The 70,683-nt window shown below is 44.4% G+C and overlaps 1 protein-coding gene across 5 annotated transcripts; it reads left to right on the top strand.

The window, feature by feature from the left end:
* The first annotated feature begins 11,378 nt into the window (after positions 1-11,378).
* Positions 11,379-68,940, top strand: CEP170B (centrosomal protein 170B). 5 transcript variants are annotated; one of them, XM_027901629.1, is made up of 21 exons: positions 11,379-11,442; positions 12,741-12,876; positions 24,784-24,873; positions 27,847-27,925; positions 30,401-30,459; positions 31,740-31,878; positions 40,302-40,403; positions 41,447-41,923; positions 44,148-44,210; positions 45,107-45,870; positions 47,903-48,091; positions 48,287-48,395; positions 49,835-51,607; positions 54,924-55,173; positions 57,397-57,556; positions 61,277-61,315; positions 61,877-62,020; positions 62,877-62,965; positions 63,518-63,611; positions 64,536-64,587; positions 65,313-68,940. In XM_027901629.1, the coding sequence occupies exons 2-21, from the start codon at positions 12,772-12,774 to the stop codon at positions 65,546-65,548; spliced, it is 5,013 nt and encodes a 1,670-aa protein (XP_027757430.1). In that variant the 5' UTR covers positions 11,379-11,442; positions 12,741-12,771; the 3' UTR covers positions 65,549-68,940. The 5 variants fall into 5 exon arrangements, with proteins under 5 accessions (XP_027757430.1, XP_027757433.1, XP_027757432.1 ...); XM_027901632.1 differs by lacking the exon at positions 44,148-44,210; XM_027901631.1 differs by lacking the exon at positions 61,277-61,315.
* Positions 68,941-70,683: the final 1,743 nt, after the last annotated feature.

Below are 70,683 nucleotides of genomic sequence, written 5' to 3'. Positions count from 1 at the left end.
GCCCATGGTTGGAACCTCTGCTAATGTAAATAGATTTTGAGGGATCTGTGCCTACAAGATGAGGGTGTTTGAAGCCTTTCCTGCCCTTCTTCCTCCCCAGAAGAGGCATTTGGACAGTGAGTTCTCGGGGATGCGAAATCGTGCTTAGTGAAGATGTCAGCACCTTCATGTTTACTTCTCAGCTTTGTAATTTTACACTGTCTAGCAAAAGCAGTCAGAGCACAGATGAATTGCTCAGCTGTGCTAAATGCTCCCAGCACAACTGCTTTAGCGACTGAAAACCAGAATCCTGAACTCTGAGCCTCTTGCACTCCAGTGGGTCCATGAAGCTGGACAGTGGCACACAGGACTGGGAATGATAAAAGGATATGACCCATCTCCAGCCAGCAGGTGATCTCCTGAGCCAAGAGGGTCAGAGGGGTATCTGGGGGCTCCTCATGGGCACAGAAGTGGAACAGTTCAAATCAACTTGTTTCTGTGTCCAACCAGCACTTGTCCCTTCTGCCACAGCTGGGAAAGAGGCTGCAGGACTGAGCTCCTGTACCACAACACTCTGGATTTCTTTTACCCACAGGGACCAGCTGCAGCCCAGCTACACAATGATATTTTTTTGTAGCCAGTAGCAGAGAAGGCAGTGGTACAAAACTGCCTTCAGCTGGCACTCTACAAACCATGACATCCCCATTTTTTAAACCAGAGTCAGTTTTACACAAACTGTACAAATACCTCAGAAGAAGCAGCAGAGTGATGCTGGCTGCAGTATCAGGACCTGGTTACAACTCTGTTTCTCACCGAATTTTTCCCAAGGTCTGTATGTTACTCAAGATTTGCCAGCTTGTCAGTACATCATTCACCTACCTGAATGTTATTGTCATAATTTATGAGAGTATTGCAGACAATAAAGCAGTCTACAAAAGACAACTATCTCATCTATTTAGTAGCTGTTATCAACCAGGCCAGTTATTTAAGGAAAAGAGAAAATCTAGTTCCTTTCACAAGACTTTTTCCCTGTAAATTGTGTTGACCCCTATTATTTCCACTGACACTTTTTATTGCTGACTTCTATGCCAGTACTTCATTACTTTGCCCAGAATGGCTAAGCTGGCTGGCTTAGAATTACTTACATTGCCCTGGTGATTTTTCTAAATGATTTACCCGAAATGCAGCATTCTGCCAGTCCTCCAAAACATTTGCAGTCCTCCAAGATTAAGTGGGAGTGGGTCAGAGATCCCTTGAGCCAATTCATTTCAGTTGTGAGGATGAGCGTTGTCTGGACCTGTTAAGGTAATAATGTTTATCTCTAGTAATGCTGTTTAATAGCCTCCTTGGTTACTAATGGGATGGAAAGTGCATTGTCCTCATGACATTTGTACATGATTCTGCTTGTTTCCAAATTCAGAACAAAAATATTTATTGAGCACCTCAGTCCCTTTCACATCATCATCATCAGTTTTACCACTTCCACCTCATGATGCAAGTGTTTTTGAAGTGAACATCATCTTTAATGTAAACTAGAGACAAATGCCAGCTTATTGCCCTGTTCTTCTTAATGCACTTGTGACCGATTTAGGAACTGATCAAGACTGCAGCAATACAAAAATCCCACTGAAATCCTAGAGGATCTTCAGGGGTGAACTCAGCCTCCCAGATGTTGATAATCATTGCTACTGGCTGCCAAAATTACTTCAAAGATTAAAATGGGCAATGACTGACACAGCATACGGTCTTATTGATTTTGTTAAAGCTAAAAATGGCTGCAATTCAAGTTTTAAATTGGTCTGAAAGGCAGAACGGTGCTTTCCTTAAGCCAATGGTGTTCTTAAATTTATTTCCCAACAGCAGGCATCTTTCATATAATGTTTTTAAAAGCTGGTTTCTGTGCACCATCCACTCTAAGCACTTCTGATGTAAAAAATTAACCAGTTGTAGCTCAGAGATGGAAGAAAATGGCTTAACTCCAATAGCACAGCACAGAAATGGTGGAGAGGTACAAAAGTGCACCGTCAGAAGTTCCCGATGGCCAACGGCATCATCGCTGGCACTGCTGGCATCTCCAGTCTGTGACCCAGCCTGTGACTAGGGCTGTGAAGGTACTGACACCCCTTGAGGGGGGGTTATGTTACATCAAGCAGACTTGTCTTCTCCTGGGCACTCCTGGGCTCAAGATTTGTGCTGCTGTGAGTGCTCCCCGGCCCCACCAGCACAAAACCTCTCCTCGTATTCACTGTGTGTGGGGCTCCGTGGGCACCAGGAACGATACGGTCGCTCTTGTCCTCCAATTCCACCCCCCTTTTCTATAAGGAAATGGAGAATGTTTTAAAGGATAGCTATGTGGGGGGGTTGGGTTGGGGTTTGGGTATTTTGGGGGGTTTTTTTGGTTGGACGGTTGGTTGGTTTGGAAAGGGTTTTTTTTGCTTTAAAGCAGGAAAGGCCATCTCTTTGAAAGCTGTTGTGCCCATTTGTGTTTGCAAAGGCAGATCTGTAGGGCAAGGAAGCTTAAGCCATACCTCTGCATTGTTTTTTTTACACTGCAGGGTGGAACAAAGAAAGCTGGCAAATCATTGGCCAGTGCTCTAGGCAGAGTTCAAAATGCTTTCAAGTATTAACTGGAAGTTTCGAAAGTCCTTTTGTGCCACCAGTACAGTATTGTATTGCTTATTTTCCTACCTTCAAATACTTGCAAAAGACATTTGCATGGAGTTTGCTGAGCTCACTGGGCAAGGGCACAGCGAGTTCTATGCAGAGTGTGGTTGGCCTCAGTTCCTCTCCTTGTCCAGACGTGTCCCAAGCAATCAGCTTATGGCTGAACAACAGATCATAGGACCAGTCGAACTACACACTGGAGAATTTCCTATTCATCTTCTCCTTGTGCTCAGAGGATGACTTGTTGTGTGATCCTTTTTCTACTCACCTATTACCAGTCCAACAAATAAAGAAATTATAGACCATGTCATCAACCTTAACTATATCACCAACTCTTCCCTTCTCACTTTATTGTCTTCATAGTCAAATTCCCATAAAGACATTATCTCCAGCTTACCTGGGGTCTTAAAGGGATCTGATTTGCAACCTTGCCAGGTACACATTAGCTTCTGTTGAATGATTATTTGTATTAGAGGGGTGCTGAAAAGCTCAATGCATAGTATAAAAACCATGACTCAAAATGCTTGCAGTCTACTTGGGGAACAAAGATGATGGACAAAGCCTAAAGTGGGACAATTCTCATGTCCCACCTGCTGTTGCTGCCTCTCAGTTTTGTACAAGGCCTAAGTGTACTGTCCTCAGCCTTCTTCTTGGTCTCCTTGCATTTTCTTTCACTCTGTTTTTTTCCTGATCATCCAGTCTCAACCTCACCACTTGGAGAACCTCTGCATGGCATCTCTCTGTGGCTCCTCTGTTCTCCACTACGTGTTTGAGCTGATGCATATGCAGGACCAGGTACTGAGAAATATCTCACGTAGAGTGAGGAAAATAACCCTCGGGAATGAATGAGAAATTAAGATAAAATACAGTGCTAATGAACGTCTCTGTATTCAAAGTGAACTCATGGTGAGTGGGCGGAAAGCTGTAGGCTGTTTCTTCTAGATCCCAAGAGAATAAATTTGACCTGTAGCAGCCAATGGCAAAATGGAGCTAGGCGTGACTGAGATGGGGATGTGCTGTGGGGAAGACTGTGCCCACTGATGTGATGCAGGACCTATTCTGCATGTCTCAGGACAGCAAAAGGTGGGCGAAATCCCTTAGTGAGATTTAGCAGCATAATCCATTCTCATCCCTAAGTACTCAGCTGTTGGGCAGGTGTGACCAGCATTGACTGGTGTGGCAGCCCCTGTTTTTGCTTAGAGACACTGCTTGCTGGTGTTATCTACCTCCTTTTCTCTCCAGAACCAGTGCCATGGAGGAGCAGGACTCTGAAAAAAGAAGAAACCTGTACTGCCCCAGGGGAAGGAGAGGCATCAGTCAAAGCTGATGACTGGACCCTCCTCTGAGAGCTCCTGTGCCCTCTGATATTAGATCTGGCCAGTGAGCTACAACATGGTCCTTCTGCCTGCAGTGGCCAGATGCTATTAGTTCAGAGCTGTTTCTGCTACAGCTTTTCCTGCAGAAAATGCAATTCAACCCCAAGCACTGAAGCTGATAATTAACAAAGGCAGTCGGATTGTACCGTTATCTCCAAGCAGGCATCCATCCTGTAGGTATAAACATTGAAAGAGCCCAAAATTTTATTAATATCAAAAAAAATTGTGCAAGATAGTGAAACTTAGTAGAGGTGAGAAGCATTCTGAGTCTATTCTGGAAAATTTAAACAAAGCCTGTGTGTGTAGGAAGTGTACAGTTGCTTCATGCTTGGCAGATAACCAAGACTGTGGTACATCCGTTTTTATTTCAGATGTCACTTAACCTCTTTCAATCAACTATCTCACCCACACACAACTCATTTTTGAGGATTAATTTCACCAGCATGGAAATACCACGGAACTTGAGACTTGCCAGGAGTGTTGCAATGGTACCATGGTCTGTGCCCAGCTTATCGGAGAGCTTGTTTCAGTCACGATCACTATGCTCACCTGAAATGGATGGAGTTTCTACTTATAAAACTCTTGTGGTGAGAAGGACAGCCCTGAGCATGTATGTGCAGTCAGCAAACATGCATATTTTCCAGGGTTTTAAGACGATTTAATGCATGTGGAACACATGGGAGTTCATGCACCTGCTGACTAAAGAAGATTACTCCAAAGTACACTGAAGCTTTTAAGAGTCAGCATGTGATGACACCACTACTACCTCTCGAAAATACTGCTCTGCTGGTCTCCTGCTTGTGGCTTTTATTCTCCTGTGGTGCTGCTAATCCAACTGTTTTCCCCAAAGAAATAAATATTATTCTGATGAGTCCTCACAAAATGCCTGGCAAGCATATAAATCTCCAACTGATGGCTTGTATGCTATAAATTACTCAAGCTGCCCCTACAGTTGACCCCAGTGAAGCGGGTTGGCTCCTCCTGACAACACTGATTTTTCATCCATATTCATAACATTCTTCCACCAGTCTCAGCTGAAGAAAGAGCATTACTGAAGTTCAGCACAGTGGAGTATGGTTTTAACTTCACAGGGCAGAAAATACGTGAATCTCCAAGTGATTCAATAAATTATTCCCTGCAGGGCAGCAAATTACGGACCTTCTCTTCCTGTAAGGGCTTTGCTGCTACAATGGATATTATTGTAGACATATTCTTCAATTGAAAGGGAAGTATATATATATATTTTTACATTACCTATTAAATATTTCATCAAATCTTTTCATCTTCCAGGTAAAAATGATAATGCAAGAAACCGAGAAGATAGTTTAAAGCAGAACTGACATTTTCATTAAACCAGAGTGGTATGATCTAGTGTCAGTCAGCAGAGCATATACTTGTCTACAGAGACAATAAGTAAAGATTGCTCTTGAGATGCAACTGTACTGTAACATGAAATCTTCTTCTTTATAAGGCCAGCAAAGAAAGTTTATCAGTCTTGGATTTCCAGTAAAATTTATGAACTTGATCAAAACATACAGGAATGGATTCTTTTCCACAAGTTCTCATTCACCCATTGCTGAATCTCTAAGTCTTGTCTTAATAAGTCTCTTAAGCAAGGAGCAACTTTATGCAGTTCATAGATCAGTGAGGTCCTGTTGAATGACAATCTTGGTTTCCTTTAGTGTAAACTGATGTTTACTCTTGAATTAGGAATTTTACCTTCTTCATGAATATCAATTAAATGGCCCAGTGAACTAAATACCAAGAGGATTTTCCTAGAAATGCACAAAATTGATCCAATGGGAGAAATTCTATAAAGCATCTTCTGACTAAGCAGACCCTTGGGATAGGGTAACAGGATCACCTGCATGGAACAGAACCTGCAGTGAATGTACTTCTGAAATAAACCTTGGGCTGGGTCTGAAAATGTGCAAGTGCTTGAGCTGAGTACTAGGGGAAAGGAAGGAAAAAAAGAAGAGGTTGTTACTGCAGCAAAACTGCTTAAGGAAATCCTCTATTTCTGGTACTTAACCAAATATTCTTGCCTTAGCATCATAATAACAACCACAGAGGAAGAGGAGAAAGAATTTGTTCATGGTTGGGAGGCTAAAGTACAGCCCTCTGGCCATGTGTGTTGTGCTGGGTTCTCTGGGCCGTGTGAAATCATTTTTCTGTTTAAGTAGGCTTGCAGCCTGTTCCATAAGAAATACGCACACACAAGAAAATTAATTGAATGAATAAGAGGGGAAAAAAAAAACCCTGAAATAGAGACAATCTCAAGCTGCCTGTTGTTCCCATTCTCCCACACAGGAGGCCTCAAAACCCTGCTGCTTCTCTTATGAAACCAATCAACTTTCCCCGAGAAGCTATTTCTTTAAATGTGATATCGAAATGGCTCCGACTTGCCATAAGGTGATTCCCATTTAAGATGCCACACCATACAACTATGTATCATCTGACCTAATCTCATCAGACAGCACAACATCATCATTGCCGAGCTTTTACTAATTAAACCCCCCAAAAACAAGATCACTTAAGCGTATGTTTTAATTCCTTCAGCAAAGTTTTATGCCGCACAGATCCTAGATGAGACGTTCTGACAATGTTCACGCTACACCAGCTCCGCTCTTTTATTGCACTGATATTTCTTCCTGCCTCCCCCCTTCCAAGTTATGAGGGTCATAAATAAAAAAATAGTTTTACAAATTCCTCTCCATAATAAAAATACCAATTTTTTTTTTTTTTTTTTTTTGCGGGATAGCTGGGGAATAGAAGAGGATACTGGAGAAGGCCACAATGCACATTCTGAAAAGAAGTGTTAATATCTATAGGGGTTTATTTCAGTAAATTCCATAGTAGCAAAATTAAGTTTCATGTTGGTACACAGGACTATGTTGTGGGTAAAAAAAGTACAGGAAAAATTCTCCAGCTGGTATAAAACAAGGATGCCAAACTGAAGCCCTTTTGAGCAACGCTAACACGCTCCAGCTAATGATCTGTCCCTATGGCTGGTTAATAAACGGGTTAAAAACAGTAGGATTGTAAAAAGCCATCTTGGAGAACCATCCAAACTGATAGAGGCCTGTCCCAGTCTGACTGTATCTGCAAACATCTATGCCAGGGAATAACCATGCACATGAATAGTCTTATTGTTTTCCAGTTGACTGGGCAGGGTTGGGGCCTGTTCCTGGCTGTACAGGGAATGTTGGCAACCAGCACAGCTGAGGTACTGGGCAGAGCAAAAGATTGGTGCTTAAGCAGAGAGGAGGGGCAGATTGCTTTTGCTGGTCTGAACTCAGCTGAGCAAAGCTGCTACACCAGGCTGGCTAAAATTAGGATAAACATCCATTTAAAAGTAATTTAAATTATTTTTAGTCATTTAAAAATCATCAAACAGCAAGAAACAAACAACCAAAAAAAAAAAAGGAGGGGGGGGGAGATTTTCAAAATGGCACTTTGAGATGCATATTCAGAAGGGGAATTATTTGCATTTTATGATGATCCAGCTCATGCTGATACCCAGAACCAGTGATGAAAAGCTTTGGTCTCAGGCTCCATAGGAAAGGGCTCAATCCTGCCCTTTCTGTTGGCAGCCAACAGTACCATTAGCTGTATGAAGGACACAGGTCCAGACCTGCAGCATTCTCTTGCAGAAGTCCACAAATCTTTCCTGCACATGTTAAAAACCAAGGCAGAAATCCTGATCTGAAGTGAGAATGCTGCAGGCACACACTCACAGTGCACATTATTCTGCAGCAGGGCCCAAAGAACTGGCCTGGGTCCAATTTTGGCTTTTTGGGAATGAAAATTATCACTGAGAAGCAGAATCCATTTGAGTGACGAAGTGACTGAGAAGCCCTGCATGACCTACTTGTGAACCTCTCCAGATGCATCTCAAGGTAAGTTAGAAGGGAGAAAATAAAATAATCTCGTGGAACAGTGCCTGACAAATGCTTCTACAGCTCTTTGATGCAAATCAGCCAGGAATTCATGAGCTGCACACGTGCCTGTGAATGTATGTGAATGCAGCTGCACATACTGGATTTCATCCAGCCTGCAGTGGGTTAATCAGGCCGAGTTGCCTTAGCAGTCCTGCACACCTTTACTTATAAGCTACCCATCATGATAATACCGAAGCAACAACCAGAATTATTTCTTTCCCTTGGCTCATGCACAGGGAAAACTGTCCTTCATGGGGGAAGCATATCTGGATCAGGCCATGATCAATCTGGAACAGAAGCCTACTCTGCAGCAAGATGCAGTTCTCATTTGGGAACTCTGTCAAAAATCTCCTTCACATCAGAGCCTGCCAGAAAGAGCTTGATTTAGTTCAGCTCCTCTGAGGATGGTGGGATCTTTGTTTTGAAGCAGGGATCTAAAATGGTTCTGCTCCAAGTCGTGATAGGGTTCAGGGTGTCAGACAGGAGGTATTTCAGTAAAGCAGATGACCTGATTCAACAGCTCTGGACACAAATCACTCTGTGGTCTGTTATTCTTCTGCCTGGACATTTTACCTCACCTTCAATCTCCTTGTTTACTGGGAATATGAGTGCTCTGGGACAGGGACTGGTCATTACTCTGCATCTGCACAATGTACAGGACAGTGAACCTCCTGCCATCTGGGTCTCGCAGGTTAATACAAGGCACTGCATGTCCCTTGTAGTTGAAGGTGACAGTGCTGTAGATGAATGTGGAGAGATTTGCATGATAAACGCCTTCTGCTCCAAACTTAGCGTGAGCTGCATGGTGCTGCTGCTGCACCCAAATTCTTGAGGTTTTTCCCAGCCCCTTTGTCCTTCCAGCAGGAAGAGGTGGTTTTAAGATACTTTTATAGTATTGCATTTTCAAAGACAGTCGTGTGTTTGATCAGCCTGGGGGTTTGAGCAGCCCAGGAGTTGCATTGGCTGCCAAAAGACTTGTTCCAATAGGGGAAAAAAAAAAAGTAAAATCAAAATACAGCAGCGTAACAGCTTCTCTTCCCCATGGACACTGCTCTGCCAGGGATTTAAAGCTGACCAGAATACGCTGCATGCAGCCCCTTTTTTTGGAGGGGTGTGGGCTGAGGAGAAAGGAGAAGGAAATAGCCCACTTATTAACGTCTTTGTTCCTATCATATCACTGTGGTAAAATAAAGAGGCTGTAATGCAGCATTCAGCCAAGCCCAGGGTATTGGCCTAAACTGCATCTTCAATCAGGTCAAAAGACACGTGGTGGGAACAGGGACTGTTTTTCTTCTCTGTAAATGCTGAAGTACTGACTGAGTGCTCAAATAAATACACATGGATAAATGAATGGTAAAACTGGGCTTAAAGAGCGACTAAAGCAAACACTAACCCTTTTATAGTAACTTATAACAAAGATTTGCCTAGATGGCAGGCTTGTATAAAGAAGTAAATTATCCTACTTCCTTATGGCAGCATAAAGATGCTCTACAGACTGGTTAATAGAGAAGCCTCTCCAGTAAACAGATGTAGTTCAGGAAGAAGTGAATAATATTTAAAAAACTTAAGCAATAGGTCTTTTAAATCAATAATGAAACATCACCCAATGACCGGACAAGCTGGCAAAAATGGTGGAAGTCCATTTTTATTTATAAAGGATTTCTATTACCTCATGGCACCACTCAATGCAAAAGCCTTCAAAGTGCCCTGCAAGTGGCAGCTGCTCACTCCATCCTCCTGCCAGGAGTCCAAGGGACATGGCATGCTGCAGGGGTGTGGTGCTCTACTCCAAGGAGAGACCTAGAGCACTCCAATAAAACACAGATGCTGCAGCCTCAGCCAGCTTTGAAGACTTTGAAGATAATCATACCTTGAAATCACCCTGGGGCAGGACGTATTTGCCAAGAAAGAAGTCAAATGTTGATTAAAGAAAGCAATAATACTTTAAATTAATTAATGACAAAGTCGTACCTCTCTTCAGAAAGAGGAGGAAAAGGAGGAAATGCTGTCTTCCTTCCCGGCTGGGAAGTCCTCCCTGGCTCCTCAGCCTTGCAGCAAAGCTGAAAACCAGGAGTAAGCCCACGGAGTGATGTGGCTGTAGGACTGCCACCAGTGAGTGGTGTTCTGTACCTATGGTTTCCGTGCCATCAGACGTTATTAAGGTTAAATCCTGAGCCAAAATTCTAAAGGACACCACTGAAGACACCAAGGGACGCTCTTGTAGGTGACTGAGAAATGATACTCAAACCCAAATGCTCAGTGTAAAAATGCAAAGCTGCCTTTCCAGCTGGAATATGAGCCTGGGGAAACGTCACTATGAACTTGATGTCTTCTTGAAGTCTTTCCTTAGCAGTCTGTGTCAGCTGGAGACAGAAAGCCAGTGCAAAGCTGCTGCTGTTTGCAGCTCCACTGACATCTGCAGGAGTTGAGTCCTCTCTTGAAAAACCTTTGTATCAGAAAATAGTTGGAGCTGTGCCATAATGTTCCTCAAAATGAGAAAAAAAGTGGTCGTTGCTCCCTGCACATACTGCTCTTTGGAATTTTCTAGTTACCTACAGCTGAAAATAACCCATAAAATGGCACGTCCTTTCACAACACCCATTTCAGGCTCTCATTCCATGGCCAGATACTCAAGATTAACCCTGTCCTGCCAACTGCATTTAGGTACTGCCCCGCAAGAGGACACGAGGAGTGTATGTGGAGATGGATGCCAACCTGCTCCCTGGTGGAGACTGGTGCTGGGGCTCACTCGGGTGGTAGAAGAGGCTGTGTTGGGACTTGGAGAAAAGATTGTGTTGGGACTCACATGGGCAGGAGAAGAGGCTGTGTTGGGATTTACCTGGACGGGAGAAGAGGCTGCCATTGGGGCTGGCTCCAGTGGCTAGTGGAGACAGCATTCCCAGTCCCATGGCATCAAGCTTGCACGTTGGGCCTTCCCAAGTCAGGGACAGCTGCATCCCAGAGAGGTGTCAGAGGCTCCACTGGCATTCGCTAAGCCCCTCTGAGAGTCTGAAATGAGGGATGCTGAACCAGGGCACTGCCCTGGCACGGGCTGCCCTGAGAAGCTGTGGATGCTCCATCCCTGGAGGCGCTCAAGGCCCGGCTGGATGGGTCTTTGAGCAGCCTGCCCTAGTGGATGGCATCCCTGCGGTGGGCTGGCACCCGCTGATCTTCAAGGTCTCCTCCAACCCAAACCATCCCACGCTTCTCTATCACCGCGCCGATGACACGCGGCCCAGAACCCCCTCAGGCACCTGCCGCTCAGGCGCCCCCGGCAGCACCGCCGAGCCCCTCAGCGGCTCCGTCCGGGGGGTGACGGCGGCGGCACCGCGGCCGGGCCCGGCAGGGCTGGAGCCGCCTCCTGACGTCGGGAACCTGCGGCGCGGGGGCGGAGCGGGGCGGGCGCCGGGAGCGGCCCGCGGGGCAGGCACAGCCGGCTGGCGGGGCGCGGCGCCGCTGCCACCGCGCCAGGGCCGCACCAGGTAGGGCGGGCGGGCGGGCGGGCGGGGGCCGGGGGAGGGGGGGGGGCTGCGGGGCCGCCGCACAAAGGGGCTCGGCCAGCGGCTCCCGCCTCGCCCTCCCCCGGGGGCGCTTTGTCGGGGGGCCGCGGTGTGTGTCGCGGCCGCTCGCGGGTTGTCGTGACACGGGCGCGGCGAGCGGCCGGGCTCCCGGAGCGGCGGAGGGAGCGCGGCGGGGGCGGCGTGTCCGTCACCCCCCGCCCCGGGGAGGTCGCTCGTCCGTCCCCACCTGCGCTGCCCCGCGCCGGGGAGGCGGCCGTGGGGCCGGGAGCGCCGCGCGGCGCGGGGGAAAATGGAGATCTCCTTCCCCCCGTGCGCCTTCAGGAATGCAACTTGGATCCACCGACCGGGAGGTGGGTGAGGGGAGGGCGAGAGCCTGGCGTGTGCCGCTGGATCTCCCTCCTTTCGGCCGGGGAGGGGGAAAATGGGATGTTGTGGGGAGAGGCCGCAGGAACAGGCTGCCCGCAGCCGGGCTGTGGCAGCGGCAACAAACAGGTGTGGCCGGGAGAGTCCCCGGGAAGTGCCGCACGCAGGTCGCGGCCGCCGCTCCCCCGCCCGGTGTGCGCCGAAACCCCGCGGTGGGAGTCGCAGCCTGTGCTTCCAGTCCTGGGGTGGCACAGCGGTCTGGTGCTTGGAGCAGCTCATGCAGCGGGGGAGGAAGGAAGGAAGGATTTGCGGGCTCCCAACTTACATCAGTGTGGAAGTGGGATGAGCAATAGGGAGGCTGGTCTCCTCCCTCCCAGCGCTGGTGTGACCACTCCTGGGAGTGCGCTGTGAAAGGTTAGAGGAGCTAGGTTATGTCACCTCACTGATGTGCTGGTCCAGACTTTTGATGATGGGGGAAGCTCGTGCTGTGATCCATGCACAGTGGTAGTGATGAGGAAATGTTCTGGAAGAGAGATCTTTGTTGGTGGTTGTTTGTTTGTTTTTTTTTCCCCTCCAGCATATTTCATCATTTCATTGATTGGATTCAGGTGGATGCTTCATTTTTTTAAACAATCCTTTCTTCAGACCCCTAGTCTTATTTTGCTGTGGGAATATTTCCAGGGCTGCAGCACAGCTACACGTGGTGCATGGGTAGCAGGTCCTGGCACACACTTCACAGCTGCTTGTTGCCATCAGAAATTTAAGACATGAACACAAAGTGGAAGAGGCAGCACTGGGTCCCATGGCAGAGGGAAATGTGGGAACTGTGGCTACACACTGGTGTGTTTGTGCACTTCACTGATAGCTCACTGTGTGTTTTGTTTTTCTGTGTTTAGGATGTATAAAGGTTAAGTGCCAAGCGCCAAAATGAGCGTGACTTCGTGGTTCTTGGTGAGCAGCACTGGCATTCGCCATCGGCTCCCTCGGGAGATGATATTTGTTGGCAGAGATGACTGTGAACTGATGCTCCAGGTAACATGGCTCTTTTTTTTGTTGCTGTTTTTCTCCTGAAGATGCACTAGCTATGAGTGTAATGCTGGGGATCTCTGGAGATGTTCCATGCATTCTTCAAGTGACGTATTTTAAAAGGAACTTCCCTTTTTTTATCCTGAGTCTGTGTTTCCCATGAAGACTTCATATGTTTGTGACAGTGCAAGTGGGGTTTCTTTCAAACTGCCATGTCATCAGACAGATAAGATCTGTGGTGGTGGGAGATTAATCAAATAGATTAACTGTCTTCATGCTATAGAAGCAGTAAACAAAGACATACCATTCTGTCCTGATCCGTGATTATGATGCTGGTTTATTTTAGCCTTTAATACATGTGCTGTTTACATGCAATTTGAATGCAGGCAGGGTTTTTTGTTTACCTGTTTTTCCCTTTAAGTTTGATTAAATTTTTAGCACTTGTATCTCTCACTGAGCTGTTTTTATCATGGCAGGAAATACTGATGTTTAGCAGAGAAACTCTAGCTGTTTTGGTGGGGTGAGTGGCATGGTGGCCTCTTCCCAAAGTAATTTGTTACTTGGGCAAACTTGCAGCTTCTGTCAGTGCTTTCCATACCAGCATGTGTCTCTGCTGGACCTAATCCAGTGTTGTCTGAAGTGCTGACTGTGGTCTGATGTTTGACAGCATCATGTAGTGGATGGCACTCCAAACAAATGGAGCTGGAGTCTTGTAAAGAGCTTTTGACATGAGCAGTTTAGGTCAGGAATTTATAGAAGCTCAGAATTAAATTAGTGCTTCTGCTAGACCCATGCCACAGGTACTTAAATGCCCCAAAAATGTTTGATTGCACTAGCCTGTCTCCCTTTTGCCCCTTTTTGAAGGTGGCACGTGTGTCTGTTGGTGGCAAAATTAGGAAGCTGCCTGCACAACAGGGACTCCCTTCTAATTTCCACTGCTAACCTCGTCACAGATATGTCCTAAATGCTGTGCTGATGATCTACTGAGCAGGCTGTATTTGTTATTACTGCAGGGATTTTGTATGATACGTTAGAGGAGGTCTGTTTAGGGAGGTAGAAGTTCTTGTACAAGGTGTACTTGGAAGGCAAGGTGCTGTCTAGCTGTAATAAAATGTTAGTGCCTGCAAAAGGAGAGCTTGCAGTGTTTATACTGCTCTGCTGTCTGGCAGTGAATGGCATGGCTGTGCTGCAGTGGTAGAGTCTGAAGCTCCTGCTCCACGGCAGATCATTTGTTTGGGTTCTCCCATGAATCAGACTATCTTTTATTTCATGTTTCTACATGTCTGACTGGTGAGGCATGTAAAGGTGAGACATTAAGAATGTCCTGATATTTTCTGTAAGTCTGCGTTTGGCTGCTCAGAAACCTGAATGCCGTGTTCTCTCGTGACTTGAAGGGAGAAAACACATAGTGGCCTTGGTTTCCAGAAATGGCCTGAGTTTTAGGCTGCCCATCTTAATATCTTTTGAAGGTACTGAGTGCTGTTTTTTTAACTGTCAGATTTCGGTACTCTGACAGTCACGTGTCTCAAGCTGCGTACCCTAAAATGCAAGTACCCAAATATCAGTTATGCTTAAAATGCTTTGCTTGTTTCTCTGGTTGTTTATGGGGTTAGGTGGATGTTGTGGATTGTGAGCCACTCCATACCAACCAGAGTATTTGATGCTTCTTTGCAAGTCTGAGCTGGCTTGTCAGTGTTGCTCGTGGACTAGCAGCCTTGTGACACTCAACATTTGCCATGTGCTTTTCTACAAGGTAAATGAATTGAGATTCCTGGAGGAGCCAGCAGTATCCATGAAACAGTTTTATGTGGGGGCTCGTAGGTGGTGCTGGGTGGTATTAAAAGAAGTTTCCTTTATTTCACGAGGGTGAAGGCTCTGGATTGTTTGTGTTCACAGGGTGAGCTACATGTGACCCTTTATAAATATACTAGTTTACTATCTGCAGTGGTAAAGCTTTTTCTAGGATCTCATGTAAGGTCTTGTTTTGAACAGCACAGCACAGTATTTCCTAGTCATTTGCTTATAAAGATGTTTTCCAGAGCTACCTGGGGCTCCAAATGAGGTGACTGTAGTAAGACTCAGTGCAGAACAGAGATTGTGAATAGAGACTTGATATCTGAGCAGAATTGTGTGTGAGCAGATGGAGGATGAGATCTAAAAATAGACTTCTCCCCTACTGTGACTGTCCATGTCACAAAATCGTTGTGCAGACTGGCACAATCATTTGTCTTGGGGGAAGCTTAAGAGGCAGGGCAGTTATCAGAGCAGATGGACATAGCTCTTGTGACAGTTGTTTTCACCTTGTAGTATTTCTGTGGTACTGACCCTGAAACTGTATATTTGCTGCACAGTTATTTTGCATATATATGTCAAGACACTGGTGTTTAATCCCTTAAAGTGCACAGCTGGGCACAGACTGGCAGTGACTGATGACCTGGTTGGTGTTTTTTCATCTCTGAGACTGTTACTGCTTAGTGATTTCATCATGATATGGTTTGTGGTTCCCTGTTGAGACCCTGTGTATAACATGGTGTGCAAACACACGACACAGAGATGATCCTTGTCCTGGAGACCTGCAGTCTTGCCTCTCTCATTTTACTGCTTTAGGAGTGTTTTGTCTTTTGATATTTTCTTGGAACATGTTGTCTCAAGGTGTTGTATCCCTAAACAGCAAAAAAATGATGGCTTTGTCACCAAACAATCAAGCTTTAGTTTTGCCTGTTTTACTTATTTCATACAGGTGTTGGATTTACTTTCTGATTTATAAAGAGGTGAAGAAACCCAGAGTCTTTAAGCTTAAAATTAAGTAGGTCTGATAGCAGGGACACATAATCTACCTTGGTATCTTCTGTACCTACTAAGAGGATTAGAAATATTTTAAATGTTTTTGCAGCACTGTAAAGCTTCTTTTACAAGTAAGTGCGAGATTTACAATGGGTTTGAATTTTAATGCATGGGTGAAAATGCTGTGTATAGTAGCTGTAGCTTGGCATGCACTGTTGTTACCAGAGCCAAGAGCTCAATTTTGCCCTTTTTCTGAAGAACAGTGCTTGATTTCAGCAGTCTCACTGGTTCCTTCAGGTAACACACTGCAGGAGTATGGAAATCTGGACCTCTAACTTGCACTGTCGTGGTTTTTTAATGTGAAGGGTGGTGGTGGTAGGAAGTAATGCTCTGAAAAGGTTTGATATTTTTTTTTTTTTTTAAACGAGAATTAAAAGAGCTTTTGGACCATCTTGGAGAAAGTAATTCTTCCCTCCCCCCAACATCCTTCTTGGGAAATGTAGTTGCCCTTTTTTACCGGCTTTGATCACTTGCTTAATGTGATGGGTATTTACTCAGGGGATAAACGTTCTGCAAACTCAAAATTTTCACTTAACCATTAAAACATTACCCTCTGCTCCTAAGCAAAACATTTTTTGCCTTTTTTTTTTTCCCTAAGTGTAAATATTTAGCAGAATGGAAAGCAGGGTCATGATTTCCCTGTTTTTGTTTGAGAGTGGTGTTTACTGGAAAAATTGGGAAAGAAAAATGTTCAACCAATGCTCCCTTGAGCATTTTAGTCCCCTTAAAGGGATGGTCTGGGTGTGCAGTTCTCCTACAGTGGGTGAGTTTGTACACGAATGTGAGTTACGTCAGGAGCAGGTGCAGACAGCATGATGCTTTCTGTTTTATGCCTTTGTCCTGTGTGCCTTTTGAGACAGCCTGACGTTTCCTACCAGGAGACACTGTTTGCAATTGCTTATAATTCTGCTAAACTTTGTAACTGTTTGGGATGAGAGTTTATTTTCCAGGGGTCTGTTTTAGGCGGTGTGTTCTGGATGTGATCGTCTCCCATCTTTGGTCTCTGCTGTGAGCAGCTCTGAGAAAAATGCTGTTTTCTTCCTATCAATTATTTAAATGTATATTTAACCTGTTCTTTGAAGTCCTGGCATTGAAGCTTTTCAAGAGTGAATGCTTATAGGTTGGAGATGGTTGGTTTTCTACCCACCCCCCCCCAATCAATAATCTAAATGTGTTGGACCAAGTTCCAAGCCTTTGAAGTAAAGCTGGAGTTTGCATGTGGTCAGCAGGGACTTGTTTGATACTATTGTCTTCAGTGATTTCATCTTGGAGTGAGGTTGGCAAAGGGATGGATTGGAGGACTGTTGCAAATTAGGCAAAGAGGAACTGGGTACAGGAATTCACAAGGCTGGGGTGTAGATGTAAGAGCATCTGCACTAGATTAGATCAAGGTGCATCTAGCCCTGTATCCTGACTCAGACAGTGGTCAAAGCAGCTGTCGAGGAAAGTGTGAGGACAAGCCAAGAGTGTAATACTTCCAGAGTGCTTGTTCAACCTCTTGGACTGTGTTTCAGGAAGCCAGAGGCCAGATCTTTGCATCTAGTGGTTGGATTCCTATAAAACTTCACCAAGAGATTAAGATTTGGCCAAGGGAGGAAGTACAACAAAGATTCTGTTGTTTGTGCAGAGTGAGAGGAAGAACAGCAGGACTTGGAAAAGTGGAGGGTGGTGCACATAGGGCAGAAGGTGTTCAGAGTGGGCAAAGCGGGAATTACAGGATGTGACTGCTGAGCAGCATCGCCCTTAGGCCTGAGATGGGTCAAGACTTGGTATTGTTCCGGTGTCAGCAGATATCTGTGAAAGCCACTAGCCAAGCATCTGTCACTGGCCCATATGGGACATCACGTGCTGCTTATGATATCAATTAGTTCAAGTGGTAGGGGCTTGTGAGCTGAACATACAAGTTCATTCTTCCAGTGAATCAGATAAAAGGTAACAATACTGCGTTTTCCTCTTTTTAGCTTACTTTGTTAAAAAGCTAGGGAAATACAAGCATTCTAGGCACAGGAGGAATATTCCTGTGGCTGCTAAGTCAAGTGTTTATAACTGCAGAGCAGTTACAACATTACTAATGCGAAGGCTGCCTGTGTAATCCTGCTTCTGCCCCTGTGTACATAGGCATGAAGATGCAATCTGTTATTGTGTCGTTACCGGGCATTTTTTCCCTCAGGATCTGTTCCGTGTTTGGTGTGCAGGGCGCACGGCACGCTCCGCAAATAACACGGTGTGAAGATGAACCCTGCCTGTGTGTGTGACATCTGGTCAAATTAGGGTTTTGTTGACCTGATGTATCCTGCCTTCCCTTGTCCATGCTTGATAATAGTACCACGTCTCTCCTGTGTAGTTTAGCGAGTGCATACATAAACAAGTGCAAATAGGTGTGGTGTAGTTTGTCTGCAGCATTATGCTGGGGAGAAGCAGATGGTGTGAACCTGATAGATTATCTTTTTCCTGCTACTCCTTAGGTGAATTCACTACAGTGCAGAAGTTGTACTCCTCCACTGCTCACGGGTTTCCTGCATTGGGAGTTCCCAGAAGAAGCCATGGGGAATCTCTGCTGGTTTTTGTGTCCCAACTTCCTTCCCCATGGAAGTGCAGGGCTGTAGTGGGAAGCTGTAGTGGGTCAGGAAAATGCCCCACTTGTGCTGTTTTGCTGCATTTATCCAGAGGGTGTAAACAAGCACCTAAGTTAGTCCCTGCATGTTGGGAATTGCCAAGAGTAATTTGTTAGGTGTTACAAATGAAGTAGGTGTCTTACAGGCAAAAGGGAATGGATCTAGCCTTAGGAAGATGCTTCTTTTTGACAGGTAGTGTTTCTGGGTGCTGGGGCAGCAGCTGTGAGAGGAAGGATGCACATCCTGTATTTCCAGGCCTGGAGTTGTTTTTTTGGCCCTTCCTTCTCCCATTGTGTTCTGTTAATGTGCAGTTGACAGGAGGATTAAGATGTCTGATGAAGTGTGGGAGTAAGAGGCCGGAGGCATGGCAGGACAGGCAAACCTGGGAGGGGAGTTCATTGCTGGAGGCAGGGTAAGGAGAGAGGTGATGGTGGCACTGGAAGCAGGTGGTTATTAGGGGTGAGAGGGCTCCACGGGGCTGGCAAGATGCTGGAAGCCTGGCTTGTGTAGGGAGGCTTTGTTCCTCTCTGGAGTCGGCAGAGAAAAAGGGGTCTCCTTCTCTGTATGAGATCCTGATCCAGACCTATAAAAATTCAGACTTCTGTCCTGCCTAAAATGATGCTTTTCCATGCCTCCTGGGTGGCCACGTAAAACAAAGGGAAAGCCAGTGCGATTGTGGGCAGCATGTTCCCTGCCTGGGGTCAGGATCTGACCTTGGGTCACTTGAACCAGTGCTTCACTTTGGGAATGGGGGAACCAGCAAGCAAAAACCCATTTTACCCCAAAATAAGGGGTTAAGTTTTTATGGGAACCATGCCAGCCTCCAAATCCCTCTGCCAAGCTGTGGGGATTACAGTTTCATTTTCCTGGGGGATTTCTCTCTTTTGTTCAGTGCCTTATTTTTTGCATGAATATCAGGCCCGGTCCTGCCACCGATCCACAAAGCCCACGATCCTGGCTGCAGCAAACCTGAAGACAGGAGCATCTGCAGCTTGGGAGCTGTAAAGCAAGTCCAGCCCTGGGATGAGGTGGCTACACTTGCTGAAGAGGCATTTGTCTGCCTAGGCAGAGTCATTAGAAGCTGGCAGCTCCTGCCCCTGGGAGCGATCAGGCTGCCTCTTGCGGGGGTGGCACATTTGCAGCCAGCCTGGGGCAGGACAGGGCATTCAGTGATATTCTGGAAAAGTACTGAAGCAGCCAATACACACAGCGCTGTGAAATGCATTGTGGTGGAAGAGAGATCCATGTGTTCATGTGTTCACACCTGTCATTAAATGTTATCCAGGAGTTTTGCTTTTGAGAAGCATAATTCACATTCTGGGTCAGAATGCAAGGGTTTTGTGTTTTTTTTCTTTTGGCTTTGTCTGTCTCTGTTCTAAAGTGGGACACCAACAGAGGTTTGTATTCCCTTACTGGGACACTTGTGCAGAGCACAGTACTGGCAGAAATGTAACCTGTTCACTATGGAAAGTATTTGAGCAACTGTTTATTGCATGCTGCCACCAGAACGCTGCAGCTATTTAGTGCCAGACGTGCACAACAGACTGCAGTGAGGAACAGGGAAACTGCTCTCATTTGTTTATTTTATCTCCAGTACCACGGTGCCTCACGGCACTGGCAGGGCTGAGGTCCAAATCTCAACCCTGAGCAGGAGGCTTTCGCCCATGGTAATTCTCCTGAGAAAAAAAGTAGCATCTGTATCTCCGTAGACAGCTGAGCTGCGTCTGCTCCCCGGCCCTGTGGGGAAACGCAGGCTGTCTGGCTGTATTTCTCCTCCTGCCTTCCTAAGCAGGTCTTGTTTCCTTGTGGGCTTTGCTTGGTGTCTCCGCAGCTCGTGCTTTCATCCCAAGTGTCCTGTTCAATGTATCAGACCCTTCACCAAAAACATAAAGCTGTGGGGTGTCTGCAAGCACACGTAGCCAGCGTGATCTGTACCTCTATGGAGACTCCTGCGCGCTTCTGAAGCTGCTTCTGCTGCTCCCATGCCAAGCAGGGGCTTGATTTGATGTGTGCAGTTTTAAGAACCACAAGCGAGCTGCCTGTTTGCATGACTGATTGGAGACTGGTGATCCAAGATTTTGGTACCAGTATGGGACTGGCAGACCCACAGGTGCCATTCCTGTCTAAGTTTTGGCCCATCTACTAAATATGATCTCGAGAGAAAGAAGAGCTGTAAAGTACCTCTGTCCTCAGTTACATGCTGTGTGTGCATTTTGTCTACTGGGTATTTAAAACATGATGCACTGTAGATGGTATGACAGAGAAGCAGCACAACCTTATATTAGGAAGTGATTTGAATGTCTGGAAATGCCAGCCCTGGATGAGCCTAGTGTAGCAACAAATCAGTGTCCAATGTTTTCCCTGCAGAGAAGTGTAAATGTACTTAATCAGAAAAGCACGTGTGTTTTCCTGAGAGTTGTTTTCATTTGATAACAGGTCCAGTGTTGGGATACGGTGAGAACCCTGTGTGCTTCCTTCATTCCCAGCCTCTCAGAGTGTGCCCTTCTTTCTTGCCTGCAGATCACTGCTGTTTAGGAGGACATCTCCCTTGCTTGCCTTCTCTTCCTCTTCTCAATCTCTCCAGCTCTGGTTTTGTGGTTTGTATCCAAGCAGAATCTCAGTGATCCTTGCCCATAGCTCAGGAGTGCTTCTGGCCTCATCACAAGCACTTTTCTGGTGAAACAGCCTAACTGCAAGGATGTACTGGTTCTTTGCTGCTTTTGACATCTGGATATAGGCAATTCAGGGTTTTTCAACACTTTAATGGTAATTCTGTTGTGGTTTGTTTTTTTTTTTTTTTTCCCTTGGACCCCTGTGTCCTCTCCTGACAGATGGATCAGTCTTGCCTTTTGTTGTGGAGGTAGTGGTTGATCATTAAGCAAGGCTCAATATTTGGTGCAAGTGTGCATTTAGGCTAGAGAGTCCTCTTATGTTTGTGATTCAGTCAACTTAATTGCAGTTTTTCAATTTATAGATGCCTAAAATCTTTCCAGTGTAGTTGCAGACAGCTGGGAGCTCTGCATGCATGGGCAGCTCTGTAACATGTTGACTCAGGTTTCCTAAATCACTTTGTATTATTCAGTGGGTCACACATTAGAAACCACTGGCCTGCTGGGCTGAAGTGACTTCTGCAGGACTGTTCTTGGGCTCTCAGCTGCTCAGAAACTGGTTAGTCTCTTCTTGGGAAGTGAGATTGAGGCAGTTTGCTCCTCTCTCTGAGAGCAAAGGCACCATCAACTGCGGGGTTGCTGCTGTCACTGCACAGGAGAGCAGTTTATGTTAAGTGTGACTGATGTTGAAATAAACCACACCTCAGTTCTCAAGTAAGAGTGACCTTTGGCAAGTCTGCATCAAAATAAATAAGGTGTGAATTTAGTTATTTTGAGTCTCCTTGGAGACAGGCCCTTAGGAACTCCTGCTGCCAGTTCCTGTGATGTTTGCTGGTTTAACATAAACAAAACTAAGAAAATTCCTCTCTTCTGCACAAAATCATGAAATTTCACACAAGTGCAATCTGGATAACAGTTCGCTGCGCTCCTGATGTGCTCTTAAAAGAGATGCTGAGAGGTTGTATGAACACCGTAGGTCAGATTTTGCATATTGGTTTTTTCTCCTTTTCTGTCGGGCTTTCTTGAACACAGCTGAAGCATCCTTGGAAAACAGGAGGTTTGGGCATAAATTGGTTTCTTTGGTGACCTCTTCCTACATTTATGTAGGGAAGTATCATGTTGCTGGAATACGTCTGCTCCCCTGAGATGACCCCCATCTGATTTGGGACCCCTGAGTGGCTGTAGTCAGCTGTTGTAAAACACAGCAGACCAAAGGCTGTGCTGACCTACATCAGGGTCAGATGCAGGGCAAACAGAATTTTTGAGAGACAGCTGGTTCCCAGAAATAAACCCTTTTTAAAATGACCTGTGGGTTCATTTAAAGTCAGACACCAAATGAAATCTACCCCAGTTTTTTTTCTGGGTTAACTTTTTGGGGTGGAAGCATTTCTGTAATTGGAGGGGGACTAGAGGGTTTGTTCTGCCATTAAAGTCTGTTAATCTTTAAACGAGTCTCTATGACATGCTGTAAAAAGCTAAAGCAAACATTGCTGCACCAGTTAATCAACGTTCCCTCACATCTCATTGGGAACAGTGGTGTCCACAATTTTGGGTAGCAGAGGGACCAGGGATGACCACATCTGTGCAGGCCCTATCCTCAGTTGTCTCTGAGTCCAGCAGGATGAAGCGTAGCACTTAAATGCCCCCCATGGATGGGGAAGGGGGATGGTCTTCCCCCTCTGCTTTGTAGGAGAGCTGTGGTGAGCCCAGCCAAGGTGCAGTGCCCACACAGCCAGATTGTTGTGGGGACAGACCCTGGGCTGGTCCCTCCCAGACCCCAAAGGGTGGGATGGACCACATGGCAGGTCAGGAACAACCCCAGCTTGTGTAGCATCAGCTGCTGTGATATCTGAGGCTGTGACAGGAGACATTCCTGTCTTCCTGTCATGGGCTGAGGTGCAGGGCCTGGGCAACATCCCTCAGCTGTCTTTACCTGGACCATCCTTACCTTACACTGCACACCCTGCCATGGCCACTCGGGCGATTGCCATATGGACTGAGGGGCTGCATCTGATGTGAATAGTAACAGAGAAACAGCAACTTCACACTTCAAATGATTAAGACCTGCCCAGCCTTGAGGTCAGAGGTCAGACACCAAGCTTGGGGATGGCATGGGAGCGAGGGATTTGCGTGTGCCCCTCCTGGGAGGACATTGCTGTGCGTTGATTCCCGTGTTTAGTGCTCAGCAAGGCAGGAAACATAGGTGGGATGTTCCCAACCACCTTGTCTCTGCCTGTCTCACCAGTTCTTATTGGTGTCTTTGGGAGGGTGATTGATGTCCGAGCAGCACCAGCTGGACAGCAAAGCATGAAGTGCTGCCGTGTAAGTTCAGCAGTGTGTGGATAACTGTTAGAGAGGGAGCTGCAAGCATGGAGTCAACTTGCCCCTCTCCTCGCTGCCTCTGCTTGGAGTGGCATGTCACGAATGGTGTGAGGGACATTGCAAGGCGGAAGGGCAATCTTCTGGCCAGGTTTGTGCTCGCTTCATTTTGGTACATCAGGGTTATCCTGGAGGACTCGTCTCCTGGGCTGATGTGTGCTCTGCAGGGGAAGGAGGTGCCACTTGTCAGCTGTTGCAGTATTACCAATGTGCTTGACATTGGCAGGGCCAGAAAAAAAATTCCTGCAAATAGCAGCGGTTTGTCAGAAGAAAGCCTCTGTGTTTTCACCAGGAATGCCCTGAAACAATCTTTGCCTCTGCATGCTTGCAAGGAAACAGATAATGGCTTGCTGAGAGTGGTGCTGTGGAAACCATCGTGTTTATACTTGGGAAGAGGGAAGGACTTTTCACCAAGAACTTGTTTGTTGATGCCCAGGAAGATGAGGATTAGCTGACTTGGGGCCTGGCTTGTCTCCCTGCTCTGGTGGCATGCCCTCCCCTCCTCTGGCCTGGGATGTCAGGGAGGTCTCAGTGCTGTGTGCGTGCTGGTGGAGCCACTGGTTACAGTGTCTGGCTGAGGTCAACTGCAGCAGGAATTCAAGTTAAGAGAGGCAGTAGGTCTAAATACAGACAGTCTGGTGTCTTTATAGCTGTAACACACCATATTTCAAAAACATTTGTAGATCTCATTCTTACACTTCTTCCTCAGAAGTCTGACACAGTTCTTGCTGAAGTGTCATACTCTGTTTTGAAGATAAGGTGCATGTGATACTTGTGCATTGTGGCAAAGCCAGTGACACCAGATCACTGTCAAGTTCAGTGTTCTCAAACGTAGCTTAACATTTGAATTTTCCTGGCATTGCTTTCTTTCTCATTCCAGGTCTAGTAACCTCTCTCCAACTTGGAACACATCCTAGAATTTAAATCAACTCCAGGACATAATCCTGGGAACAGTATACATTGTTGAGAATGAGTTTGGTTTGTAATCCAAAAAATGGGGGTTTTTTTCTCTTTGAAAAATAGGCAGAAATGATCCCAAATAGGAGCATCTCTAGTGATGAGGCCACTGGCTTCAGCAGTTGAAAAATGTAGCTCTTCTAGTTCGCACTGGCTGAGATCCTGCCCCCCAGGCTTTCAGTTTGACTGGTTTTGTTCAGTGTGTATTGATATAATTTATTGAAATTATGGCATAGTCTTAACAGACTTCAGTGGTTTTTTTTTATTATTTTTTCCCCCCCTCTCCATGCAAATAGTGTATTGTCTTCAGTGAATTGTTTAAACAGCCATGGAAGCATTTACTGCTTATCCTTCAATTATTAACAGTAGTAAATAATATTTAATCCTTCCTGCTTTCCCTCTCTCTCCCCCTACCCCGTATCAAGTCGGTTTAATGTCTAAATGTTGCTTTGATTAACAGTGTCTCTCATGCCTGACCGGTCTCACGCTCACTGTGCTTGCATTGGCAGTCCCGCAGTGTCGATAAGCAGCACGCCGTGATCAACTATGACAAGGAGAAGGATGAGCACTGGGTGAAGGATCTCGGGAGCTTGAACGGCGTAAGTATCAAACCTCCCTGCGTGGCGGAGGCGGACTCGGGGTGTGCTGAGTCTGCAAGTGCTCCTGTGCTCTCTGAATTCTGCTGTCAGGCCCTTTTGGGTCACTGCAGCTGTTGGCACGAGTTAAGCTAAACATACATAATTATTTGCAAGGCCCAGGGTTGAGGTCATGTGGCATCTTGTCTTGGTGAATATTGTGTTTCTTTCTCGCGGTGTCCTTGCAGAATGCTTCAGGGCTCACAAAATCATAAAGCCCCTTGCAGAAGAGGAGGAAATAAACTCAGTTTCATGTTGGGGATGTTAACTTTTAACTGGTGGAGATTCTGGAGCAGCTGCTCAGCATGAGCAGGGTGACCTTCTGGCAAGTCATTTGTCAGTGCATGGAGTGATTTATGGGATGATGAGACATTTAATTTCTTTGGAGAGAAACTACTTTTTTTTTCTCTTTTGCCTGCCTTGTGCCTGGTTTCTACGAAGACCAAGGGATAATGTGAGCCCAAACCAGGGAACTGAGCCTTGCCTCCATCTTAACCCTTGCTCTGGTCCTGACTCATGCAGTGGTGTTAGGCAGCTCAGTGATGGCGTTGTTTGCCCACCTGAATTCTGTGACACTGAAATACACCATTGCAGTTTAAACTGTCCTAATGTTTAAACTTGCCTCTATTTTGGCAGTTTCTTCATACCAGTGGAGCTATTCCTCTGCTGGAGCAGATCTAAGCTCGATTCACATAGTTGTCTTCCCAGTGGGAGTTTTACTATAGTCATTGTTTTGGACCTAGAAACAGAAGCCCTCCACCATCACAACCACAAAAACACAAGAGGAGCCCAGAAACTTGCACAAAAACAGTGGCAAAAGCAGCCCTCAACTGTTCTGCCTCTTCTGGCATCTGAACACAGCACGGATGAGTGTTAATCCTTCTCAGCCTAATAGCTGAAGGCACAGAGCCCTGCTGAAATGGGAATATTTCCAGTAACTGGTCTGGGCTCTAGCTGGGCCCCTGGTTCAAAACTCTGTGGTATTTAACTCATGGTGGCAAAATAGCAGCTAAAAATTGCATTTACAAGAGACGGAAGACTTGTACCTCTAATTCTTTTATATCTTCACATGCTAAAGCATATGAATTTGCAACATTTTAATAATAGACTTGTGCTCAGAGGGGGAGTGGAGTGAAAGGAGTTACAGTAGTGTCTGTCTTCTGCAGCTGATCAGACACATTGCTGTTGAAGAAGACTTTGGCCAAACTGAATTTACTTTGCGTGAAAGAAACATATGTCCTTATTTGAAAATTGTCATTAAAAACTTGTTTTCTCACCTGAAACTAAAGAAAACACTTTTTAGGACTTTTTTTGATTTTAAATCCATTTTCAGAATTTCCTTTTATTTTTATATTTGAGTTGTCAGCAATGCATTATATGGCTTTGCTGAATAATCTGGTTCATATTAATTGTCAAAATGCATTGGTTTTGTTATAATGTTCAGGTGATTCTTCAGTCTCTATTCAGAGCTTTTTGTTTTTGAAGGTAGTGTTTCTATCTGCAATAAGCATTTTCCTTAAGTTATTTTATCTGAAGTAACCACTGACAAATAGATAACTACTTGCAGACTTTTGTTTTGCAGAAAATTCAGCAAATAATTATTCCTGTTTCAGATGTGACTGTTGTGGGTTTTTTAAATATTAAAACTTGCATGTAAATTGGAATTCCGTGCCTTTTAACTAGCTTCAGTGTTTTTTATTCTGAAATTACAGGCCTGTTTCCCAGCTCTTCTGTAAATTGCCAGGAAGCTGGGGGCTATTGTCTGCTGAAGTTCTAGTTTCCTACTCAAGCATTTATTTTTCCTCTGTGGTTAATAATAGGTCTGATCATGCATGTTTGGCTTGGCTGAGGGGAGAAGGCAGAAGGACAAGGGGAGAAGGCAGACTGTGCCTCAGTGATGAAAGCATGTAAATTCATTTTCTAGCAAGATTTTGATTCCTCAGATTGTAGCTGCAGTTGCACTGAGGGTACAAAGACCCAGCAGTGATTCCTGGTCTGAGAGGCTGGGTGAATCCCACCTTGCCAAGTCAGGTAACTCCCAGTGTGTGTCTGGGGCTGCCCTGGATCCAACTCAGTGCCTAATCCCCATAAGCACCCTGGAGCATCTTCAGCTGAGATTCTTATTTATTTGGCCCAGGCTATTACAAAAGTACATGGATTTATTTGTGAAAGATGTCCATGACTTCTTGATTCTGTGAGAATTGCTTCATAAGTGGGTCCACTCAGAAAGCAGAGGCATCAAAGATGTTTGTTCAGAGCTGTGAAGTACAATTCTTGCACCTTTTTAAGGGTGTTTATTAGTTTCTTTAGGCCTCAATTAAGTGCCTGGAGCATGGGAAAAAGAAGTACAGGAATTTTTAGTGTTAGGACTTTGGTGTCTTGGACAGTGTGGCCTCAAATATCATGGCGATGGCGCTGCAAATTTTTTTCCCCTTCTTCTGTGATAGGCTTTGCTTGTTAAATTATCAGGCCTTGGGGCTGACACCAGTCTTGTTTGACATCCAGCGGAAAGCTGATTCCCGGCTCAGTAATTAAGAATATGAGTTTCACCATTTGCTCTTGCTGGTTGTGAAGGGTGTAGGAGAGCCGAGAGCATCTGAAGTTCTTAACTTCAGGCACCTCATTTACGTGCTCAAGTCGGGGACTCAAATTGCACTTGCAGTTGGTGGAAAGGTAAATCTCCCTGGAGGTCCCTCCACAGCACCGTGCTTTGAAGCGTAATTGGGGTGCTCTAACTTGCCCATGGGAGCTACTTGCTGGCGTTGGTTTTTCCAGGGAACTTAGCTCCTCGCCTGGCTGGCTTTGTGCTAGTGCACCCTGAACGTGTGCAGTGCCATTGGCAGATGGGCATGGGTGCCCTCCAGGAGCCCCATCCCTCTGAGATCCATCCCCTTGATACCCCCAGTCAAACCCCTTTCCTGTGCTTCTTTCCCGCAGACCTTCGTCAATGATGTGAGGATTCCTGACCAGAAGTACATCACCCTGAAACTGAACGATGTCATCCGCTTCGGCTACGATATCCTTCCTGTCTGAAGAGGGAGTGGGACTCAAGTCTTTGTCTGGGTTTCTGTGCTGTTTGCTGCGTGAGGAGTTTCCAGGGCTAATCGTGACTACTGAATAAGGATGTTTGTTTTGCCTCCTGGAGCCTTTGGATGGATTATAAGCTTGTGTTTCTCCACCATGAAGCTGATGCAGAGCAGATTCGTGGTGCCTGCCGCCTTCATGGGACTTTGAATCAGGCCCTGCACTGTGGAGGTGCCTCTTCAGTCTCCTCCGAAGGAAGGGTTGCATTTTTTTCTTTTCATTTGTGTGGCAACTGTAGCTGGTACCAGCTGGGGAGGAAACATAGTTCGTATGTTTTTGTAATATCTTCCTACTTCTTTTTATCTAACTTGCATGGTTTTGTTAGTCATTTCACCCAGGTGCTTGCTTTCAGACAATTTTCAGGCCTTCAGCCTTAAACATTTGGCTGTAAGGCTCGTGGCCAGACCCTTGACTCTGTATTGATTAAAGTTTGCCTGTGCAAATTGCTTCTGCCACAAAATGCAAGAGTAAATCTCTCTTTAGCAATAGCAAGTTTCACCTCTATCAAGAGAAGCTAGGCTGCAGTTACTGCTTTGTTTACAGAGCCACAAATCCTGCTGTTTGCTAAAACACCTTTGCCTTCATCCCTTTCCTTTTTTATCCTGATGTGACTGTATGACAGGCTATATATAAGCATAGATGTTGCCTTTCTTAGCCTGCAGAGCAACAGTGGTAAGTAGAGGCTCCTTTTGCTGCCTTTTCATGTAATCTAATACTTCACTTTTTTTCAGTTGCTTCTATCTGCCAAACTTTGCCCACTCAAGCTGAATTTAGAAACAGCAAGTGTCTTCTCCAGCTTTCTCTTTTCTTTTCTGGGGAAATGTCAGTTAAAACAGTCCAGACATTTCTGAGAATAGAGGCAGAGACCAAAGTTTACCATTTGTTGGTGGGAAATGTTTGGCTGGAAGACTCTTCTGCATCCTTGACCTAAAGGCCACATTCTTCTGCCTTTTGTTGACCCCATGATAATCAGTTTCTACTGTGCTGTAGCCCTTGAAATACTCCCAAGCTTTGCTGGAGCCTGAGAGCTGAAGGCAGTGAGGAGAGGCTGAGCTTCACTGAAGCCTGTTACAGTCCCACAAGCAATCTCAGTTGTAGTTTTTCTTGACTTTACAAATGTTTGGGTTTTTTTTATTTAGCTGGTTATGTGTCTTGTGGTCTCTCTATATGTGGGGAAGCTTGCAGAAGAGTTGCTGTGAACTCCAGCCCTGGGAAGGCATCAGCCAGTGCCTGGAGTGTGGGTGGGTTTTAATGGCTGCAACACAGGTTTAAACTTTTTATAGAAAGCAATTCTGAGCAGCTGAGTTGAAGTGTTTAATCCTGCAGCCCTTACATGGATATTCATGTAAAATGAGTGATTGCACTTATGAATTGTAGAACTTAATACCCTCAACAGGAAAAATATAAAGAACGTAGGTTTTAGTCATCTTTCTGCTCTAGTGTAGTTGCTATGGCAGTTTCAATGTTTTCCTCTCCTTTGCTGCTTTGGTGCCACTCTCTTTAGCTGTGCTTCCTGTGCACACTGCAGCCAGCTCTGCGTGGATGGCAACATCTCCTGAGATCTCCAAGTCAGCTGTGTTCTGTTGCGTGACAGCATTTCTCTTTTCCATTTACAGTTTCACTTACAAACTGCAGAGTTTTCCTTGCTAGGCCAGTGCCACTTGGTTTATTTTTAGTCTAACATTTTTCATCTTTCCTTTTTCCTCCCCTTTGATTTCTCCAATGCTGATTGGGTTGTTCATGATGACATTCCAGATAATTACTTTTGTTTGTTTGTTTGTTTGTTTGTTTTTTACTTTTTTTTTGTTTTCCTCCCCCTAATACAGTGTTGCTGAGGATTATTGCCTGGGCTCAACCATGTGAATGCCTCCCTTCCTAAGAGGTCACAGCAGCCCATGACCTGATTTACTTTTCATCGAGGAAATTGCAGTGGCTGAAAGCCTTGTCAGGGCAAGAGAGCACCACAGTCCCAGGCATCCGGGCAGGGAGCTGAACTCTACTGCTCCCTTATCCAGAGTATGTGAGATTGGCTTATCTTGGCCAGGATACTGTGAGTGGTCTGCCTGAAGCTGCCAGCCATGTGGAGAGAAGTGGGGTGTGAGTTGAAAGGGGCTCTGGTTGCTCCCTTAGGTCCTGCACAGAGTTGCTAATGCTCTCCCAGGCTTATCCTGCCCAGCTCACCTCATCTGCTGCCCCTCAGTTGGCACAGGTCTGGCCAGGAAATGTGATTGCACATGCTCTTGCAAACCATGCAAGACAAAGACCATGGTGGGATGCAGCCCAGGCAACTTTTAGTACCCTGTGTATTTTAAGTTCTCTGGTTTTATGATCTGTTTTCTTTCTGTGACTAAATGCTACACTTCTCCGTCCATCCAGTCCCTTGTCATTTCCTTAACGAGTTCTGTACATTCGAACATGTACGTCCTGGAACAAATTCAACACAAAGTCCCAGAAGAGGCATTAAAGGTAAGGGTGCAGGAGCATTTAAAAAAAAAAAATGGTTTACATACTCCAGTGATGGTCAAGCAGAGTGAAATATTAAAATACTCCCGATGGCAGTGAAATGTTTTGCAGCGTGAGGCTCTCTTGGGCTGGGACTTAATAAAACCCTGCTTTGAGGAGGGATACATTTCCCAGTTATCTCAGCTCTGATCTCTCTTAACCTGTGCTAACAGGTAGAAGAAGTTATTTATGATTTCATGACTACCGACAAAATAAAAGGTTTCTTAAAGCTGTAACATATTAAGGAACAGTCAGCACATGAGCTTGTGGGTGAAGCACAGCAGACCTTGTCCCTTCCCAGAAGAGGAGCGCAGGTGTCTTTTTCTGAGCATGGTGACTTTGACCAGCTCCATCACACTTCTCCAGCAGGCTAAAGTTTGCTTAATTTATTCATGTGTATCATCTCATTTTTGCCTTCAAGCTCCCAATTTCTACTTACTCAGTAGTCAGTCCTCTTACAAGTGAGCTGTTTTTTAAACACAGTTCAGTAGCAAGTAAGAAATATTCAAGCATCCTCTTAACTAAGAAAAATTAACCCCCTCTAGGCAAGAAAGCTGTCATGTTCAGCTCTAGGACTGGGATATCAGTGCCACGCATAGCTCAGTAGCACATACTGTCTTAGCCCTGGTTCCATGTTTAGGACTTGGAGAAGGTCGTAATGTAGCAGCTAGAACTGGGCAGATGATTCACTGAACTTACTCAGGGGTAATCTGGATGAGTACACCCTTTTATTAATTTACTTGTAATAAACCAACTGCTAAATGGCTCATTTACGATGTTAATATGGAACCTGTTTTAAGGCAGAATCATTTTCCTTGCTGGACTGAGGGTCTGGAGAAAAATAATTAAAATAGATTCCAATTGGCTTTGCTGAAAAACTGAGATAATGCAGATAAACACCCTGAAATAAGTTGCAATGCCCCTTTAAGAACAAAGGGGATTTCAGGATTTGAGTCCTGAAATGGAAGATGGCCTGGGTTCTGATTCTTCTCAGTTTATTCTTTAAAGTATTTCCTAATTAGTTGTTTTGCATAGCTAAGTCACAGTGACCTTCTCGTGGACTAGAATTGTCACTTAATGGCTTCCAAATGGGGTGTTTGAAAGCCCCTTGGCTGGCATTTCTGCTGCTCTGTGGCATCTGCTCAGGTGTGCATGATTGTTGTTGCAGAACAGAGCTGCAGTACTTGCCCGTGAGTGATCTGTTGGTGGGGAAGAGAGGCTCACTGTTGCTTGTGTCTCTGCAGCATGAGAAGTACACCAGCCAGCTCCAGATGAATTACAAGGGCACGGCCATGAAAAGGGCGGAGCAGCCCATGGAGCACGGCGTCTACACTGAGTCCCCGCAAGCAAAGCTGGAGAAAGGAGAGAGGAAAGCAATTACAGGTACCTGCTCAGGAACCAGTTAATCAAGATTCTGAACAAAGTGCAGCTTGAGCCCCGCGCTGGGTCATGGTTCTGACAATGGAGCGTTGTAGGTTGCATCTGAGAGCGGTTCTGGAAGGGCCATCTTTCTAAACCCCTTGATTATTCCAGACTCTTGGTTTTTGGAGATTCAGCCTCCAAAAAACATCAGCTGGTGTGATGGCGCATATATGCCTTGTCGCTGCGTGTGTTCTGGAAAACCTGTGGGCTGAGCAGGTTTGGTAAGTTCTCTGGCACATGTCTGGTCTATTTTTAATTTCCTAATCGTGAGCTGGTGTTTGAACAGAGACGGTGACTCAGAGCAGAAAATGTATGGCTGCTGTGGCGTGGTGCTGGCAGGCAGGCAAAGAAGCAACAAGCCGTTTCTTACAAAAAGCCCTGCATGGTCTCAGGTGGCTGTACTTCCTGATGTGCCAATATGTGGGATTGAAACCAACTGCCAAACTGGGAGGTGTTTGCTTCAGGTTCACCATTCCCCAGCTGCAAACCTTTTCCATTTGAGGAATTGCTTCTGTTCTCCATTTTGTTACCAACTGCTGCCTTCCTTTAAAGACCCTTTGTCTAACTTACTTCCTCCCCGTTCCCGATCATGGTGTGCCAGGACCTCCCCAGCAGTCTTGTCTCACCCATCTCACCCAACTTCCTACCTCCTGTGAGAACTGCCCTGACAGGTCTCTCCCCAGTTCTGCACAGGTTATCAGCTGGTGGCCTTCCGGAGCTTGCTGGTGCTTGGGAGGAACAAATATGGTTTTAAAGCATACTGGTGACAGATGACTGCCTGTGGTGGTGTTGTGGATCCAGGATGGCAGAGTGATTGGAAAGCTTTTGGGTTAGCAGGGAGACTGCCCACTGGGTCTGTTGGAGGAAGAATCAAGGAGGTGAATGGATGGAAGAGGATGGGCAAGTAAAAGAGTGAGGTGAGCTTCTTGGGTGAGGTTACCTAGAGATAGATACAGCAGCTTTCTAGAAAAGTGTACAGCTTTGGGTAAATCCGTTAAGGCTTCATGATAACTAATTGGAGTTGGTTAGTTGACCTTAATTTCCCGTGTATTGTCTTTACAAAAATCCCTTTAGTCTGACATACTGTACTGAAGTAGGGTAATGTTTCTCCCGGGTCTCCTGGTTGCCTCCAGCTGTGTGTGGAAGCACATGCACTCGTGTGCTGCCCAACTCCCATTTTTTGCACCAGAAGACCTTTCTTTGTGTTGCTTTAGCTGTGTCTGTGTGTTGTGTGACTGTGTTTGGGACTTTGCCTGACAGTTGTGCAGTTAAAGGGATGAAATTGCTGATGATTAATTGTGACACTGTGGAGAGTGAGAAGAGGTGAACCCCACTGTGGGAAAAGCTCTCCAGCTGCCTTTCAAGGGGCAGGAGATTCTTTTTGAAAAGCATTGCCAGTGTGTGTTTGCTGCTGGCTGATTCCATGAACATTCCCATTTTTATTCTTGCCACCTTCCAAAATACGCTCTGGTTGGTTTTAACCTACATAGTGTAAGCAGTTGATATTTGCAGCACCTTCAAAGTCAGGTGACTCTGAGTCACTCAAAGTTAGGTGACTCTTCAGAAAGGTGACCCATTTCTCTAGCCTGTGATTTGCAGACCTGCATTACGTTTCTGTCATCCTTAGTGGGCCCAGAGCACAGGTCTAAGGCAAAAAGGGCTGTATGTTCTTACTGGGGGCCAGCGCTGAAGTGTGTCACATGCAGTGGGACTGATGGGCAGATCTAAAAAAAAAAATCTGTGAAGTGCTGCTAACCCCACTGAATGATGGAGAAAATTAGGACTTTTTGTTGGAAGTATTTTGCTGGATTGGACTGAAGCCTGCGTAAGCAAGAGAGGAAGCCTGAGCGTTAAACCAGTCCCTCACTCTCCGAAAAGCATCTCTGTCACGTGAGCAGAATGATCAGTGGGTCCCTTTTTCATCTGCGATGTGACTAATTCACCTTGTCTTCAGCTGCACACATGCACGGTTTCTCCTTGGCTGCTCGGAGGAGTGGCAGCAATTTAAAATGATTAGTGGAAAGAAGAATGTAGTGTTCTTACCAGGAGTGGGCTTGCTCTGTGGCAGCAGAAAGAGGCTTTAGGGAAAGAGCTGGTTTGCTAAGCCTGTAGGTATTTAGGAATTTGCATTGACTAATTAAAGCAAGGTCTGGGGTGACAAAAGCCTTTTGAAGGATTGCTTCCCAGGGCCTGAGTGGAAAAGAGGCAGAGGGAATGCAAGCTTTCAGAGAAGAGGTTTAACAAAACAATGTGAACAATTAGAGCTGCTTAGAAATGGGAGGAGGTAAGGGATTGAGGATAAAGAGATCCAGGGGAGCGAATGGGAAACAGCCATTTTAGTCTTCATGCTGTTGAATTTGCAGCTTTTGGGTGTATGTTGCCTCTAAGCAGAAAATCATCCCTCTTTGTGAAATGTTTTAGGCAAAGAGCTTGGCAAATCCTGTAGGTTGGATATGGATATGAATATGAGTGTCCACAGTTCAGCTAGTTAATGCTAAAAATAGCCATCAGCTTTCATGTTTAAAGCCTTAAGCAATCAGGAAGCCAGGTAGAGCCTTGAACTGAGCAGATTTCAAGATGGTCACAATCCCTATCCCCATCTGTTGCTACCTGAGTTGAGGTAGTTGACAAGATAAGCTAGTTTGTGGTCTTCTGTTCTCAACACATGGTTAATCCTTGGGCTGATCTTAATTTTTTGCTTTTTTTCAAAGCCCTCACAGGCTGATGGGACTAGGTAATCCTGAACCTGATGACTAACCTCAGAATAACTGCTGCAGGCCTGAGTTTCCAGGCATGGAGGCTGTTTGCAGTGTCCAGCTGAAATGGGCATCACCAATTGCAGGAGCAGGACTTGAGCTTCTCCCAGGATCTGTGAAATGGGTTTGCTCACCAGGTTAGCGTCAGTGTGATTAGGGAGTCCTCTCAACAGAGTGAACGACTTGAAAGTCTTGTTGATGTCCAGGGCTGAGGTCAGCAGGCAGCGTGGATGGAGGCAGCAGGAGTTGTGCCTAGTTGTGAAGTGGTTTCCATGGTCTTTGGCTGCTTTCCTCATGAGATCATGGCAATAGCTATTTAGACACACGGCTCTGCCCTAGCCTTTAATTTAGGGGAGTGGTGGTGTATCTGCTTTTTGCCTGAGTGGTAACTGCAGTATATTAAAGATTTGACCATGCAATTGATAAAAATAAATTTGATTATCAGCCTGATTTGAAAGCACCCGGGATCTGTGTATGTTCACAGCAGGTACAAAAGACTGGGGCTTAGATTAGCCATGCACATGTGAAATAAATACTGCAGCAAAGAATTTTGCTTTATGGTTATTCCTACTAAGTCTGAATTCTCTATTTTGGAGAGGAGTTAAAAAGCAGAAATGTAAGGAGTTAATTTTAAAATGTTATAGCTAGATCATCTTTTTTTCTCCCCCCAAGGCCTCTGCCATAAGAAGCCTTCTCTGCATCTTCTGAAGATGGACATTATTGTTATTAATAATGAATCAAAAACATTTTGACATAAAGCAAGCTGGATTTCTTATGCTTTTGTTATGACTTGCAGTAGGCAGCTTCAAAGCCGTGTGTGCTTCTGTGAGCAAAGAAATTTGCTGTTGCTGACTGTCTCTCTCCTGATGGTGTGAAGCTTTGTGAGGACCTGGGTGAAAGCACAGCCCCTCAGTCCTGTCCTCACCACAGGGGACACCTTCAAAGGAAATCAGACCCCTCTGTAATGGGAGCTGAATGTTTGTCTTGAAAGCTCCTCTGCCCACGCGCTGATGGAAAGCAGCATTACCTCAGTCTTTCTCCTTTCCCTTTTGTCACCTGGGCTGTATTTTTGGTCCTGCCCTTGTGTTGTTCTGTGTGATTCACTTTTCCATAAACATGTCCTTTGTTCTGAAACGTCTCATTTCCTCTTGTTGTGGTGCCTCTCCTTCAGGTGATCAATAGTTCTGTATTAATTTAACAGGCCACTTTTTTGTCAGACTGTTAAACAAATGGACCTCCTTTGTTCTGCACTAAAATGGCCTTAATTTTTTCTTCTGAGTAATTGCCCCGAAGCCCAAAATCCAGGAGCAGAACATGTGTATGTCAGTGGTCTTCCTTGTATTACACCATCACTGGTACTCAGTATTTATCTGTCTGAATGCTTTTGCTGACCTCAATTCAGTTATCTAAAAAGGATGGTTTTCGGGCTGTCTGCCTGAATTGATGAGCCAAGAAATATGTCTAAATGAATTGGCACCATCTGGGCACCCTGGCACTGAGTGGAGAGAGGTGGTAACGAGCTGCCATCAATTGGAGGAAGTCTCATGTCATTAAAATGACTGAGCAGTTTGTTTTCATTGGTGCTCCTTGCTTCACCTGAGCAAGGCCCGAGTCTCTCTGCTCTTTCAAGAGCATCCATCTTACACTAAAGCAGAGCAGACAGGTGGTGGCTTCAGGGTGGCTTGCATGTGTCAGGACAGAGGCAGACACGCTGCAGGTCCAGGTTGAGGTTGCAACCCAGAATGCATCCCAGCTGGTGAAGAGCAAAGCCCCCTGGCACAACTGCATGTGTAGCTGCTCCCTGGCCCACTTCTGTCACAGCCATCTGTTTTAGCTGTCTTCCTGTCATGCTGCTTTTTCAACCCCCTCCCCTTTTTTCTATAATATTGTTGTGTTAGAGCTGGAGTAGGGGAGGTGTCAGGTCTGTCGTACTGGCAAATTAGAAGGGACAGAAGCTTCTGACTTGAGCAGGGCAGCAAATTCATGTAGCTCTTTGTGCTGGTTTTGGCTGGGGTAGAGTTAATTTTCTTCCCAGTGGCTAGTATTGCTATGTTTTGGATTTGTGCTGAGCACAGGGTTGATAATATAGAGATGTTTTTGTTATTGCTGAGCAGAGCTCACACAGAGCCAAGACCTTTTCTGCTTTTCGTACAGCCATGCTGGCATGGAATTTGGGGGTGCCTGGGAGGATGGGAGGAGACACAGCCAGGACAGGTGACCCAAACTGACCAAAGGGATATTCCAGACCATATGACATCATGCTCAGTATATGTAAAGTGACGGAAATAAGGAGGGAGGCAGGGATATTTGGAGTGATGCTTTTTGTCACCGTTACGTGGGATAGGGCCCTGCTCTCCTGGAGATGCCTGAACACCTGCCTGCCCATGGGAAGCAGTGAATTAATTCCCTGTTTTGTTTTGCTTTGCTTGCATGGCTTTTGTTTTCCCTGTTATACTATCTTTACCTCAACCCATGAGTTTGCTACCTTTTACTGTTCCAATTCTCTCCCCAGTCCTGCTGGTGGGGAGAGTGAGCGAGTGGCTGTGTGGGGCTTGGCTGCTGGCTGGGGGTTAAACCACAGCGCTTTTCAGCAGTAGCTAAGAATGACGGTGTCCGTGTCACTTGATAATGGTTTTCAAAATACAAATTAATATGAATGCTCAGTGGAGACATTAATTGCTCTTAAAATACTGAAACTGCCCCCAAATAGCAAGATGCTGACTCCTCGGCTTCCCATCTGTGCTTTTTGCAGCTTTAAAATGAAGTTCCAGTTTATTGTGGAGGCTGGGAGAGGAAAGGAATGAAACCCACACACATACAAATGTGCAGCTTTGTCACAGATGCTGTAACAGGCGTTTCAGGTGGGGCCACTTGAGCTCTGTGTTGTGGGGCAGGAGGAGCCTTCTGCCATGCCCTAGTGGACCCAGATCTGTGCATTCTGGCGAGCCTGCTGCACGCTTTTTAGGTGCTGCTTCACTGCCCAGGGGTTTTATCTTTGTGCTAGCTTTTGTCAGAGGGAAGTTTGGGGAATTTCCAAGCACCTATTAGGGCTCAGGGAAATTTGAGACAGCAGAGGACCTGGCTCATTATTATTTGTAAATCCTCTTTGCTTTTTTTTTTTTTTTTCTTTTCCTTGCAGTTCCCATATTCCCCATCAACAGAAAATGTCTGACCAAAAGTCTGGCTTGCTCCCCTGGCTGCCTTTTCCCTGTTGTAGAAAAGCTCCTGGGGGACAAAGGCTCCTGTGTTCAGTAAACACAGGTGGGAGACAGATCTTGGAGCAGTTTCTGGGAAGACATCTCTCCTGCAGGATGGGTGTGAGCTCTCTTAACTCCCTTCTGCCCCTTTGGGCACATAGTTTTCTTGGAATAGATCACTGGCAACTTCTAGACCAGGGTGCCTTTGTGATCCTGCGAGGGGCTGGGATGTGCTGGAGAGACAGGCTATGATGAGGCAACACTTTGCAAGGTGCAAGTGGTTACAGCACCCACCCTTGGGGAAGATGCTGCTTGTGCAAGAGTCGAGTGCAGGAGGTCTTTGTATTTCATGTATAGAGTAGTTGGACCCATTACTGTTAAGCTGCTGTTTAGGCACGAATTACCTCAGACATAACTGGCTGCTATTAGGGGATTTGTGTTAAAGTGTTGTTCTCCTTCTCCTGGCCCAATTTGCCTCTTGGCCATCAACCCTAAGATCTGTACTGCAAGTGAGAGGGTGATAGTCCATTGTGTGCCCAAAAGAAGTGCCTGATGTTGATAGACCAGATCCTGCATGGTCGGGGCAGGGTCTAGTGGGCAAGTTATAACATGAAGAGAGAGGGTGGTAGGTTTCTGCTGGGCTGTGTGATAGAAGGTCTCAGAAACCAAACCTTACACTGAAGTGCCTCTGTTCATTGACAGCCTTGTGAAATGTGTTTTTCTTTTTTATCCCCCCTGTCCCATGAGTGGTTTACCCATTCTCAGTTGTGAAACATACTGCTTGGCAGTTCCAATTTATCATGGGGAGAAATGCTTCATCCTTTGAACTTTCAAAGGCTGCCTACATAATAGGAACTTGGTTTACCTTCCACGCTCTCTAGGCAGAGAGGAGAGTAATACCTTCAACCTCTTTTGATCCTCAGTGTGAAGGGAGGCTGCATGGTTCATTTTGAAACACAAAGAGATCTCTTGAAGAGGACCTGTGGGCTGCATCTGTAAAGCAAAATTTTTTCCTATGGACTGTCAGCATATGAGCTTATATATTTCTGGAATGATTCTAGAAAAAAATATCCGAAGTAGTGGCCACTGGGTCTGTGTAGCTTTAGAAACAGCAGCATAAAATCAGGCTTCTTTTTTTTTTTCCTTCGACTTATTTAATTCCCCTTCCTCTCCTGACTTCCCTTATGCTAACGACTGCTTTGTGCCATGTCCCTCTTAAAGAAGGAATGCAAAATTGCAGGACTACTTGAGAGCTGCTTTACACAGAGCAGTGTGTTTGTGGTTTGAAAACCACAAGCCGAGCAGCAGCTGGCAGTAGAAGCCCGGCTATGGCTCTGGAGCAGGAGCCAGGGCTAAGACGTGGCTGGTAAAGCCAGTGCTGATGGCTGTTACGGGTAGAGGCAGAAGCAGCTAACAAAGATAGATCTTAACTACAGCCCCTGACCTATCCTGGTGTTTCTATCACCTCTAGATGAAAGAACAAAAGCTACTTTATTTGCTCCTCTTAAACTATTAAAAACCCATAATATTAACTATACCATGGGTGCATTGGGGTGTATTCTTCTTACTTGTTGCATAAACAGCAGCAGCCCAAGGCATGGCCAAAACACAGTCTTGTTTTGTGAGATACAAAACGAGAAGCAGTGGCTCAGCTCCTTTGGGTACCAGTTGTTGCAGGAAAGCCCTGATATTTCGGTGAGTGCCCACTGAGCAGAGAAGATTATGTAAGCTTGGCTCTTCTAGGGTCAGCCTCTCCAAGAAAAAAACCCTCTGTCCTGCAGTGACTCTGGAATCCACTTGGTTTACTTTAAGCTTTAGAGAGCAAGAGTTTACTACTTCTTTATGAATGTGTAAGGAGATGGTTTCGCCATTTTTCCTAAATTTGTAATGCTTCAAGAATTTCCTGTTTTGAAATGTGTGTCACTTAGAGTGGGAGTGGTAAATAGTGGAAAAAATCCCTAACCTCAAAAAACCCAACGGCATGGTGGGGCAAGAAAGGGACAAAACTAAAGTCTTCCCAGTTCAGATGAGGAAAAAAAATCTGATTTTCACCTAAATTGCCGGTGAGTTGCAGACAATTGTGTGGTTAATGTTTTGAAGTCTGTCCTGCCAAAAATCTTCCGCTTCCTGTGAATAAAGAGGCTAGAAAGGGAGAAAAGACACTATTTGGGAAACATAGCTATGAAAGACAACAAAGGGAGGTGAAGTCACCACCTTGCAGTAGAATATAAAGAAGAAAAAAGGGCGAAAAAGAAAAAAAGCCTGAACATATTATATATAATTTGCTGTTGTTAAAATGATGATGATGATAACAGGTTCATGGTCTCATCTGGCCCTGCTGTTTTTTTCCCTTTTTGGCATGTGGTTGACTTCTGTGAACCTGGTAAATTGATATTTTCTGTGTCAAAGTATTTGCTTATTCTCTTCCTAGAAACGAATACTTACCGCACCCCTCTCTATGGGCAGCCCTCCTGGTGGGGGGAAGATGATGCAAATAACAAGGAGGAGAGAAGGCCAGAGGAACATTACTCAGGTAATGGAGGTGATTTGGGGTGGGAGAAGATGGGGGACACAAAATTTCTGCACACTTTTGGTATTTACTTTGTGAAGCCATCCTGTCTCAAGGCTTTAATTACCACTCTTTTTTTTTTTGTGCTTGTATTTTTACGTTCCTGTGAGTAGATTGCTGATGATGAAACTGGAATAAGGGAGAATTAAAATGTTTTCCCTAAAATATTTGAACATTAGAAACAGCAGTTGTGGAATAATTCAGTGTGGATGAGAAAGGCCTTACTAAGCTTTTTTGAGACCTAGTTATATAGCAGTGCTGAATCTGTTTCTCACCTCGTCATCCTTGGAAGCCATTTAGTCTTACCACTCCTGTTCTTGTGAATCTGTATGTATGGAAGATGCATCCTTTTTAATTTTTGCAGTAAACCTGATGTTTCTGTCAAGCATAGTGCTCTACTGCACAAAGAAGTGCTATATTTCAATGCACATACAGTGTGTATCTGTTCTCTAGCAGAGAAATTAGCAGCCCTTCCAAGAGGGTAAAATAAGTGAGTGATCTTCTAGCCAAGAAGTTGGAGTAGTACTGAAAAAATACGGTTTTATCCTTAGTGATGTTAGAGATTTAGAGATCCAGCAAGAGTCATGCCTGTGATTAGCTTTGCACACTGAAGCTTTTCCTTTGAACTGTGGAAGTTGAATGGGGGTCTCTCAGTGTGTGTGTGCGCGCGCGCGCACGTGTAAATGAATCCAGCAGGGTGAAATAGGATCTTCCTTCCCTATCAGCCCAGGCATACAGAAACCTCAAAATGGTGCCAGTTACATAGGTTCCGGCAAAATACAGAACTCTGTGTGTGTGTGCAAGCTCAGCTCTCTCTTTTGAGAGCAGTGGAAGAAGGAACAAAGTGAATATAACAACTGTTGGTCAGACCACAAAGCACTGATTTCAGTGATGAGGCCAGAGTACAAAGCTATCAAATAGAGAACTTGTGGTTTTTTCTTTATTCCATTTCATCTAATGTTTGTGAATTTAAGGGTTTATTGCCCCTTTTTTTTTACCTTCTGTAGAGAGATCCAAAGAGATAACCCAACACGAAGAGGAACTGAATGGGAATATTTCTACTTATAGAGATGCCCAGGAACAGCCTGTGTTCCCCTTCCGGAGAGAGCCAAGTTATTTTGAGATCCCAACTAAAGAATTTCAGCAGCCATCCAAATCTCCAGAAACACAGGTCCATGAGATCCCAACAAAGGATGTTGATACCGTGGTAGCCCCCGTTGTACAGAGTCATGCCTCTTTCACCATTGAATTTGATGATGGTACCCCGGGTAAAATAAAGATAAAAGACCACGTAACTAAATTTTCACTCAGACAGAGGAGACCGTATAGTAAGGAACCAGCTCACACAGAAGTGATGTCAGCAGAGAGCAAAGTGGCTGACTGGCTTGTCCAGAATGACCCAAGCTTGATGAGACGTCAGTCTGCAGGAGATGACGTTTACAGTACCAAGAGTGACCTGCCAGTTCATGTGAGGACACTTAAAGGTGAGTGAATATCTTGTCATGTGGACATAGCTCTCTGTTGGCTTTGCAAATGCTGCATAATAAAAGAGGAGAACCCTTCTCCTTTCAAGGAGAACTGGACTTTATTATCTCTGCTCCAAATTTGCAAGATGAAGAGTATTACTTTAATGACTGTTAATGTTTTGAATCTGGCTAGCAAGCTCTTCAGCTGGTCCTGAAGTCATGTGTGATGTTGGCCTGGGGACACTCTAATGTGACTGCTCTACATCTATAGTGCCAGCTCAGCAGTAACTGGTTGAAAAAAACTGTTTTGATTTTTAAATGTCTAAAATAATTTCCATGTGATCAGGCAGGCTGATAAACACTGGTATTTCAGTGAATTTTGTTCTCTTGTCTTCTCCTAGCTGATGGAATGACTTTTCTTTTTAGCTGTAGTCCAGAAGGGTCTTAAGTGTGATCATCCAGAGCCAGTTGCTTGGATGACGAGAGGTCCTGACAAAGGGAGTACAGATAGAGTTGAGAGTACATGATCCCAAATAGTGGAAATTGTTGTGCCTGTAGGAAAAGGTTTCTTCTCTTGAACTTCTCTTAAAGCTTATCTGAAATTCTTCTCTGTTCAAAACATCAGATTTTGTGGTCCTGTGTCCTGTTAAGTGTGTCACTGTGAGGAATTCTTTGGGGATATTCAAAGATCTGAAGTGTAGTTTGGAGCCTCGTTCTTAGTGCAGCTTGTGGGACTCATGATTTTCATTCAACTTTGAATATATTTTACAAGATGTAGGCTTGCTTGGGTGTCTCTCTTGGACCATGCACTGCACAGCCAGGAGGAGACCACAGATTCCTGTGTAGCCACTGTCTTGCCTTTGGAAAAGCTGTTGTTTTGAATTGCAGCTTTATCTGATGAAGTCGTATTGAAGACCAATTTGTGCTCAAGGTCCTACTTAAATGAGAGCAATACCTTGTTTTCCCTTGAAAGAATAGTTGCTTGGGCCTTGTTAGAAAAAACTGACTCATAACATGAAGAGTTTTACGTATTACACCTCCAACTTGCTTTTATGGATGCATATTTTTGGGAACCCTGTACGGTCAGAAAGGCCTCATATTCAGCCATGGGGTTGGGCATGGCATGGAAATGGAACTGTTTTGTTGCCATTGCTTGTTTTCAGTTCTTCCCAACAAGGGACAGTGTTGAGGTGCCCTGTTTGGTTATTTAGGGTCTTGTTTTCAGTCTACAATTGACTTGTATGATAGAGGAGTTTGGGTTGGAGATTTTTTGTTATTGTCATATTGGACTTTCTTGACTTACTGGAGGACACTTTCAGAGATAGAAATGTGTGATAGAAATGTGTTTCAGTAGTAGTTTTACTTTTTCCTCTTGGAGAAAACTAGAGAGTTGGGCAGCTGTTGCTTATCCTAGGATTTTCCTGAGCGATGCACACAACACTAAACTGATGACACTTGCCTCTCTACCATCTATAAGGCATGGAGAGAAGCTGAGGTAATTTAATGCATAATTTGCATATCAAGAAATCCGCCTTTGGACATTTGATTAAAACATTCAGTGTTGGTGGCCTGAGGAGTTTATCCACCTCTGCTTTGGCAGAGGACAGGGTGTCATTTATCTTGCGATAGCTGCGTAACGTGTTCTTCTGGCAGGGCTAATTTGGAAGATATCTTGGAGGCTACCACTGGCTTCCTACCAGGTTTGAGTCCTCAGTATCAGAGTTGCCCACCATTGAGGCTAATTAACTGTTCACTTCCAGGAACAATGTGATGAATGTAAAGCCTGGTATTAAGGCTAGAGAGGTCAGGCCTCTGCAGTTTGAGGGGATGTGGATTGTGTTCTGTTGGGGCATCCCTGTGCGTGGTGGATGTTTTCCTTGTGTCCTCACCGTTTTGCATTCAGCAGAGTTCTCAGCCAAGACCTTTCATTTAGGAACTTTCCCTTCCAAGAGTGAAGCTTATCAGCCCTTGGGGCACAATGCAAAGTTTGCTGGCTTCCTTCATGAGGGTGTTAGGAAACTCCTCGCAGAACTGACTCCTGGGTTGAATGGATCTTACATTAAATTCTAATCTTTCACAGTTAACTCGATGTAATAAATGGTCTTCACCCATGAGTCTGGAGAACTTGCAAAGTAGGTTTGAGCAGTTTTCCTTTCAAACACGTGGTATTTTAGCTAGTATATCTTGCTACATATTACAGTCTATAGCGCAGAGACCTCTTTCCCCGTTCTCCCGATGACAGGTTCCTGGTCGTTGACTGAATCGTGTTCTGTGCCTTCACACCCGTTTCCTTCTCCAAAAAAAGGTTTGTTTTTTTGTTTTACTTTTAATTTTTTGTTTTAATTTTAAGTTTCAACTTAATTTTAAGTTTCAACTTATTTTCTGAGAGTCCTGAGCTAAGGTGCCGAGGGTCAGGCAGGCACTGATATGTAAGGGACGGTTGTAAAGATGGTTGTTGCTAACATAAGTGAAAATAATTGTAAACTTAGTTTAAGCTTAGTGAACTCTTAAGTAATGATTTAACCTTTGCTTAGCTGGTGATAGGATAGTGTAACTCATGGGGGTGTCACGGTGTGATTCTTAGATCTCCAGGAAAAGTAAAGAATCCTGCAGATTTACTTTTCTGTTACCCTCAGGTTGATTTCCCCCTTGTAGAGGAGGGTAATGTGGGTGCTCAGAGATGTATCTGCTTATAATGCACTGATCTGGTCTTTTGTCATGGGGATTTGGTTTCATGGGATGCATTCTGAGGGTTTTATTTACTGATCCTGCAGAGCTACTTCTGCTCTGTAACAGAGAAAACCTAATGAGGTGATCTTAGACTACAGTAATTGGGCGGAACGCCCAAATAATGTCATCATTTCTATTTAGATTGAAAAAAGAAAGAAACAAAACATAGATATCTAAACCAACCAGTGTTACAAAATCAGAAACCCATGAGGCTGAAATATCTTCCTGAATTGTTTTAAAATAAATAAATAATAGCCAATGAGTGGTAAGAAGTGGGGTCAGGAAAGAGCTGCCTTCTCTTTTATTTCTTCTGTTGGGATACAATCCTTGTATCACACAGATGTCTTTGGAGTTGTTTAATCCTATAGGATGCTTTCCTTTTAACTGAAATGATGAATTTCAACTGGGAGTTATTGAGAGGGCCGCAGCAACTGAGAACATGAAAGCCAAACCTGCACGCCTTGTTTCCAGGCAATAGGCACGAGGACGGGACGCAGAGCGACTCCGAAGACCCTGTGGCGCCCAAGGCGGAGAAGGAGACGCCGACGGGCAGCGAACGTCCGACAGAGCAAACGCGGCTGCAGCGCCAGATGAGGCGGGACCCCCACGAGATGCTGCACAACAAACAGGCCTTTGTCATCGAGTTCTTCGAGGACACGCCACGGAAGAAGCGGTCGCAGTCCTTCACGCACAGCGCTCACTCCTCCCAGAGCGACACCGACCCGGGCATGAAGACCAAGGTTGAAAAGCGCAAGAATGCGCTGCCGGCGGAGAAGGTGGGAAATTCAGTGCCGCCATCCCACCTCACAGCCCAGGCGGGCAAACCCAGTAACAACTCCTGTGGGACCCAAAGAGCTAGCTCCTTCAAGAGGGAGAAGACGGAGGATCGGATCAACTCTTCGAACTCCTCTGCTTCCAGAGCATCGGCCAAAACTTATGGGAGCGTTGGGAGGAAGTCCAAAATGGCTCAGGATTTTATGGCCGAGTACCTGCGTGAGACTGCTCAGTCTGGGAAGCCAAGTGCTGAGAAACCAGCCCCTCTGCCCATGCCAGTGGCTCCACATGTGGTTATATCATCAGAACCAGAGTCTGCCTCTGCCCCATCTCCAGAGGTGAAGTCTGCCCAGGGCAGGAGGAATGATGAGGAAGACAGTATAAGCGAAACAGGCACATACACCATTGAGACGGAGTCACAGGATAAAGAGGTGGAGGAAGCACGGAAAATGATAGATCAGGTAAATGCTGCTTTTTTGTGATTGACCAGTGATCTAGGGGCTGAAGGCTTGGGCCTCCAAGCCTTGTGCTGAGGGCCTAAATTAGCTGTTGCCATGAAGGGATGCAGTTGGGTGCAGCAGGGAGTTCTGGTTATAAATAGGTAGAAAATCATCCTGGATAACCTGTTTTAAGGATAGACCCCAACAAACTGCGAGGCTGGTTTTTAAAAAAATCCCATCAAAACAACAGAATTGCAAACAAACAAAAAAAATCCACGTAGTAAAAGAAGGCAAGATAAACCCACAGCAAAGAGCTACCTTTGCTTCCAGAATGGGATTTGGATGCAAAAGTGAAAGGGTGGGCCTGCCATCTGTTTAGAGGAAAGGCAACACCTGAATAAAGACCAGGCTGATCCTGCTGACAGCTTTGGCTGGGAGCAGCTCTGCTCTCTAGGACTGCTCCCAGGGCTCTGCCTTGATGTTGCATCACCTCCTGCCCACTGTTAGGGATGGGAGCGTCCTGTGGTAGGCCGAAGGAAATGCCAAGGGCTGGTACTCTTCATCCTTCATAAACCTTAGTGATAGGTGTTTCTGTGCTTGGCTGTGCCTGGTTAGAAAGGCAGTGCTTGCTGGCAGGGCAAGAGGCAGCTAGATGAGAAAGAAAAGGGTGTGATCTAGGGCAGAGGCAATCCTAGATGGATCTATACATGTTTGCAGAGTGAATGATAGCCTAAAAACAAAACCCCAGAGATGAGGGAGAAGCTTAAAAACAACCCACCCAACATAAGCAACTGCAGGGCAAACCAAAGTTTGGCTGATTTTCAGGTTTAACTTTCATCTGCGGTCTATTATGAAAACAAAACTGGCAAGTTGCTATGAAGATTTAGTGAAGTGCAGTCAGGAGGATGGCGAGGTTTAAAGCAAGCCTTAATTGAACCTGGGTTTAGAGTTTGTATACAGCCTGGATCCAGCTTCCCTCTTTTGTTTATTACATTTGTTCCTTGCATCTTGTTTGGAATGTGATCGGAAGCTCTCAGGGCAGGGTATTTAAAGCCACAGCAAGGTCCTAGTCCTGACATTAGATGACTAATCTAATGTCCTGACATCAGATGACTAGTAGTCCTAGATGACTAGGAAAATGCGACAAAAATGCAAGTATTTCTGGGGAGTGGTCTCGGCAGCCGTGTGACTTGGGCAGGCAAACTGGCCAAATTCAGGTCCTGTGCCACACACTTCTGGTCTGTGCCACAGACTTGGTGCAGTTGATAGTTGCACCTCAGAGTTTCTGTCCAGGAAGATGGAAAATATGAGTTCTGGAGTTGCTTAGGTTTTAAGGTGTCTCTGCTTTTTATCCCCCCACCATTGCCCACACACTTTTTTAACAGAGGTGAGAGTGGAGACCTTTATGGCGAACTCTGCCCAGCCAAGGCACCTTCCCTCGTGGTATCTTCCTCTGAACTTCTTGTAGTCAGAGAAAAGAAACAAGCCCTTCTAAGGCATAGGTCTTGTTCATCCCCTTAGGAAGGCCTGCTTATCTCCAGAGGGAATCTATCCAAGTAGCTCAAGCACTCACTCATCTCAGAGGTGTATCCTTTCCCAGGTCCTCGTGTGGCAGTGCAAGGCTGCTTTGCTCAGCCCACTCGCTGCTGCAGTCTATGAAAGACCCTGGGGTTGAAGCTTTCCTATTTTTAATTTCTAATTCTCCACAAATGAGCTGGTAAATAGCTTTCCTGACACTTATCCCCAATTTCTCAGGGATGAAAAGGGGCTGCTTTTCAGTGAAAGTTGCTACTGTTAAAGGCAACACAGCTAAATAATGAGGGAGAAAGGAAAGGTGGGTGTGAGTGGAATTCTGTGAATAAGTGTATTTAAAGCTGCTGCTGTGGAGTACAGAAGACAATGATTTATTTAGTTGGTATTGAAGCATTGGCAAGTGTTTCTGGCCCTTTGGGATCACAGTTTGTGTGTGACTAATGTTTCATGGATTTGGATTTTGGGGTAATATTTTTCTGTTTTCTTGGGTTTAATCTTTCCCATGCAAACACCTTTTCAGGTTTTTGGCGTTCTTGAGTCGCCTGAATTTTCCAGAATCTCTTCAGCCTTTAGACCAATAATTAAAGGTGAAAAAGACGACTCCGGTTCTCATCAGCATCTAATCAGTGAAAATGGCACTAGTCAGAAGTCACCCTTGCTCCAGGCGTTTTCCTCAAAAGCTGTGAGTGGGTCCCAGGCTGAAGCGCAGGTAAGGGCAGTCCAGGTGGATTTGCTGGGATGGTGGAGGTGTAGGTGGGTTTTCTGTCTGGATGTAAATGTGACGTGTAGCTTGATTTCCATTTTGAGCAGACCGAGTGATATGTGCATGAGAGGAGAGGTTTCTGTGGGTAGGATTTTGTTTACAAACCCTCTTTCTGACATCGTCTTCCCCACCTTGTTGTAGATGTCTGCGGCATCTCAGGGGAGTCAGAAGTGGGTGTCCAGGTGGGCGAGCCTGGCGGACAGTTACTCTGAACCTGGATCTGTCTCTGGGCAGGGTGATGGAAGTGCAGGTAAGTCTCATCCAACACTGCTGTTTGAAGGAAGCTGAATCTAAGCCAGGATGATACAAAAAGCAGAAATTAAGGGCTTCTGTACAGCTGGCTGTAGCTTATTTTTTGGTTTAGGTGGTGTAGTGGGGGATGGGAAGGACAGAGTGAATAGTTCCCAATTAACTGAAGACAGAGAGCGCCTCTGGTTTGCATTTTGGAGTCATCCAAGAGGTTCTTAAATGTTAGTTTGACATGACTGATGGGCACCTGGGAAGAAGAGAGATCATAAGGGCTTTGGGTGTTAACTAGCCCTGAGTTGTGATTCTTTAGACTGGCATATGATTCCAGTTGCAAGTTGCCTTGGAGTTAGTTGCTGACTTGTGCTTTATTTTGGTGTGCTTCTCCTGTGTCTGGCTGTGTTGAGAATTTAGGGTGTTCTGAGGTTTGCTCTTGAGTGGCAGCTTTGAAGCATGGAGATCAGCATAGAAAAGTATGTTTGGAGGGAAGAAGGGGAGTGGGAGAAAATCAGACTCCTATCATAACTGGGAAGACAGCTAACAGACCCTCTTGGTCTTCTTGGTGTGTGAGGACAGGTGAAAAACACTTTGTTGGCTTTTGTAAATGTTTCCAACTTTTTTTGTTTAGAAGTACTGTCATTACCTTCTTACCATCAACAGCTATAGGTAGATCCAGTAAAGATTAGAAGAAACTATTGTTTCAGAGGTCGTTGCTACTGTTTTCACACCGTGAGAGAACCTGACTCCTGGAGTCCTTGAAATATTACCATAGCCAAATAACCAGTTATCCTGGTATTTAAAGGTGTTGTCAGATACGGAGTCCTGGCCAGCGGCGTGGGAGAAATAGGAGTGCTCTTTCTATGAAGTGTGTCCTTGCTGATAAGTCCACCCATGCTGGGGCAGTGAGCTCTAATTCAGAGCCTCTTAAACGTTACAGGGTCTTTCTCCTGGGAATTTGCCATGGGATATGATTGTAGGAGAACTTGTGGTGTGAAAAACACCACCTGTTTAGTCAAATGGGCAATGTTGTGTAGAATGGTGCTTAAAACACTGGATCACTGATGTATGCTGGCTTTTCAACTCATTCCTGTGGCCTGATGGCAGACAGGTGCTAGCTATGCAGTTAGCCTCTAAAGTATGTGCTTGTACAGAGAGGTATATTATGGGAGAATGGATCTGAAATCCAACCTGGAGAGAGGAGAGGTGTTGAGCAGTGTGATTCAGCAAAGGAATTAGGTATATTGTCTGTATCAAAACACCTGAGGGAGCAAGGAGCAGCCACACCTGTTGATGTCCATATTACATAAAAGCTTAGTCCTAAGTGCATCTTGGGACTGCTTTTGTGGACTTGCACTTTGCAGGATCAAGCTCTTCCTAAATAATTAAGTAAATAGGTGGCATAGTTGTACAATAGCTGATTGTTGTCCACTTAATCCTCTTCAGAAAGTGGTGTAGCCCCAAAACCCGGGGAACCAGAAAACTCTGTGCCCTCGAGAACAAGGCGCCTTCTTCCCCAACTCCCACCCAGCGATAAATCAGACAGCCCCACGCCCACGGTCCTGGTTTGCCAGGAGTCCTATTCTGAGGTTACCAAGAGAACCATCGTGAAGGACCACTGCGCGGAAGCCTATGGAGATCCCAGCAGCCGCCTCTTCATCCAAGAGGACTTGGATCCGGATAGCCTCAGTGATGCCAGCAGATCTGATGATGGCTTCAGCATGGAAAAAGGCAAGAAATATAAAGAGAACAATAAAATGCCAGAGCAGATGGGGGAAAGCAATAGATCAGAGAGCCGTCAGCCAGGAGCCTCACGTATCTCACATGTGAGAGCTGTGAGTGAGCCAGTTTCTACTTCATTCTACATTGGCGATGACAGCAATGATGTGGGAGTTCCCTCCAAGCTCTCTCTGAGCGTGTCCCATGCTCAAGCAGACAAAGATGTCAAGGATCAGGAGTTTTCCTTCAAGTGTGCTGGCACACCAGTTGCTGGAAAGCCACCGGTCAAAGATGTTAGCGCTTATATAAATGCGGCTGGAAAAGTTGTTATTTCCCTTCATCAGAGTCTTCCTCAAGATCAAGAAAACACATCAGGAAAGGAAACAGCATCTTTTGTTAGACAGGAAAGTTTTACCAAAGATAAATCAAGCAGCAGTGTTCCTCAAAATAAACTCCCACATATTTCAAGTCACCCTCTGCTTAAAGATTTAGAGGCTGTTCGGTCAAGTCATATAGACTTCAGTCAGGAGACTCATCTTCTTCTTAAGGACACTGAAACTGCCTTGGCAGCCTTGGAAGCCAAATTGCTTAGTCAAAGCCAACAGCTGGAGCCCTCGGAAACTGCTGGTCAGCTGGAGGACTCCTTGTCAGGGGACTCAGACGTAGACACTGCCAGCACGGTCAGCTTGGTGAGCGGCAAGAACGTCCCGACGAGCGCCCCAAAACGCAAAGCGGTCGCAAGCTTGCAGAAGGAGAAATCCTCCTCCTCACCTTCCATCCAGGACCAGTGCGGGCAGCCCAGCGCTCGGGACAGGCTGACGGAGAAGCGGAAAACGCAGGCACCAGAAGCATCAAACCGTGTGGAGGCCGCTAAACGCTTCCAGATGAAGCGGAGCGCTGGGACTCGAGGGTCTCTTGACTTCACGGATGACGAGCGAAGTTCAAGCTTGCCCTACTTGTCAGTCCCTGACGCGGTCGTGTCTGACCAAGAGCACCCGGTAACCCGGCCGGTTCCCAGGAGGAAACCTTACACTCAGGCCACCAAGGAGGACCAGAGCAAAACCACCTCCAATGTGCAGAAAATCCAGCAGGTTCTCACCCGCTCCAACAGTTTATCCACCCCGCGGCCCACACGGGCCTCGAAGCTGCGCCGTGCACGGCTGGGAGATGCTTCGGACAATGAATGTGTCGATGCTGAGAAAACGGCCTCCAACCCTGACGCCACCGCTCAGGGCCCCAAGCAGCCCACGGAGACAAAGAAGCTCTCCCGGCTGGACATCCTCGCCATGCCAAGGAAACGGGCAGGTTCATTTACAGTGCCCAGTGACTCCGAGACAGCACAGTCGAGGACGGGTTTTTCGGGCCGCAGTGTGGATTCCTATCGGAAGACGGGCGTTTCCGAGGTCAGAGCCGCGGCGAGGAAAACAGCAGCTGCTGCTGCTGCCAAGCAGCCTTTCAGCAGGACCCGTTCAAGCAGTGTCAAGTACTCCTCCTCATCCAGTAAGTGCTCTTGCTTTACGTTTCTCCCACATTCCCCTCTTTCTGACTTGCAGGCTGCACGTGGTTGCCAAGGATTGGTATCTCAAGTAGTAGAGGAGCTGCATTGGTGAGTACAAGAGTCTGCATTAATTAGCAGCAAGGATGTTGAGATTTCCTCTGGGTTTGGAGATGGCAGAGCATCTCTCGTACCCAGTGAGATGATATTGTGGTGGTGTTTGTGAGGATGTCGCAAATAGCTATTTTTTTTTCCTCCACTGAGTTTGTTTCTTGAACAACCGGTTGCCATTTGACCATGGCATGTTGGCCTTTTTTTTTTTTTTTTGTTAAAAACATAAAATTTAATGGCTACAATTCTACAAGGAATTCTGTTCTGTTCCTGTTTTTCTTTAATTTCTAAGATTCAAAGTTTGCTTCCCAGAGAGCTGTTGTTATGGTGTTGGTGACAGCTGATGTCCGAGGTGGCAGGTTTGAAGGCATCTGAAACAGGAGAACAAGAAATAAATGTCTCTTTGTTGTGAAAGCTGTTTCCTTGTTCTTCCTGTAAACATGAATATGGGGCTGGACACTGCACGTTGATTGCCCCAAGAAATTCTCACTTCTGTGTGTTTTCACACACTTTTGCCATAGGTAAGGCAGGTGTGCAGTCCTGTTTTCCGTGAGGCAGAGGTTTGGGGTCTTATCTTGCTCTGTAGCTGAGCACTCAACAAACCCTTACAATATCAACATTTGTCATACTGAAATCAGCCTTTAATTAAGAGGTGGTCCCAATTCAGATGACAACTCCAGAATGGTAATTGTTAGTGGGAGATTGTCCCTGACAACTTTGGTCTAAGTTCCAGGTCAATACCTGTAGTCTTTGACCTACCATGGATGTGGCAAAGCAGATCTGTTTGCTTAGGTTTTTAGGAATGATGTGGTAGCCAAAGGGACAGGAAGAACCCCTTTGGCTGGATTTCTGAGTCCTGTTGAGAGGGATGCTATTTTCAGCAGTTCTGTCATTTTGTAAGGGGTCTTGGAGTTCTTGATGTGTCCTTTAATATATTTTCATACAGCTGAAGTAATTATCCTTCTTGCATTATTCATTTTTATTGCATGCTAAAAATGTTATTTGCTGCTTGTTTTGATTGGGATTGTTTTAGTGCATCCAGCTTCCCCTTTAATTGTAATGATTTTTTTCTTACACATTTGTATATGCATGTAAATCAGAATGTGATTAAGCTAAAAGAGTATGTGCAGTCTCTTCTCTTGCCTTTTTTGAGATGATGCTATTATTAACTTCTTGTTAAACAATAACAAATTTAAAGCAAAATAACGTGGTCAGAGTTTTCCGAACAGGAGGCTCTCTTTGCACTCCCTCTGCCTTTGGACCACAGACTTCAAATCATTCGGAGAAAAATGATAAGTGTTGGCCAGTTCTTTATTCAAATGAATTGGTTTTTGATTTCCAGAGCTCTGTAGCAGCATGCTAACACCTTTCCTTGTCTGTAGTTGCAGCAGATGATGCTAATCCTTCCGCTTAATTAGTTATTCTTAAAATACTAGCCTCCTAATTCCTTGATAGGATTGCGGACCTTGTGGAAGCTCTAAGTACACACTAGTGTGTTTCGTGCTTCACTGTGCTTACTGTCGTGTGATGCATGTTCCTATACTAATGCTGTTGTAGATATAGTGAATCAACACCTAGAACTCCCTTCCTGGAACAAAAGTGAAATGTTGATAAATTGGACTATTGCACTGTGCCATCAAGACATTTCTTAGCATGGTACAACAACCCTTGAAAGCACTGAGCGTCAAGCCTTGGGGGTAAGGAGGCAGATGTGGCTGATTTATTCCAGGAGTTCTTTAGGTGTTTAGCTAACCACAGTAGTTCCCAGCTCTCCCAATGGGAGAAAGTTAATCTTGCTAGTGGAGAAACAGCATGAACTATCTGGCCATGAGACAAGAAATGCCAGTGTCTTGTTGGGCCACATGAAGTCACTTCCTGTGAAATGCGTAGATAACATCAGAGTAATCCAGGTTACCAATTCTGAAAGCTAAGGGCCTGTCTCCCCTGCTCCTCTGTGTACACAATTTGTTTACTCAGTGTAATTTAAATGATACTGAGGGAGCTGATTCTGATTTTCCTTTGACATACAGTATTGGAAAATCAGTCTTTTCATTTTAAAATTTCTGTTCAGTGACAGGGTGACCTCTTGATTCTAAAACTGCATTTTTAAAAAAAAGATCCAACCCTGCTAAATTTATTTTTTCTGTATATATATAAATTTATTCTAATCCAAGGCATTTTTATAGATGTAGGTGTCCAGGAATACTTCTTTCACTCTACAGCAGTTATCTTTAGTTTCTACCTGCATCTTGTATGCTAAATTTGTTGGGTTTGCTTGTATGATCTATGACGCTGGCTTAATTCACTTGCAGTTTTTCAGTGTTAAGATAATCTTGTTAACACATCGAAGCTTTTAGATGTTGCAATTTTAAATAACTCTGCTGGTTTGTGTTAGGTGGGTCTTCATTCTCCAGGGAAAGATAGTAGGGAATGAAGGGATATTTGTAGAGAGTGTAGCAAGGCAGCAAACACTGGGGGCCCAGTTTTCAAATAAGGACATCTTGATACTTCCCAATCAAGGAGGGACCTGGGTGTCTACAGATCTGCAGAACCAGCTGGGATAAGTGTGCAGCTTCCACTTGGCTGCAGGGGTTGGAGCCAGTCCTGACTGTGTGAACACTCTTGTAGAGTGTCATTAATGGCGAATTGCGAGGCAGGAGGTGAACACGGGCGTGTGGGAACACTCTTGTAGAGTGTCATTAATGGCGAATTGCGAGGCAGGAGGTGAACACGGGCGTGTGGACTCCTGCAAGTAACACCAAGCACCACAGTCTACTCTTCACTCAAAACCCCCTCCTTCTGCTTGTACTTGCAGCTAATTGGAAAGGTGTCTTCAGGCTTGAAAACTGGGCTTTCTTTAGACAAGGACTTCTGTGGGACTATGAGGAGTCTGAAATGTGTGCTACTTATACACAGAGCTTCTGTGCATGGAAAGCCAAGTCTGTGGTAATAATTTACTACATTGGAGTCATTAACAGAGTCATTTTTATTTTCCATTGGCATTTCCCTTTCTAAATTTGTATAATGAATAGGAGCCATACAGGGGCTCAACTCAGAAATAAGCTCTGAGAATGTGCTGTTTAAACTTAAAATCTGCACAGAAACTCTCCTTTCCTTGTGCTCTTGGGCTAGTTTTGTGTTACCTTTTTGCCCTTTTGTAGTTACTCTTTACTACTGTCCTTGGTCTGAAACCAATTCATTTTTTATAAGCATCAAGGCGGAGACCACAGGGTTCAGATTACACTTCTACTTCGGAGGAGGAATATGGCTCAAATCACAGCTCCCCTAAACACAAACGCTCCCATACTTCAACAGCCACACAAACACCGAGGATGCGTGGCTCTGGGCTGGGCAAGCAGAAGCACAACAGCAGAGAAACAGATGATGACGAAGATTTTGATGACCACCCTGACCCCTACAACTTCATGGCACAAACAGCAGAGATAGCAGAAATAGCCAGGTGAGGTGGGGCTTTATGTGTTGACCCATGTGTTGAAAATGGGCTGAGTTTTCTTTGGTGTTAAAAACGAACGCAGGTGTGGAGGTAAAAGGAGAGGCTCTCTCCTATTTGTGTGCCCCCATCTCCTTTACATCTGAACATCAACTTGGTCAGACTTGGGAGGTTTCCATAAACCTTTGCAGCCTGGGCTAGGATGTGCTGGTTGTACCTTCTCTCTAGTAAATGTCAGGGTGCAGGGCATTGTATCTTAGTTTGTTTCTTGTTAGAGCTGTGGGAAGTCTGTCAGAAGATCTAACTGTTTATACCTGCTTATCTCTGCTTTCTGCTGGAAGTCACAGTGAGGTTGGTGTGAACTGTCCTAATTCTCTGCAGAGGAAGTCAAATGGGTTAGCAAAGGCTGAATATGTAAACTGTTGTAGCTGCTTTGCCTGAAGCTGGTGAGGGAGCAGTAAGTAATCGCTGCAGGGCAGAAACCTCTTTGCTTAGCACAACTGAATCCAAATCTGTCTAGACCTTGTATATAAATGAGTTGTTGCTTAGCTTGCTGTCCCTGGATACGGGGCTGACTGTGTACTGGTGGTCCAGCGGTTGCCTGGAGGACCTCAGCAGTAAAGCAAATAGATTCCTTTTTTTAAACAGTGGCATTTGAGGTTTGACATCTCTAATATGCAACTGTGTTATGCCAGCTTTCCAGAAATACTGGTCTTCCATTGTGCTGGCCATACTTGAAATACTTTTGACTGAGGAAGCTGTCTTCTGTCTGCTCTTGGCCAGCATCTCCACGTCACCCTCAGCGCTGCCGCACTGACCTCAAAAGGGCTTTTCTTGCCTGAAAATTGCTGCCAAGCTGCTAAAAAGTGTGTCAGCCTTCAAACCAGGCTGCATTACCTGTGCTGCACGAAGCATGTGTGTGTGGGAGATGCCTGCTTCCCTCCCACCAGCGTTCCCAGTGCCGGAGAGCTCCGGCTCACAGCAGCTATAAATAAATGGTTGCGTCAGACTTGTCTGGCACTGCACGTTGCAGGGCTCGGTCACAGAGTCTGCTTGGTAATTGCAGTTCTGATTTCCCTTGCTGCTCCCGAATTAACTGGGAGGGGTTTGGAGGAGTCAGAGAGAGTTAAAAGGGAAAATGCTACTTGTTTACAGTAAGTGAATCACATAATGGAAGTGTTCCATGGCAGGTCTATCCACAGCAGCACAGAGAGGGGGTACCTTAGGCAGGAAGCTCAAACTGGTTTCTATTAGTTCAATTATGCGTTTTCTTTCCAAGGAAATGTTTTGATTAACTCACAGTTTTATCACATTGCTTGTTTTTCTAGTGGGCCCCTTCCAACTCAGAATTGATTCTGTGATAAGGTTTTGGTTTTTTTTAATTTAAAGAAGAAAGTGTCTTTCACATGAAGCTGACTAGCTACAAGATTATTTTTTTCTCTTGAAAGTTTTCCTTTAAAATTACCACAACATCTGCTTCTGGTCTGAAGGGTTTTTTTAAAGCTTTGCTATCAACAATCCAGAGACTTAGAAACTGGTTTTGAGATCTAGAGCAGGTGGAGCAAAGTGCTACCATTACTAAGTGTTAATTGGACACCTGTCAAGGGCCTTGAAGTTCCAAGACTTGGTTTCTGAAAACCAGATCCCTCTAAGGTATGCTGTGCTTACCCTGGTAATCCCTCCGCTCTTCTGGAGAATGTGGAGGCATATTGTGATTTTCAGTCTATAAATCACAAGAAAGAAGGAAAGCAAATTTGAGCTTTTATTCTTTAGGGAAAAAGAAAAAACTTTTTTTTCCACTGCATGGATTTTTTTAATGGAAAAAAAAACCTCCCAAGAGGAAAAATTAACTGTATTGTATTTGAAAAAAAAATTAATTAAAAAGTGGAAGGAAAAAGAAGGCAGTAGAGTGGATAGGTGGGGGGAGAGTAATAACATAAAACTTCTTTATGGATTGTCTCCAATACTTTCTAGTAGGGTATAGTCACAAGATTTTGCCTTATATCAAATATCTACTTTAAAGCTGGGTTCAGGAGAAGAGCAGGTTTATTTTATATACAGACAGCATTTCTCAACACCCTGCCAAGCACCCCAAAATGCCCTGCTTTCCCTAGCCTCTGCAGAGGTCATCGATCCCACAAACCTTTTGTGGCTCCTCTTTTTGTATTTTACAAATATGTGTCGTGTTGCATCACATGTCCTAATGGTTCTGCTTCACTGCCTGTGCTTTAGGCTCAGCCAGACCTTGGTGAAGGATGTGGCCATCCTGGCTCGAGAGATTCACGATGTTGCTGGAGATGGGGACTCACAGAGCTCATCGGGGACAGGACCAAGCACCTCCCTCAGCTCTGTGCCCAACACTCCTGCTTCCACCATATCAGCAAGAGAAGAGGTAAGATCCCAAATGACAGAAATCGCTGCCTCTGAATTCTAGTAAGTACATACGTGGGGCATGGTTGTGGTGGGAGACCAGAGCAGCATCCCCAGTTGCTGCAGCAATGAAAAACCCTCATTACCCATCCTCCTGAAAAACACCACCAGAAAGACTGCAGCCTGTTTAGGATCCTCTTTATTTTGTCCTCTGTGCCACAGCCAGCCTTGCAAGGGGTGGGAATCATATTGTTTTCTAAGGCTCTCAAGGCTTCCAGTTGGACTTTGGTCACTGAAATTTGCATCTGAGGAACAGGATGGAGGGCATGTGTTGTGCTGCCGTGTGGGGAGCTAGAGCTTTCCTCTATTTCAGACAAGGCACTGAAGACATGCTGTCGGTGCACGCTCCGTGTCAGCTGTTTTGTACCTCTGCTGTGTCCTTTCTGCCAGGACTGTTGAGATGCTGTGCAGGTGTTGTTTGGATCCCTTCCCTCCATATGTGTATCGGTGGGTGAGGGCAGGGACTCCACTCTCTGGTCAGGGAGCTGGGCAGTAGCTTGGGAAGTGCTGTCCACCAACTCTTCAGTGAAGCTGTGGCTTGCTCCCAAACTGTGTAGCACAGTTTGTCTGCACTGGGCTGGGGAGGAGAGAGGCAATTTCCTAATTTTGTTCACCAGTGCTGCAGTGCAGGGACCCGCTCAACTCACATTTGGCTGCCAGGTCACCAGGAGTCCAGCTGCTAAAGTGAAATTGCCTTTGCTAGTGTTTTAAATCCAAATTCCCTCTTGTCTACCAACAGCATGGGCTTAAAAAAATACACAGCTCTCTGTTGTTCAGATGGTCCTCTTGGCCTTCTGTTGTGAGGTTTGCAGACCCATCCTAAGCAGGGTTCAAAGCTCAAGAACAAACCTGTTATTCTACCAAGAGAGTCCTTGGCGGCCCCGGGACTCTGATCTGAGATAAAGTGTTACATTACTTTGTTTCCTTGGAAGTGCCACGCCTGAAAAACTGCCTTCTGTATTGTTCTTTTCGAGCAGTAAAGGTGACAAATCTACCGTACTCCTGACTTGCAAACGAAACGTTTTGCTCAGCACCCGCTTGCTTCCAGAAAAGCAGGGAAGGAAAAGCAGCGTACCCACTTTTTTTGTGAAGTGCCACTGAAGGGTACAACCATAAGTCAGCTCAGGCACAGGGATGTGTCCCCAGCCGCTAGAGGAAGTCGCCTGCAAAACACAGTGTTTCTGCTTTGTGCAAAATGATGGGCTACAAAGTGCATGGTTGTGATGCTGAATGGCAGAATCACAAATCCGGGATTGCTTGGATCTGGGTGAATTGAGGGTTCCCTCACTGGCTTTGCAGTGCTGCCGTGTGGGACACGCCAGTCAGTCCCTCATAATTGTGAGGAGAGCAGATGTAGGCTTGTGTTGTGCTGTAGGGAATACTCCCAGCAGTACCCACTGCTAGAGCAGTTTTTGAGATCTTACAGTGACATAAAGGACAACACTGGTGGGAGCCTTTGAAGACGGATGAGGAGCTACAACCTTTGGTGTGTTCAGGTAGCAGTGGCTAAAAACACTTTAAAGGGTTTCTAATGAGACTCACTCCAAAGAGGATTGGACTGCACCGTGATTTCAGCAGGACCAGCAGCTGGGGGGCATTTTGAGTTACACCCAAAATGCCCCAGTGTGTAAGTTTTGCTGCCTTATGTTAGTGATAGCCAGGAGCAGGTTAAGTCAGCAGGACTTTCTGCTGCCAGTGCTGGGATTTGGAGCTGGATTCCTGAATAGCTTGGGATCCTGAGTGGTGCAGCTTGGGGGTCATGTTATGAATGGGAGCATATAAACTGATGTGGGTTTAATAAATAGACTTCTCATCTTTGGAACCAGACCAAAATCAGCAGACCTGCTTCCCACAGTCTTAAGTGGTGCTGAATCTGTGCTAAAATGATTATTTTGGCTTAATGCAGGGAAGTTGTTAGGAAATATCTGAGAATTAGTGTGTGTGATGTGAAGCACTGTGAATTTTGTGAGTTTTTATTAAGTAGCTTTATATTAAATACTAGGAAAGGACATAGTGATGAGAAATAGCTACTATGGTTATAATAGTATATAGTTACATAATTATATATATCTATATATTTCAATTATAACTATATAATAGTTATAATTGAAACATTACAAGGAAGTATGTGAGTAAGAAAAGTTTGCTGTGTGTGATGGTCTCCTATCCTGCTCTGTCTCATGCAGTATGCCATTCTGCTAGCTCTTGATTTTCTACTACTAAATATTTATACCTATTCCAATAAAGAGGGAGGGAATGCAGGAAAAATAAGCACTGATACTGGAATCACTTTTGAGTGTTTAATGCTGTATCAGAAGCTTCACTTCAGACTAGTGTGTGGCACAGCATCTCTCAACCTCAAATGAACTGCTTTTTAAATTACTTTTATTAAGAAGCTTGGTTAAAGATTAAAATCACGAGTGTCCTCTTAAAAGTTAAGATGGAGGCTTAGATTAAACTTTATTCTTCATGTTCTGTCTTTTCAGGTCCAGTGTTGGCTTGGATGTTTGCCAGGGAGGTTTTCGGTTTCCCTAGTGCATGTTTGGGGTGTTCTTGTTTGTTTTTGTAGCCTCAGCTGTATAGTTTATAACAACCTAGATTCTTGGCATATAGAGCTGAATACTACTACAAATTAATCAGAAAAAACAAACAAGCCCAAGCAGAACCAAAAAAAAAATAAAAAAGGAGTTCAGGAAGGGTGAAACCTTCATGATTCCTGTTTACCAAAGCTATGGGTTGTTTGTGAAGCCTTGGCTTGTGGGTGTGTAGGTTTTACAGGACCCAGTTTTCTGCAGAGCTGAGCCATCAAACTGAACTCAGCTGCTGTGAATGTAGTCAAGTTGGGTCATCCCAAATCACCCACCAATTCTGCACATTTTAGCCCTTATTAAAATCCTTTTGGTTGTTTTTCTTTAAAGTTGATAATGATACAGGAAAAACTAAAAAGCCCAATTATATTTTGTTAAGTTGTTGTTTAATGTACTCAGTGTGAGTGTTGGTCTGACAAGAGGAAGTGCTTACTGGTGTGACAGAACAGAAAGCATGAGAAGAAACCAGGTCATGTACAAAAATCTCCTGGTGATGGTGGAGCAGGTGCTGCCCTTACCGTGTTTTCAGCTGGTTGTGCTGCGAGGACTGTTCCCTGTAGAAACCTCATTCCCTTCTGACACTGTTTCACTGCTGCAAGCAGCCTAACTTCCTGTTTCTGCTTCAAAAAGAAAAGCTTATTAGCTAAACATTTTGGCTGCTGTGCCCCTGCACCATAATATCTCATACCTTCTGGCTGTGTATAACCCGAGTGCTGCTGTGTACAGTGTGGGGAGCCTGGACCTTGGATGGCACGTGGTTTCCTCACAAGAGCTGTGTGCTCTGCCAACCAGAGAACCTCCTGGGCTGTGAGTTTGGCCCTTTCTCTGTGCTCAGAGGGCTCTGGGTTTTACTCAGCACAGTCCCATTTTGAAGCAATTGGGGATCTGCCCGAGACCACCTCTGCAGAGCTGGTTGGTGACCAGGACCTCCTTGGGCTTCAGTGCATGACGGGGGTGGGCACTGAGTGCTGGCCCTCAGGAATGCGCTTTTGGGAATGTCAACCCCAAAATAACCCCAGACCACGTGTTCTCTTTGATACTTGCTGTCACAGTCATTCACTAGCATTGACCTCTTTGTTTCTGTTTTAACACAGATTGCTCGTAGATCTTTTCGGCTGGCATATCCATCTCAGGTGCACTTTCCATCCCATTATTTTTGTATCTCTGTCTTGCCACTGTTATTTTCTTCCCTTTGTTTTAGAGTTTTTGTCAGTAAACCAAACAGGAATAGCTGTCTTGTCTTTTCTGTTCTTCCTGTTAATTATGTGCATTGTAAGTGGGTTTGTATTGCTTTTTCATCTCTTTCATGTGTTATTAAATGGTTTCTGATTAATTTTAGTGTGTCTTTAATGTTGCATTGAGATATTAAAACACAAGATATGGGAAAACAGGGCCTTTTTGAATACTAGCTAAATTCAAAAAAGACAAAGATGTACTTTTCAAATATGTTCTCAAGACTCAAAATTATAAAGTAGAATATCCCTGCAGAGTTTTGTGGTATGACTCCATTGGGTAGACACTTGCAGGATTGGGGTCTAGTAATTTGCTTACGAGCCCATACCTGTCTGAACAAGACTTAAATGACTCAGTGTACCTCTTGGGCTTGCCTGAAAAATCTGCAATACCTGCAGTGAGTCTCTGTGAGCTTCCTTTCCCTACTAATTTTTAATGACTCGTTACTCATTATTTCCAAGTTGGTGCAGCACATTCCAGAAGCAAGTCTGAACTACCAGAAAGTGCCTCCGGGATCAGCGGAACTGAAGGATTTTGACCAAAATATGAATGATAATAGAGAAGAGGATCCCTCAAGAAAAACAAGGACAAGAAACCGTGAGGAGGCAGGACACCTTTTTCTATACTTTGTATATGACTTGACTTTAAGCTGCTGTGTGTATACTTGCTCTTTCTGCCAAAGGAGGCTACTCAAAAAAAAAAAAAAAAAACCCTCACTGCTCAAGAGCCCTGACTTGTGGGTATAGAAACAATATTTACAAAAATGATAAAAAGAGAAACAGAAGGGTGACTGTGGGTTGAGCTGCTAGTGCTGGTCCTATCCTGTGTCTGACTTGAAGCAATCCCTCACTCTCCTGTAGAGAGGTGCCAAGGCTGGATAAAAGGTGCAGGTTCAGAGTGCCCCCAGCTGATGTGGGCTTTCCTGGCAGAAGCCTGGAGGCTCTGGTGAGCCACAGGACTTGAATATTTGGGGTTTGGTAGGCTTGTGTTTTGTTGTTTTTAGTTAAGCAGAATGTTACATGGTGGGATACCTGGCTGTGAAGGTGGCTTGAACTCACGTAAATCACATTAGACAGTTTCAGTGAGACTGCTTGTGTGGCTTCTCGTGTTATGATTTGGCTTTGGGGTTTATTTTTTGTTTTTGTTTTTGTTTTTTGGAGGGGAGGTATCTGTGAGGCTTGGAAAGTCTTAAGTGTTTTTCTTTCACAACTGCTTAAATAGTTATGTTATTGCAGACGACTGTCTCTCTGCCTCTAGAAAATAAAGTCTGAATGAGTTAGTATTAACCTTTTTGCCAAAGTGCTGCAACAAAGCTGCACATCATCCTAATCTCCCTTGAACTCGAGGTATCATCCACACAGATGATGATGTTTCCGTGAAGATCATTTACTGTACAAAAAAATCCAGTTTTGTAATACACCACTTCTGCTAAAAGTTCTCTGATTTGTCCTCACGTTTTAGGTAATCTTTGACAATCTGATGTTGAACCCAGTGTCCCAGTTATCACATACAATTCGTGAAAATACAGAAAACCTAGCTGAAAAAATGAAGTAAGTAACTTTTTGTCCCTGGCCTGAAATGGTGACTTGCTGGTGAGTTTGTTGATTTGCTGCTTGTGGAACATATCGCATTGTTGTCTTGGAAGGTTTCGTTATCAAGATGCAGGGACTCCAGATGTAGGAAACTCTCTGTGTGTAGTGGACCAGGGGGTAATATGATTATTTGCTCTCTCTCATCTGTTTGGCCTTTTGGAATTGTAATGCTGGATTTGTAACCTGTTGATGCCTTAACTTTGAAATGTTGCCTGTGCAAAGATACAGCAGAAAATTGGTGGATTGTTTCCTCTTTCCTTCTCTGTACCAAGGCTCTTGTAAAAACCTGCAGATCACGAAGCTTGTGAAATCTTTTCAAAGTTTGTTGTTGCTTCAGAAGACATCAATTAGGGCAGGACTTTGGATTGTTCCTAAATCAGCTGAAAGGGGCTTTGTCCAGTTGCTAATCCACTAATCTCTTTTGTTGCAACATCTTGTGATAATTAAGTCTTTTAAACAAGGAGCTTTTGGATGGCAGTTTTAAGACCTGCTCCACTTTTTATGGTACAGGATTCTGTTTCAAAACTCAGAAAGGACTTGGGAGGAGATGGAGGCCAAAATCAATTCAGAAAATGAAGTGCCAATTCTGAAGACCTCAAACAAGGTAAGACCATGCAAAGAAGGGAAATACTAAAGACTTTCATCCATGAAGGCTTTGTAAAAAACCAAAACATCAATCTCTGGCCCTTCTCAATTCCATTTCTGAAATTTATGGTTCATTTTCATGTGTTGAACTGCTGGGCTTTGTTACTCTTTGAAGTGTGACAAAGTGAGTTCCTTCAGCTGTTGTGTTTAACCACACTCTTTCCCTGTTCATTTGAGATTCATCCTCGAAGACCCAGTTCCTTAACAAATGCTGAAGTTCAGGGTCATTAGGCTTATATAAACATTTACCAGAAAGATATCCTTCCATGTAGTTGCCATAGCTTCAGACAGGTGTTTCTTTTGAATGTTTTTTTTCTTCACCTGTAACAGTTTGATATTAGGGCAGTAAAAATTCAGCTCAGGCTGAATTCACTCTGATGATTCAGCCTCGGGGTGGTGTTTATGTTCTCATGACCTTTAATTGTCCTTGGTGGAGATTGGCAGTAAGGATTTAAGTACAGTAGTGGACCCAGAAAATATGATTAGTGCTAAGCAGCATTGTGCAAGACCTGGGTAGCTCAGTGCTACAGCAGTGTAAATGTGGCCAAATGCTTTGTCTGATCTAGGAGTTGAGTTTACAAATATCTTTGTATATTTATTATTAAGGAGGAGCCTTTATACAGTTAACCTGGCTAGCATTTCATATCTAAAAACCACTGCGGCTGTGAACTGGGTGGTGGTGTAGCACTTGGTGACATGATGCAGAGCAAGGTTCCCAGTGCACTGAACAAAGGCACAGCTTTGTCATGTCTGTTAAACAAGCAAGGTTGGGGCTCACTTTGAATCTCCTTAATCAGATAAGGCAGAAGGAGTAAGACTTAGATTCCTCTGTCAGTTGAGTACTTTGTTGCTTAATTTTCCATTCTAATGCTTTTGTTTCTAGGAAATCAGTTCTATCCTGAAGGAGCTCAGGCGAGTTCAAAAACAACTTGAAGGTTGGTCATCTAAAATGTTCCTTTTGTCTCTCAAATGCCAGTAAAGTTGCACAAAATAAAATAATGTGACCTGATTTTCCAGTAAAAGCTGGCAAAGGATGCAGAAGTTTAGTTTGTTAGCGCAGTGCTTCCTGATGAGTGAATATGGAATGAACAGTAGATTTATCTTGTGCTGGCAATTTCTAAGAATATTAATGACTTTTGAAATGTGGACCCTGTTGCTGTGGAAGTGCTTTGTTTGTGATAATTAGCATATTCCCATAAGATAAACTGGCACAGGTCTGTTCTGATGAAGTAAAATTTAGCAGCTCTTTAAGCCAGTAAGCTGTGCTATACTTTTTGGACTTGAATTTTGCACACAGAGCTCTACGGTAGGAAAAGCAACACAAGCTCTTGCATCATCTAAAAGTTTAATAAAGACATAAGAACATCCAGGCGTCATTTTAGGCTCCTGCTAAAAGCTTGTCATTTGGCTGCTGTAGTTCGTCTTTTCCAATTTTACCAGAAAGTTGAGCGTCCACGTAGCTTCAGTTTGGGTGAGGTTTTGCTTGTTAAAGCTGTTTGGGCCTGAAGGTACTAATGAGGAAAATAACATGATTAAATGAAGAAAAGTACTACCTGCAGTTCTGCTGCCTTCAAAACGAAGGCAGCAACCTTCTGTTTGGAAACCTTGCTGAGTGCTGCTAATATGTCTGTGTATGTCTCTTTTTTTTTTTTTTCCCCAGTCATAAACGCTATCGTTGACCCTACTGGAAACTTGGATATAGTTGCCAGTAACAAAGCATCTTCTGCTGCTAAGCAATCTACAGCCACTAAAGTCAGGACTGCTAACAATTCTGGGTCCACACTGGAGACTTTGTCCCCAGCACAGATGAGAAACTACACTCAGAAATCGAACTGTGGGTCTTCTAGCTTGCAAGATTCGAATTTCATTCCAGATGGAGAGAAATACGTGATCTGATACAATATTTTGTATTGCTGTCATATTGTAATCTACTGTTGCATTAGTATTGTGTATGAGTGGTTTGTGGACAGTTTGTGTGGAGCAGTTGTTTAGATTGCTAACACATTGCACAAAAAAAGAAAAATCTATGCTGTGAGGGTGAATGGAAAGTCTGTGTATGCCTTGTGATCAAGACTAGCACTGTGGAGCAGCACACATTCAGCATAGAGGCAAACTGACTTTTACAAAATTACTCACTCTTCCAGTGTGCCATAAGAAGACAGGCTTTGCATATTTTCCATTCAGCACTGCCGAGGCTAAAGTGTTCTTGCATTGGCCTGTTGATAATTATTCAGTTGTAATGAGGCTCAATTTAAAAAAAAAAAAAAAAAAAAGAAAAAAAGGCACCTTTTTTTGGTACTATATTTGTTTGGGGTTTATTTGTTTGAGTTTTTTTTTTTTAAGTGTACAAGCAAAGCATTACATCTCTGTTGGAATCAGTGTGCAAATCCAACAGAACGGTCGTGCAATAAATATCATGAGTTTCTGAGAGAAACTCTTACTGCAGTTGTGTAAGAATTCATTTCCAGCAGTCATAAAAAGGCAACCACACTGAAGTTGTGCATCCCTTTTTTCAGTCCAGAAACCAAAACAAGACAGAATGAACCCTTTGTTTCTCTCTTGGGACAGTTATTAAAGGTACAAATGTAAAGATGACTAATACAGTTACTATTTTTGATGATATTTCAGACCCAAAGTTTGGGGTAGGTACAAAAAGTTAGATTTTACAGTTTAGCTTGCCAAATTTTCATGATTTCGGTACAAATGTTGTCTTTAAGCTGCTTTTTTTTTTTTTTTTTAATTAAAGGATAGAGTTTTTTACAGTGAGCTACAAATATTCTTGGCTGGGCCAAAGATTAGCTAATTTTAAGGAAAAATATCTGTTCCAATGGCTCATGAAATAAACTTAATTGCACAGTTGCTGTGAACAAGTGTGTTCACCTGACAGCACTGAAAAAATAATGACTTCAATGTAGCTCCATCTTTATGGCTAGTTCTGTTATGAATTTTTTTTCAATGCAAAAGTGCTTGCAAAGAACACCATTCCGTGGTGTTCTTCAGAAACTAACAGTGTCAAGCACTTGGTACGTTTGGGATTTTTGTCTGGATTCAATTTTTGGTCTGTTATAATCCCAGAAACACTAAGGATTGTGCGCAGTTGCACTGAGCAATTTCTTATTTTAAAAAAGTTGGGGTTTGTATTCTGTCTTTGTATATTTAACTGCAAAACACTAAGCAATTTTTGTTGCTCTAAGAACAAAAGTTTTGTTTTTGAGGGGATCTCTTCCAAATGTGTTTGCTCCCAGTTTTTTCTGTCTTGTATCGATTCCTTTTTCATTCTTCCAGGTCAATAAACAGTAATCGGGTAAAGAAATTCTTTTGTAGCTGTGGAGGATACATTTACAGGGAAAGGTGAGCAGATGAGTTCCACTTTGCCCTCATACAGTATGTAGTTTAACCAGTGAAAATGGTTTCCCAAGCTTGACTGCGTCTTGTGTGCTGACTTTATATTTTGGGGTGAGTAGTGGATTCCTTAGTTAGCTTCAGTAGTTACCCGAGCTTTTCTGCTGGAATGTTGTAACAGTGGGAACCTGTTAAAATAATTTAAATAAATAGGGATGCTCACAAAGTGTTTAACCTTACTAGTGAAGACCATGATTGCTTTCCTGGTACAGCCAGTGGGAGCTTTCCATCGATTTCAGCAGAGACAGGGTTGGTCCCAAAAATGGGAGTATGCCAACAGGCCATTAGTTTCTTTTTGAGCATGCAAGATGCTGGCTGGTAAATAATAGGTGCAAATATCCTTCTGAGATCTCCTGTAGGTTATAAGACTCATCTGCTTGTGTGGAGATGCTCTTCCATGAGGAAATCTGCTGGATTTCACGTAGATGAATGCAGAATAGAAAAAGAATTTGCCCTTGATGTTGTTCTGCCTGTAATATACGCACTATCTGAATGTGTTAATTCAGTCGTTTATTCTGATCTGTCTTTTCTTGAAATACCTGACTGTGTCCTTGGTGAATATCATAAGTGGTGGTATCGTTCCTGACATATGAGACACAATTTTTCAAGCCCTTCTTAGTTAGGGTTTGAACTGACCAGGTGCTACCCCAACTCACTAGGAGTTGAAGGACCTTCACAGATAAGGTGTTGCTGTTAGTTTCAGTTTTGCTGTAGAGACAAGTGAATTATTAAGACATCTATCATCCTTTGTTATTTCCACATCTTCATGCCCATGTGCTGGTGGATTCTGTTTCTCTACAATGTGCCCTTGATGGGACTTCTGTTTACTTTGACTTGAAAATTGCTTGATTCTTCTTTGATTCATGAACACATCAGGGAGGGGTTTTCTTCCTTGGTTGCTCTGTCCTGAACTTGAGAGCAAGCCCACAGACACCTTGCATCAATTAAATCAACCTGTAAAATGTGGTACCTCTTCAAGTGAGTAATAAGGATGCAACAATCAGTGTCTGTCGATAATTTGGAAATGTGTGTGTGAAGGCAGGGAGGATGCACAGCTTGATTTGTTTTATTTGTGACTCAGCCAAACTATAAAACGCTACTGTGTCCTGACACAGCGTTCATCCTTGGATCTTTGCAGTTAAAGTGGTTTTGCTAGTCAAGGATGAATCGCGACATATTTTTTTCTTGTATTCACCGCTTCTGAAGTACTCCCGTTGCACTCGTCTGCTCCAGATAAGCCAAAGAGCTATCCACTCCTCTGCTGATTGTTCATTCTTACAAGCAGTACTGTATGCAACCATGGAAACATGCCTGTGTGACTCCAGCGTGAACCCCACTGATGTGTAGTGGTGTATCTGGGTGGCCCAGGATCAGCGCACGAGATTCCCGTTGGCTTCCACGAGCTGTGGATGGGCCTTGCACTGAGCTTGGCGGGGGTGACGCTGACCTGTGGGTCACTCTCACACCATTCTGCTTTCACGTGTTTTGTGTCTGACTAAAGAAATGTAATGGAGGGTGGGATTTTCAAAGTCTTAGGGAAGCAAGTTCTCGGGTTCTTTTGGGTTTCCCTATGCTTTGGGTGCCTGATGCCCTGAGCACCTTTCAAAATCCCAGCCCTCAGCTCTTCCACTATACTTGAAAACCACGGTCTGAGTTTGATGCTTTCAGATGTAAAATCCTGTTATTCTGTTTTGATGGCGTGATTGTAGATTCCTGCAAGGATGTGTACGAGCTTTGTGAGCGAGGACATGGCTGTGTCTGCAGTCATGTCATGCTGTGGTCGTGCTCCAGGAGAAAAGGACGTCTGCATCATCTTTGAGTATTTTAGTAAAGGTACAACTAGTGGAATGTTTACATACAGCCTACTGATGAAAAAGGAGACAGAAGAAAAAAAAAAGGAAAAAGAGATGAAAAAGTGTAAAGTATTTGAGTGCAAGACTCTGCTAGTTTTTTCTTGTTTTGCAGATCGCACTAGCTATTTTTGAAGTTGGTAAGTGTGTATAACTTTTGCAAAGACCAGACAGAACTACCTGTTCACTTTCGATGTGCCCCGTGCTGAATTGTGCCTATTTCACTCTCTGCTGTTGTTATGCTGCTGATTCTGCTGTTCTCAACTGTTCACTGGATCATTCCATTTGCATGCAACACAAATGCAAGCTGAGCTGTCTGAGAGTAAAGCTGAAACACATTTGTATAACTTGAATCAATTAATGACTTTCTGTTTTCCACACCCTCTTGAAATGCTGTGTATAATTTTGATTTGTTTCTCCTGCCCTGATTTCTTTCTGCTTTTGGTTTGTTTTCTTTTTTTTTTTTTTTTTTTTTTTTTTTTTTTTTTTTTTTTTTTTTTTTTTTTTTTTTTTTTTTTTTTTTTTTTTTTTTTTTTTTTTTTTTTTTTTTTTTTTTTTTTTTTTTTTTTTTTTTTTTTTTTTTTTTGAATGGTAATTTATTTTTGTTTGGATTATAGGCAGTATCTGTACATTTTGTTTCAAGGTGATATTGTGGATTGTCTTTAAAAAACCAAATTGTTATTTTATATAATTTTATCATAAAGTTGCTCTAATAAATCATTCTTTTATCATGTGACAACGATTCTGGATTTCGTGTGTTAATTTGGAGGGGAGTATGTGTTTGGTGGACTGACTTTTCCAACTGCTTGTTTACACTGGTGTTGTTAAGTGTGGTGCAATCAGAGAATTGCCAGGAACCAAAGACTCACAGTGCAGCTGGATCAGTCCTGGTGACACCCAACATATGGACGGGGCAGATCCCTCTCCAAAAGAACAGGAGTCCCCTTCCCCCTCTCTGTAGTTACAGGGTTGAAGTCCCTCAGTCCCCTTCACCTGAGGGTGGTACGTCTGAGTACAGTATGGTGATACTTGATTTAGTACTTGATTTAGTGTTTTGTTTCACTGCTGTGATTAACAGCAGTGGTTGAATCCAGCCTGGATATGATCGTTCCCCAGGAGGTATATGATTATAGGAGAACATTATTAGACTTAACTCTTTTGCTCTCACCTTACATGCACACAAACATATATATATATATATATATAGTAGTTTTTGTGTCTACGAAATTGTGGGGTTTTTTTACTTTTTCCCTTCGTTCTGTCAGTGTCCTTCTTCCCTCCTGCAGTTTTGTCTGAGCTTTGCATCCTTCCTGGCACTTTTGAAATAACATTAATTCCTCTTTCTCCCCTGCACAGCCTCCAGCCTCCCCCACCCTGCTTGGTGCCACGTGAGACTCTGCATTAGAACAGCTCATATAGGAAGCAGCTGATAAAAACATGGCATTTTTTGCCAGCAATAACTGAAACAGAAAGGGGAAGAAAATATTAATCCCTAACCTAGAATCAGTGGGAGACTTCCCATCCTCTGGTGACCTTTCCATTAGATACTTGAACATGAGACCTTTTATATTTAAAAGTTTTAGGGAGAGATTTTAAAAAAAAAAAAAAAAATTCTTCTGCCTCTCTTGAAAAGCTTTACGAAGCTTAGTTTGCATGTGCTGTGTCTGCAGAGAAGGTTTTCTGTGTTGTCTAGAGTACAGGTCTGGGTTACACACGATATTGCCTCTCCACAGGCTCCCCTGGCATCCAGAGCAGTGTTTGAGTCAGGATGCTGTGCAA

The sequence above is a fragment of the Empidonax traillii genome, unplaced genomic scaffold (assembly GCF_003031625.1).
Source record: "Empidonax traillii isolate 1590-97213 ecotype Southwest subspecies unplaced genomic scaffold, ASM303162v1 scaffold803:size405832, whole genome shotgun sequence".
In the NCBI taxonomy this organism is placed as follows: domain Eukaryota; kingdom Metazoa; phylum Chordata; class Aves; order Passeriformes; family Tyrannidae; genus Empidonax; species Empidonax traillii.
The sequence above is the reverse complement of the archived record's forward strand: the minus strand, read 5'-3'. Positions and strand labels throughout refer to the sequence as shown.

Excerpts from the sequence above, each read along its gene's own strand:
- CEP170B (XM_027901629.1), top strand. The coding sequence starts at position 12,772 with ATGAGCGTGACTTCGTGGTTCTTGGTGAGCAGCACTGGCATTCGCCAT. Across the intron at positions 48,092-48,286 it reads GGTCCCAGGCTGAAGCGCAG|ATGTCTGCGGCATCTCAGGG; the intron begins GTAAGGGCAGTC and ends ACCTTGTTGTAG. Across the intron at positions 51,608-54,923 it reads CAAGTACTCCTCCTCATCCA|CATCAAGGCGGAGACCACAG; the intron begins GTAAGTGCTCTT and ends ATTTTTTATAAG.